This window comes from Magnolia sinica, chromosome 1 (genome assembly GCF_029962835.1).
Source record: "Magnolia sinica isolate HGM2019 chromosome 1, MsV1, whole genome shotgun sequence".
NCBI classification, from domain to species: domain Eukaryota; kingdom Viridiplantae; phylum Streptophyta; class Magnoliopsida; order Magnoliales; family Magnoliaceae; genus Magnolia; species Magnolia sinica.
Window position 1 is genome coordinate 23,322,329 of NC_080573.1, and position 72,089 is coordinate 23,394,417.

The 72,089-nt window shown below is 38.0% G+C and overlaps 1 protein-coding gene across 4 annotated transcripts; it reads right to left on the bottom strand.

Annotated features, from left to right (window-relative positions):
* Positions 1–12,708: 12,708 nt before the first annotated feature.
* Positions 12,709–45,248, bottom strand: LOC131243104 (transcription factor TCP2). Of its 4 annotated transcripts, XM_058242222.1 has the most exons (7): positions 44,903–45,248; positions 43,786–43,907; positions 43,421–43,490; positions 43,293–43,344; positions 41,340–43,058; positions 16,349–16,412; positions 12,709–13,001 (listed from the first exon to the last, which is right to left on the bottom strand). In XM_058242222.1, the coding sequence occupies exon 5, from the start codon at positions 42,771–42,773 to the stop codon at positions 41,397–41,399; it is 1,377 nt and encodes a 458-aa protein (XP_058098205.1). In that variant the 5' UTR covers positions 42,774–43,058; positions 43,293–43,344; positions 43,421–43,490; positions 43,786–43,907; positions 44,903–45,248; the 3' UTR covers positions 12,709–13,001; positions 16,349–16,412; positions 41,340–41,396. The 4 variants fall into 4 exon arrangements, with proteins under 4 accessions (XP_058098205.1, XP_058098187.1, XP_058098195.1 ...); XM_058242204.1 differs by lacking the exon at positions 43,421–43,490 and having other exon boundaries at positions 43,293–43,361; XM_058242212.1 differs by lacking the exon at positions 43,421–43,490 and having other exon boundaries at positions 43,293–43,361; positions 44,900–45,248.
* Positions 45,249–72,089: the final 26,841 nt, after the last annotated feature.

Here is a 72,089-nt window from a genome sequence, read left to right on the forward strand (position 1 = left end):
AAATTAAGCAGATATTTGTATTTTTTCTTCATCTGGGCCTATCCAGACGGCAGGCCAGTGGGCCTACTGCTGGACGGTCTAGCAAGGTGGGCCCAACATATGGATGGCATGGATATAATACAAACTTCATGATGGGCCTCACACATGTACACATCAGGTGTGTAAGACCCATATCCTAGCCCGTACCATTCTGTAGACTTCCACGGTCCTCCCGGTCGAATTCCGGTGACCTGCAATCTGTTTTCGGCATTTGCGCACAGCCCTGAGTCGTGTCCCGTATTCCAAAGTCAGCTCAACCTGAGACTTATACCCTAGTGATAGGGCCATCGTCGCAGTTTTGACGCTGCGTCTCGCGCGCCAAGGCGATACCTGGGCCAGGAGATGTGAACCCACATTCAGTTCAAGGAAAACACTGCCCTTTGCAAATACTGAGAGAATCTCTACGATACGTCACATCAACCAATCAATCAAATGTTAAGTACAACACTCATCCCTAAGTACAACCACCCCTCCCTAAAGTCAACTTTCTCTTACAACAAAGTACACATCCATCACCCATTACCAATCTCACACCCATCACTCACCCATCCCTCTCTCTTACACCTCTCTCTCTCTCTCATCTCTCTCTCTCTCCCTCTTATTACTCTCAAGCAACCCCATGAGAACTTCCAACAACCAAGCTAGCTCCATGAGAGAGCTTTGTGTGGCCCACTCCCTACCTCCCTATCTCCCATCTCCACCCTTGGATCGTCATCTCCACCATTGAAGGAGCACTTGTGGTGCATTGGAAGGCTAGGGAGGAAGAAGAAGGATAGGTGGGTGATTTTATTTATTTTTGTGTAGATCTTGACCTTTGGATCATAGTGGGACCCATTTTTATGTATGTGTTGTAGATCCTTGAGGGGCCCATAGTGGCGGGGTCCCCTCCACCATCCGATCTCTCTCTTCTTCTCTCTTTCTCTCTCTCTCTCTCTTCCTTTTTTCTCTTTTTTTCCTTTTATGTTGATGATGTATGGCCCACCTGATGTACTTGCTTCCACGCTGTCCATGGCCAGCGGCCCACCCAGGTGATGCATTAATCCACGTTGTCTATCCAGTGGGTAGGATCATCTGCCTGTCCGTTTTGGACAGGCCTAGACAGAGGGAGATCACAAATATCAGCTTTATCCAGAACCGTGGGCCACATGTGTGGCCCACCTTGAAGATGTGTTGATCCATACCGTCCGTAGAAGCCAGGACGATGGGTCCCATGCAGCAAGACAAGGCTGGGGACCCACCTAAAGTATGCATTGCATCCAGGCTGTCCAGGGCCTGGACGGCGCTGGCATGTATTATATGTTATGTATTATATATAATATATTATATACAATATATAGTAATATATTATATATTATATATAATATAATATATGTTATACATTATGTCTGGTGGGCCCCACGTGGGACCCACCGTGCTATATGTGTTTTATCACTCTGCCTAACAGCGTGGAATCCACACACATGTGTGGACTCCACCGTGATGTGCTGAGATGGGGACTCACCTTGATGTATATCTAGCCATCCACCTGGCAGCAGGAGGGGCCCATCATGATGCGTGTTATATCTATACCGTCCATCATCTGGACGGTGGAACAATGACCCTCACACCAGCAGGGGTATGATGATCCAGACCATCCATTCATGTGGAGCCCACCTTGTGTGTATGTATTCTACATTCGGACCGTCTGTCCACTTGCATTAGTGTCAGCAAGTTCATTGGGTCTCATATAAAGTATGTGTTATACCATCTGTCCGTCCAGGGCATGGCCCACCCCACACGAGTGGGTGGGACCCACTTGGATATATGCATTTAATATCCACACAGTCTGTCCCTGGATGGTGTGCCTCGGACCTCACTGTGATGTATGTGTTTTATGCACCGTCCATTTCTGGACGGTGCAGTGAGGGGCCATGATGTATTAGTATCATCCACACTATCCGTACGGGTGGGACCCACCTTAGATGTAAGTGTTCTATCGAAGCTGTTCACCTGCTTTGCCAACGTGGACACCACCATGATGTATTTATTTCATCCACACTATCCAAATTGAGCTGGACGGTGCTGATTTACCTAGATCATGTATGGATGGTGCTGATTTACATAGACATTGATTGGATGGTGATGATTTACCTAGACAATGTTTGGATAGTGATGATCATCATTAGTGGGCCATGTGCCCCATGAAATGACAGTGTACAATGATACACATATTACACCTACAATTAGTAAAATGATTTTGGTGTGGTCCAAGCCCATTTAAGGCCCATTGGTGCGGCCCATCCATGAGGTCCATCATGATGTATTTTGGTCCATGTGCGGGGCCCACCTGTTTATATTTTTGGCCCATGTGATGGGGCCCACCTATGATGTGTATTTGAGGCCCATGTGATGCAGCCCACTTGATGTGTATATGGCCCTTATGTGAGGCTATGAGCTCATTATATGTTTTGGCTCTATATATAGGCCACTCCTTAGGAGCAATGTTGGTTAGATGTCCACATTGATGTGCAATGATGGTTGGATGTCCACATTGTGACCTTTCCTTAGGCCTTGTTAGGCCCATTCTCATAATTCTCTTGTGGGTTAACCTAGATAAGTGGGCCCCATTCGCCATAGACGGATGGTTTCGCACTATCAGATTTAATATAACCATGGCCGAGGGTCGATCTTTATATTATGGTTGATCGGCTGTTTATCTATAGATCCCGCCATGTTTATATGCTAATTATCGGTGCCGATTATCGATGCTGATTGTCAGTACCGATTGTCGATGTTGATTATCGATTCCGATTGTCGAGGCCGATTTCAATTGTTGAGGCTGAGTCTGATTGTCAAGGCCGATTCCGATTGTTGAGGCTGAGTTAGATTGTCGAGGCCGAGTTGGATTGTCGAGACCGATTCCGATTTCGATTGTCAAGGCCAAGTCTGATTGTTGAGGTTGATTCCGATTGTCGAGGCCGAGTCAGATTGTCGAGGCCGATTCCGATTCCGATTATCGAAGCCGAGTCGGATTATCGAGACCAATTTCGATTCCGATTGTCGAGGCCGAGTTAGATTGTCGAGGCCGATTCTGATTATCGAGGCCGATTCCGAGTATCAAGGCCGATTCCGATTGTCGAGGCCATTTCCAAGTATTGAGGCCGATTCCGATTGTCGAGGCCGATTGTGATTGTTAAGATCGATTATCGAGGCTGATTTCGATTGTTGAGGCAAATTCTGATTATCGAGGCCGATTGTTGAGGTCGATTTTCGATTGCCAAGGCCAATTGTCGAGACCCATATGATGTATATGCGGCCCATAGTTGAGGCCCATTGTGATGTGTATTCGGCCTGTGTTTGAGGCCCAATGTGATGTATATGCAGCCCGTGTTTGAGGCCTAATATGATGTATATGCGGCCCTTATTTGAGGCTCACTGTGATGTATATTCAGCCCGTGTTTAAGGCCTAATGTGATGAATATGAGGTCTATGTAATGAGGCCTATTGTGATGCATTTGATGGCCAGGCAATGAAGCCCATTGTGATGTATATTAGGCCTATATGAAAGGCCCATCGTGATGTGTATTAAGCTCTTGAGTATGGCCCATGTTGTTGTATATTAGGCCCTTGTTCAAGGCCATGGGTCCACTATATGTTAGGCTCTATGTGGGCCATTCCTTGGGGGCAATGTTGGTTAAATGTCTGCATTGTCGAGGCCGATTGTTGATGTTGATTATTAATACCGATTATGAGTATTTGACAGCATAGCATCATGATATATGCCTATACGCATCATCTGCATGTTTGTTATGAGATGTGGTTGACTATTGCATATGTCATTGGGCAGGTTGTTATGAGACTCCCTGATAGGCGGAGGTTATCTCACATGAGCGCACGATATGCACAGGATTGATGCATGACTGGATTGTATGACTCATACATCTTCCATTGTGTGTTGTGACTACTGTATGCCCTAGCGATATCAGGGCCATAGCTTCCACAGGCATATCGTGGATGACAAGATGAGGCACCGAAATATTTAGTTCTAGCATACGGGCGCCATAGATATCCCTGGGTGAAAATTCTTAAACCTTCATGGCCAGGAGATGCCCCAATGTCGAGACCAAGTGGATATATGTGAGCACATGAGGGCCGAATACTAGTAGGCCACATCTCCCACTGTGTCGTGGTTGGTAGGGAGGGGGTGTGGCCTTACCTACCAGAGAGTAGGGGGCATTGCTACGCTGAGTTTGACCAGTTCATGAATGTGTCCGCTATCGACATGCCGGGTAGATATTAGCTGACTACTGGTCAAGCGGATGGTGAGGTCTCTTCCACTTGCATGGTCGCGCGTCAGTGGGCGACGATTTACATGTAGAGTGTACTGGACCTCGGTGATGATCCCAGAGAGAAACCGTACCGATATTTGGACTTATCGAGTAAAAGTTGCATATTCATTCATTTATTCATTCATTATCCACTCAGGTTGGTGGTGCGTAGCTAATTGTTATGTACCTTCATAATAACAAGGATTTCAGTTGGGCGTGCGACGAACCTGAGATCAGGAGTTTACCACATTGAGTTTGACTATCTAAATTTAGGTATGAGACTGGTTTGGATAGAATTCCCTTGTGATGGACCCCATAGCCTGTGATACTACGTATTGTCATCCCGACTTCACTCTAGCTTGGTCATTTCATTCGCACCACATATTGCATTACATCCTCGGCATATGACATTCTGGGTTACTATGTTTCTGCATTTATATGACCTAGATGAGGTTGATGGTATTCGTAGCTCTTCCAAATTGCATATTGTATTGCATCCTCGATATCTGACATCTGGTTCATTATGTTTCTGCATTACATAGTCGATTTACATTACTTTCTCAGTATATGACATTGGATTGCTATATCTTTTCATCGTATATCCTGGATGAGGTTGATGATATCTTTATAGACTTGTCAGTATTTCTGCTTACTCTGATATCGTATGATTTATGACCTTGTCGGTATTTCCGCTTACTCTAATTACTCTAATATTGCTTACTTGGCACTTACCTTGTGCACACACTTTCACCACCCACTAAGTTTTCTACAAGCTTATGCACGATAGATGTGTGTAGGTGATGTTAGGTTGCAGCAGCGTTGAGCTTGGAGCATGCAACGGACTTTTGAAGCTTTAATTTTGTCATATGTATTTCTCTTTCAACACTGTATTCAAATATTTATATTAGTGGATATGTGATGATGATGTTGCCTTTGTGATTTGGGTATACTTGTGGTTATGCTTATTATGAATTAAATGCAAATTGAAAAATCCTCCTTGTAGGATCTTAGGATCGGAATATGTCATATGGACGCTAGGAGCCGAGAATGGGGTACTATGGAGGCTGTCGGCACCAGATTCGGTGATCGGGATTCCCGTGACAAGGTGGGCCACACACCTCATCATCATCATCATCATATAAAAAGGAAAGGAGAGAGAGAGAGAGAGAGAGAGAGAGAGGAGAGAGAGAGAGAGGCGACGGAGATGGGAGGAGCTCCGCCATCTTGAACTCCTCCATGTACATACATCAAGATGGGTCCCATCATAAGTGGGCCCTTATATGAAAATCAATGGTTGGATATCCTAAAATCACCCACCGATTAGCCTTCTTCTTGGTCCCTTGGCTTCCTTAGCTCCTATACTCAACCTTTGATGGTGGATGATAAAGATTGAATGGTGGAGATGAGGATTTAGCGGTAGGGAGTAGGCCACACACTCAGCTTTCTCTCCTTAGAATTTTTCTCTCATGGAGGCTCGGGATTTGGTGGAGAATGGGATGGGATAGAGTGATGTATGGGAGAGAAGAATGGTATTGTAAGAAAGAGATGGGTGAGAGAGAGAGAGAGTTGACTTTGGGAATAGGAGGGAGATGGGTAGGGTATGGGTGTTGTAAGGAGAGTGATGAGATGTGTACTTAACTTGAGGTGATTGATTGATATGTTGGGTTGTAGAGATTCTCTTGAAATTCGCAATGTGCGACATTTTCCTTGAAATAAATGCGGGCACAACTCCTAGTCTGGGTATCGCATCGGCGCGTGAGACATGGCGTTGGAACTGCGACGATGGCGCGGTCGCTAGGATACAAGTTTCAAGTTGAGCCGACTTAGATCTACGGGATGCAACTTAGGATTGCATGCAAATACTGTCTACAGATCGCAGGTTGCTGGAATTCGACCGGGAGGACCGAAGAAGCTTGTGGAACGGTACGGTCTAGGATACAGGCCTTACAAGGGAATGTGTTGAGGGTCAAATATTACATATTAGACCCCAGTTATAACATGATTTTACGAACATGATATTGTTTAACATTCTATTTTAATCGTGTTTTTATTGCAAGGTGAATTTAAGAGCTTTGACTGAAAAAGGGCGCTAAAGGCATAGAATTGATGCTCAAGACTCACCAAGGTAAGGGACGGATCTTAGAGCACCGAGATCAAAGAATTTACACGCCAAAGATCCGAAAAAGTCAAGTGATTAACAATAAAGAGGCCTAAAGTCGTCATGAATGCAAGATCACAAGGTTCTCACTATCCGTTTGGCTTGAAACTTTATATCTGGCCCGATGACCCTAAATTAATTGTACACGTCAAAATTCAGCCATTGAATCCTTGTGAAAGTGGCCCAACGGACAGATCAACTACTAAATCTTTGATTTGGGGCCCACCTGATATCTGGATATGCTTCAATTTTGGTCTCAACCCTCAAAATTAGATAGGAAGTTGGATGGACGGAGTCGATTTTTCATATACATCACAGTGGACCCCACATGTACACATGGGAGTGCACAGGCGGTGCACTCACGCACCGCACCAGAATGGCCAGCCCGGTCAAAGTCGGGCTGACCTGACTCTTCTTGCACGAGAGAGCAGCGGACGGACGTGGGTTCCACTGGGACATGTAATAGGCCACCAACATCGTCCCATTGGACGATCAGGACCATCCATTGAGTCTAGGAGAGAATTTCGATCGTACCCATGGAGTTCAAATGCTCCCATGCACGTGTACACACGCAGATCGCCGTCAAACGTAGGATGAACAGTGGGGTTATTTAATACAGTGGGCCGCACCAAAACTCGACCAAAATCACCCTTTCTGAATCTCACCAGGAATCCAATGAACAGGGTGAATTTCTCCAAAAACATCACTGTGGGGCCCACCGAGCATCTCAGCGCAATAGATTTCGCATGCAACGCACGTCCAGGAAAACCAGACGTTGCGAGGCGTTGTACGAGCATACCTGTGATCGGATGCAAGATCCAAACCGTTCAGAATCTTCAGAGGGTGGTCACAACCCCAACCATGAAGACCAAAAAGGGTTTGGGATGGTCAGCGAACGTCCATCCAAACGCAACTTGTTTGCATTTTGCTATTTTACGAGCACGCTGTTGCTGCGTAACCTATATTCCCACCAACCTAGCCTCCTTTTGTCTATAAAAGGAAGAGAGAAAGAGAATAATTCATTTTTGGCATCTTGGGACTGTGGAGACGTGGAGGAAGAAAGAGAAGGGCGCTGGCCGACCTCTTCCTTCTTCATCCTTTTCTATCCTTCCTCTTTAGTTTTCTTTCTTCCTCCCTTATGTTTTTAAGAGTCTAGTTGGATCATGGTGATTATCGGCTAAACCTCTTAGCTAGGGCTAAGAGGTGAAGCTTGTAGCGTGATGAAGTGTTTTTCTATGCTTTGATTCATACTATGTTGAACTCTCTTTGATTATAGTTTGATTATATAGAGTATTCATAGTTTTTAATGGTTTGTTGTGACTTAAATTACAATGGATTTGTGATATCTTTAAGTATTTTCCATGTATGTATAGAGTTTATGGTCGTAGGAACCCTGTTTTTCACCATTGTCTCATGGACATGGTTGGATGATGGAATCATTCCCTACGTTCATAATTCTCTTAGATTGGATGTGGATTGGTTAAATTCTGTTATTTGCTTTGTCTCATGGGCATGGTTTTGTGATGGAATCAAGTCTAATTCTCATACCTCTCATCTCTTGAAAATCAGATCAAAAGAAGTTCGGATTTTATTTTTAATGTTATATCTTCAAACTGGATGAAGATGGGACTCTAAATCCAGTTGTGTTCATGGATCAAGCATAGATCTCCCTGATCTCTAGAAGTGGAACCTTGGCACCCTAGTTTTCCACTTTTGAATTCTACAAGTTTTAGTTTAATATTTCACCATTATTCTCTTAAATTTCTCTGGTTTAGATTACATCTTCTTCTAGTTCTAGTTCGAGTTGCTTTCAAATTACGTATAAGGTTCAGTCCCTGTTGATTCGACCTCGGTCTTACTGAGGTTATTACTACATCGCAACTCTATACTTTGGATGGTGAACAAAGCCTAAGCGGATCATCCTGAAGAACTAGTTAGAATTGAACTTGTACTGCTAAAAACTTTTTAGGAGCCACAAATTATTATTTTTTGGATAAAGTTGATATTTGATATTTTTCTTCATCTGTTCATGTGCTCTCATGAACAGTTTTCCTTCATCTATCTTTGTGCTCATCGATTAAACGGCGAAAACTAACATAAATCGCTTCATTAAGTTTTCGATCGACGATCGAACAATATACATTACCAACAATCGCTCGATCGATCTCCTAATCAACAATCGGATGACACAAAGTGCTTTTCACCATCCGATCAACCGCCAATCAACGATCGAACAATACAGACCACCATAAATCATGTAATCAATTCCCCTATCAATGATTGAATGGTGTACATCACTAACAATCACCTAATCGACCTCCAATCAAAATCAAATGGTGTCATTTTGTCACTAATTAGTATATTTTTATTGGGTTGTCACAAATAATTAACTCATTCATAACAAGTTCATATTTTCATCGCTAAATAGAATTTGTGAAGTTGTATTGATAATAAAATTAACAACAAGCAACATTTGTTAAAAAAAAAAAGGAAAAAAAGAAAAGAAAAGAAAAAGTTTCTGCAACGAATTTGGAGTTATTAGTGATGTGTTGACTCCCCGCAAAAAGTTTAAATTATTGTAGTATGCATTTCCTCACATGTGAAAGTAGTTCGGTCACTATGTCCCACGGGAGCAGTGTGGGCGCGGCCTGACCTCACTAGACGATGAGCCCCATTTATATGTGTAGTATATCCACGCCGTCCATCGATTTTGCAGCTCATCTTAGGGCATGAACCCAAAAATGAAACAATACAAATGTCAAGTAGACTACGCTACGGGAAGTACTGGTGATTGAACACCCGCTGTTAACAACTTCCACCATAATGTTTATCTGCCATCCACCGTATTGATAAGGTCACACGGATCTGAATGAAGGGGAAAAAAACAAATATCAGCCCGATTCAAAACTTTTGTGGCCTATAAGAAGTTTTTAACGGTGATTAACCACCGTTTCCTTTAGTGTTGTCCATCATAGATTTGGATATGCTTCAACTTTTTAGTCACAGGACCTAAAATGACCTGAAAAAACAGATGAACGGCACGGATATACTATGCATACATCAAGGTGGGCCCCATGGTCAGTGCAGGGCAGCACCTAATCAGCTCCATGTCAGTCCCCCGAGGCCCTCACCTAATCTCGCTCCTTGACTTGGCATTGCCAGGTGTGCCGATGCTTGTGGTGTGACCTGTTTATGAAGAGCAAAACTTTGGCAGGACTTGGTGCTACATCTGCACGCATTCAATTTGGATCAAATCCAACCATGGAAATTATGGGGCCCAATTTTCAAGACGTGCCATAAGCCGATGATTAAGCTGTCCTTACTGACACCTTAGTTAGCTCACCATAATTAACCGCCTGTAATCAATAAACCAATTCCATTTAATCACAAGTCATGATTATTTAATCTATGTTATTTTGGGTTTATTGGCTACCAATTATTTGGACCGTTCAAATTGGCTTGGGCATATGCCGAATGAATGTACTATTTCGGACTATGACAGTCTGCCAGAGTATCAAATACTCTCGACTTGTAGTCTTCGCACTCTTTGACCACACACACTGACACGCACACTCGTCTCTCTCTCTGTGAGAGCTTGAATTTTCTAGGATACCCAATCGACTCTGTACGGAAATGCGTATTCTCGGCTCAGATCTCTCAAGCTTAGCCTCCAATTCGAAATCTATGCTCTCTGTGTTTTGATTTGTTTGTGATATAAGCATTTTTTAATTAAGTGGTGTGATTCACAACTCATTTGATCAGGGAGACATTCGGGGACATGGTAAACAAGAAAGGCCCATTTATTCCTTCCTTGTTCTGTGGACCCCACATGTAGAAACTGAAAAACCGAGTATGTCCTCGAGTAGAAGAGATGATATGGAATCAGCGCCTTTCTCTGTGCTCATTCAAATGAATTTTGTGAATTAGGAAACTCTTGCTATTAATGCTTATATGAAAGTCTTATATCTTGAAATTCTTCTGCAAATGGAGGACTGGCCAAGGAATATGCATGGCGCCATTCACATTCAATTTCTGGTATCGTTCACCACAAAAAAGAAAAGAGAGAGAGAGAGAGAGAGAGAGAGAGAGAGAGAGAGAGAGAGAGAGAGAGAGGAAATCTCATTCAACTAATTAAGAAAAGACAGTTGGGCCACCCCACTATGAATCGAATGGATGGTTTACAAAGACTTGCCAACAGTCCATATGCAACCAACGTGTATCATGACGAGTAGACCTATTCATCTTTAAGATAGAGGCCACCTAGTCACTTATCACTGCTCGGCACGTGGAATGGCTATAAATGGTGCATGACTGCATGTAGGGCTGGCAGGTGCGATGACTGTAAATGGTGGAAGGTGGGCTGTAAATAGGCGGGCCTTCGTTTGGGCCCAAAGTCGATCAAATTCAGTTTTCTAGGCTTGGTTGCTCATGTTCAAGTGATCTTGATTGTTGATTTGATCGACACATCATGGATGAAGGGTACCTAAAATTTTCCCAATTGGAACATAGTTTAAATCAGTGGCCTAGGAATGGACGGTTAAGGATGACTGGGGCGGATCTAGATGATTTTTGGTCTACACCTATTCATGGTGGGGCTCATCAGCTCAACATTCTGGACCACAGAATCAAGGGCCAAAAACTCACAAACCACGAACCTGTAATTTGTTGCTGTAGTAGATTGGATGGTGACGCGGCACAGCCCGATCGATTTCTTAGCTAATAGGCTGCTTGGGCGTGGACTTAGGTACTGTGTTTTTAATTTTGACAAGTGGGCAATCTTTGATAATGGCCAACACTGGTCTACCGCATCTCACAGTCGATAGACCATGTGCCCCAAATCCGGTTCTATAGGACGATCGTATTGGATGGACGGTCCATATATATTTTCAAGTGAAAAAAAAAAAAGGAAAAGAAAATTCAGCTAAGATCTTACAATCTGAAGCATTTGGGTAGCACAGTGCCAGGAAGCAGCCATACGGTCTGAAATCACCTAGCAATGGGCCACTTATCCAAATTGAAGATAAACGTATCCTGTTCGAAGAATCCGATCCTATAATTTCTCATGTGATTTAAATCCATCCAGCATGTAACGCCTGCCTTACCACAGAAAGCATCCAAACATGGATGCTTTCATATCCTATTTTTCCGTTTCATTACATCCATTTTAACATCGGTTCATACTCCACCTGTGCGGCCCACCTGACAGCATGCCAGCCTGGTTGTTGAGCAAGGCATTTCACGTGATCTCTCCCTGTAAAGAGCGTTTAGGGCGAATTTGGATAGACAGCATCCATGCGGAAATTAAAGTTATTTTCAACTGACCCTTTAAATACATGGATTCCACAAAATAATAGTTACGCTAGGGGTAGAATTCTCTAAGGCAAGAAATTAAGTAATTGTCGTCTGATGAAAATAAGGACTCCACTTGCCATCCAAACAGGACACTTAAATTTGAAATTCCTTTTTAAATATGGCCGTTAACGAAAATACCCTTTACATCATCATCATCATCAATCATCATGTAGCTACATGGATTCTGTCCCTCCATTCCTATCTATCAAGGGTGCTAAAAATTCAGTAGACTGGTCATGACATCAGTAGACCATAGGTGCATTTAAAAAAAAAAAAAAAAACCACTCAATGAGATAATCAATCTTGTCCCTTTCTTTTTTGCCTTTTTGTTTTTTTTTTTTTTTGAATCTAATAGGGCTGCCTGGAAAGCTGAAAATGGTTGGAAATAAAATTGATTATCATGAAAGTAGTGTTTTCTATTGCTTGAGTTATAAATCAACTATGCTTTTGCAATTTTCCATACTAACGAGAGACACCTCTTGCAATAGAGAACGCCTTTTACTACGGAGAATTTTAAGTACTGCTCACGTAACTGACATAAGGAGAGCTTGACCACGTGAACTGAGGACATGCCACACTTGAGAGATCCACGCAATACACATGGGGGTGCCCAAAGTCAACATACCATGTTCCGCACATGTGCAGCCTACCACATCACTGAATTGGCCTGATATAGTGGACATCCAATAATATTCTCCATCAGCCCTCTACCTAACAATTTCTCCAGATCTCCCACACATGTGACAATCTATAGCGTGTGGGCCTCTCCTCTGTGTTTCTACTTACAACAATACAACCAGCAAATACATGGATCTTCCAATTTCTTTTCTTATTTTGTTTTCTTATCAATCATTGCAAGAGAAAACTAATAATCAAATTATAAAAGGAAAAACCATCAAATCAAGTCGAGTACGCGTTGCGTGGGCCCCAAAGCGGGCGGGCATATAAATCATCACTCCATTTACGTAAAAGCAAAGTCATCAAAATAAAAATGGAGCAGAAGAAAATAATGATATGATATTTATATATTTTTAATACCTAAATAAAAGTTGTAGTTTGTTGCCTCAGGTGGGTGGAGAAGGCGCCCCACATCTTTATGCTTTTTACCACTGCCGCTGCTGCTCGTCCTCTTTGCCTATTCCTTCCTGCATCCATCATAATACAATATTTAGGAAGTATTCATGACTAAAGGGAGAAGATTGTGTTAGCATTTTATGCACTGAGCCAGGGTGCACCCATGTCTCTCTCAATTCAATAATTTGGGTGGGAATCTTAGCATTCACTCCAAACGTTCAAAAAAAGAAAAGAAAAAGAAAAGGAGAAGCTTAGCATTCATTCAAAAATCGGCTTTTGAAAATACATGCATGTTGGAATTAGTTGCTAGCATTCCCTTTCTCTAACTTATAAATGGTAAAGGTGAGGTGTGTGCACACCGATCACTCAGTGCACACTGTGCGGACTGATTTTGTATCCAAAACTAAGGGTCATTATTGAGAAAAACTTAGAAGCTTTGATGGTTGAAATGCAGTAAATAACAAGTTCTAAATCTCACATACAAGTGTAACACAAATCAAACTGTTCAAATTAGAAGGTTGATGGATCACAAAACAAATATTTTAGATTTCATTAACTGCACAAACGGTAGGTGGACATTGTTAGATGGTTGAGATTAGAAATATCTTGTTTTCCACAAACAAATCTCCACTAATGACAGCAAATATTCAATTTATGTCTGCAGTCTAAGTGTCTGCATAGTCTACCAACATATATCAAATAACACTACTTTAGTTGTTTGCCTTAAAAAATTGGGGGGTTTTAAGTGTTTCTTAAATAAGAACTGTGGTGGGTTTAGCTGCTTTTATATGATTGGTGGATCAAACACGAAGACGACCAAATTGAGGACGGTTTGGATCCACCAACCACGTCCTGAGACCCGAACGCTGTCTGTTGGGCAATTGCTGAGACTTCACATCTAGTTTCAAAAGGCTGAGGTATTGTCTCTCCAGAGTTTTAATACCTGCATGGATGAATAGGAATGCTAGCATGCAGCTTCCTCTCTACCGGCAGGACACGAATGGCAAATACATGCAGCAATCCAGACGGTTGTTCTGGCGGACAAGTCTCACTATCCTTTTATTCTGAGTTTTGCTAATTGAATGTGGACAGCTACGTTTACGGGGCCACTTACAAGTTGGCTAGACCAGTGGAATACCCTTTCGTAGCTGTCCACATTCAATTAGAGAAAGTCAGGGCTAAATGATGCAAATCCAACCTGTAAGTGGCCTTGTAAACGTAGCTGTCCACATTCAAAGAGGCGACACAATAGAAAAGAATGGGGATTGAAACAACCACTATTGAAACCTTCCTATGATCCACCATATTATTAAATTCCATTTAAACTGTTTAATGGACTATTTCCACTGTGATGAACTCAAAATACAAATATTAGTAGTCTAATTCAAAATTTTTGTTTAAAAGTTTCAAGGTGGGCTTTCCATCCCATTGTTTCTTGTAGCCTGCTGCACTTTTGAGTTTTGGACCTACCTCACTGTTAAACTCATATGTCCTGACATGAGGCGGCGAAACTGATTGACAAGAGAAGAAATCAAACAGACATTACAGTGGGCCCTTCATGGCTTCCACCTACAGAAAACATCAGGGACAGCAATTTGCGTCCGACCCACTCTAGACGTAGGCTCTACTGATGCAAGAACTGGCCATGTGGACGTATATATAGCGGATAATAGCAGCCCTAATTTAACAAACAGATGTCTAGTAAGTAGAAGTTGAGATTGTAACTTTAGACATGTGACCCATTTCGGTGGGTCCTACTATTTAGACGGTTTCATTTGAGTTATGCGTTTGCTATATTCATGCACCGATTCGAACGCCATATGCTCTGCCAGCATATTACGTGGCTGTTCTTACCTAACACTCGTGAAGCTGTCCCCAGATGTCTATCCCATGCAGGAGTACTTTTTTTTTTTTTTTTGATCCAAGCATTTTCCGCGCACGTGCCAATGTGACACACCGGTACGCGATCCAAGCAATTCACCAGTTGGGAACCACATGGGTTATTCACTTGTCCCAGACCACTCATTAGCAGGAACTACACATGTACCGTGACAATGCACGGTTTGGAGAAAAAGCCGTATTAGTGGCCCACCATGAGGTACTGGAATCCTAAAGCAGCAACTCAACCATGTTGTATATGCGAATCCACTACGTCCATCAGGTGATAATCCTTTGTATTTACCGTAATTACAAAGGATTCCTGTATATATATATATATATAACTCGGATGGGAATACTAATGGGAAATTTAAAATCGCACCGAAACCCATTAAAGTTGGCTGATTTCTGTCTTCCCTTCATCTTGATGAGTCACACATGATCATGAATAAGTTTGATGTAAGGTACAAACCATGGTGAGCCTGAAACAAGTCTATGTTTGGCATCTCATCGCTATTGTTCCCATGTGTAGTGGGATCCCCACCAGAATAGTAGAGATCTGGCTAAGTTTTGCTCAAGACCTAGTAGGAGGAGCACAACTGATGGATGGTGTGTATTCAAATATACAAAATATAATATTAGTTTGGTACTAGGTACGCTGACCAGCTAGACTGCCCTCACGATCGATATTAGGGTGTGGGTCCCCTCGTCACCTCAAATGGGTAGTGGATTTCCTGTAAGGAGGGCCACCATGATGTCCTTGTGACAGCTGGTCCATTCATCGGTTTTTGTTAGTTCATGTTAGAACATGAGCCACAAAAATGAGGCAAATGCAAAACTCAAGCCAGCCTGATTACAGGATACAGTGGGATTGAATGCCCACACCATGATATTTGTTTCATCTGCTCGGAATAACCTTTTATTGAAGGGTTGGATGAGATACAAACATAGTGATAGGCTTAGGAAGGTTTCAATTGTGGGCATTTCCATTTCCACTGTATCCTTTTGTACTGCTACTCGAGTTTTGGGATCTCCCTCATACTCGGTATGATGCCCTAACATGAGCTGCCGAAACTGATATACAAAGAGGGTGCCACACGGACATCTCTGTAGACGCCATATATAGATCTTTCCCCTGCTTTCTCATCTTCTTCCGTACAGAAATGCATGTACTTGCACGAATGCAATTTGTAAGTTCACTCACGTCACCTCACACGCAGAGGCACACGTGTTTTATACCGGAGCTACTCATCAAGCAATCCCAACCTTCTAGGTCTAAAGCATCAGGCAGTTACAATCCTATTGTGGTCCAGACGTGTACGTAGCAAATAAACGGTAGAGAGAAATTGACCCATGCTTTATATTAAATGTATACTTGCAACTGGCCCATCTGATCATTTGATAAGCGTTGATTTTCGTAAGTTGGGATCACCCAATGAGCAGCTCAGATCTCATGCACGTTTCCCTTATTTCCACGTATGAGGCAAGTGCACTGATGATGTTTACTTTAGAAAACGGCAAAAATGCCACTGAAACTTACCAAGGTGGACCCGCTCACGTGGCACAGTCGAGCTCCGTATTCGGCAAAAAGAGGTCCTGCACACCTGTGGGGATTCAATTCGTCAAAGGAGGTACAGAAAAGAAAGCGAGAGAGAGACAGAGAGAGAGAGACCCGTCCTTATTGACAAGTCACCCTCTCTATCTACTTTTTAGTGCTATTATCATCACAAAAATGTACGATCGTAAAACGCAGACAAGGGAGACAATTATGAGTGGGAGTAGATCATCAATGGCAAGAAATAAGAGTAGGAGAGTTATTTATACTCTGGCACCTTATGACAGTTGACACGCAGGCACTCGGAAATTGTACGCTTGGCATACATAAAACCAAATCTAACCGGCTAAATAACGGACCCAAAATCAGATTGGCCAATCCTAACTTCTGATTCATGGACACTAGTTTAATGAAATAAAACCTGATTTTTAGTGATCTCCAGTCCAATAGTCAGATAATGATCTGATTAGAATAATTGGTTGGTGCTACATCCAAAGTGGAATTCATATTTGGATATTTTATTCACTGCATGCAATATCAAAGGAATTTCTAGTGCCTGCGTATCTTCAATCACCTTTCCCCAAAGTATTAAACTTTTCATGGGAGCGGAGCTACTACTGACACCCACTCACCTTGATTTTCATACAACGTGGGATATAGTACAATAGGTAAGCCGTTAGAAATTAGAATAGAGTGTGAATATCAATTCATGACAAATGGGGCTGCAAATCAAGCAGGGTGGGTGTAAATATTCAAGGGGATTATAGTTCTATTATTTTTCTTGCTAAGGACAGCCAGCTCACAGCATGCATCCGTACATGCGAAGCAGAATACCGCTACTTTCCACCCGTAAAGCTGCAGACATGATATGTTAACAGAAAACACATGCAAACCCGGATCCATGACCTAACATTTCCTACCAAAGTCTTCTGTTCTCGATCCAAAAAATGGTACGTGTTTTGATGATATCCAAACCGTTCGCGAGGCATTCCCTACCATGCATGCAGAATCACACTGATTGGTTAGGCCTATGAAGAAGACAACGCTACACTTTCAATGGGCAAAGGTCCTCCAGTCAGTCGGCGAGGATCATCAGAGCAGTTAGATTTTTATGGTGGGGCCCTTTACAGCATTGGTTCCCTGATGAATGGTCTGAATCATATAGACATGTTCGGTCTGTAAATTTTGGGACAGAGTGGAATCTAGCCTAGTCCTGTATATTATTTGAGCCCACAGTGAAAAATATCGGGAAGACTTCTGCTGGGGAAATTTTTGAGAGATTTTTAATTTTGAGGTTATTGTAGGAATATCACTGAGAATGTCTCACTAATTTAAAATAATAAAATATTATTTATTATAAATTAACAAATATTTTTAATTATTAATATATAATTCTGTAATAAATTAGTTAAAAGGGATCTTTAAGAAAATTTCTTCATAACTTTGAATTTTACCACAATGTCTCAACCTTTTTAATGTACGTTATAAAGTAGGGCAGTGTGCTTATTGGGCTAATGAAATTTCTAAGATGCAATCATTCACTATCTTTCTTTAAAATGTTTTAGGGTCCATGCATCGCGGGTCCACTTGGCATGTGTGCATGACATCCAACCCATTCAGCTGGTGCATCCTCCAATTCTGAACGTATAAAACAAAAATTAGGGCAATCAAATTATCAGGTGGGCCACACTTATAGATAGCACTAATCACCAACTAAAAATTTTCAAAATTTACTTGTGGCCTAGTTTATGATTAGATCCGCGTGATATGGTTGTATGCATACAAGATGGTGGTATGAAGCTATTGGACGGGTTGGCACGCAATGCTAGATTCTAGCACTTCGTTTTATACGATGAAGGAATCTTAGTCATTTTAGTCGCCAAGAGCACACCTCACTGGCCTATGAAGGCCGCCCGTTGGATAGTTTCGCTATCCACGGTTGAGATAACTTTCCAACTGGATGGATGGTTTCAGATGATAAAGCAGAATATCAAGTGTAACGTAGAGATATTTGTCTAATGATAATTGGTGGGTCTTGCCATGTGAACAATCCCGATAAGAATTAGTAGCAGCGGTCTTAAACACCATTTTTTTTCGGTACAATGTGTCATTCTTCTTCCTTTTTGGAATATAAATGACGTAGGAAATAGCGTAAAGGGATAAAGAAAAAAATCACGGTCTTTATCAAGTGATAAAAACCTTTAATTTACGAGAGTATTTTCTTGAATCCAAAAAAAAGAGAAAAAATTTAAATAATTCAAATAATGTGTAATTATCTTTGATTACTTCATTACATCACTAAAAAATAAGAAACAATAAATCCTAATTCATAATTGCCAAAAATAATAAATTCCTAACATTAATTAAGAGTTCTAATTCAAGTAAAATAAAATTTTCCCAAAATAGAAAATCTAGATAAACTTTACTAAAAGAGCCCTAGCATAACCAGAAGCAATTTCTAAAAATAAAAACTCTTAAAACTATAAGAATAAGGAAATATGACATAAATTAAAATGATTAAAAATAGTAAAACAATTTAAAATCTTATTTTTGAACAAGTAGAGTGCTTTTTCTTACAAAACAGAGTGACGTAGCCCACTTTGTGAACCAATTTACCCCATATGGCCCATTACAATAAAGATTGATAGGTTGTGTGCCCCGTAACGATACACGAGTCAAAAGTTATGTCTAATTTATAATTCACCTTCTTCTAGTCCAACCATGCTAGGAATATATCTGTGCCACGTCCTACATTTTACCCCTTTCGCTTATAATAAATTCATCCTCAAGTTTTTTTTTTTTTTACTTTTTGGGGTTAGCTTGTTAGTACACACCCATATCAGTACACACACTCGATGTTAGCCACCCCTTCTAGGATCGATGCCAAGACCTCAAGTGTTGAATAAATCTATCTCTACCTTTTGCATATACAACGGCTTCCTCATGATCAAAGTGGTGGACTGCGATTCATTACCAATGTCACACCACACGATGACCATGAGTTCCATCGTCGACCTCATATTGTTATTGTAAACATGGATCTATCTTACGACATTCATTAAACGGTCGATCACTGCTTTCATGGCTTGCCAATTCTCCTGATGGAAAGCTTCAAATGTCGTCGTTATTATATGATTATTTCCTAGAGCACCGTTTATGGGATTGCTACCCACACTTTCATTGGATGCCATCATCTCGAGGAAAAGCCTTACTCTAATACTAATTGACGTAGGAAAGAGCGTGAAGGAATAAATAGAAAAATCACCGTCTTCCTTAAGTGACAAAAACCTTGAATCCCAAAGGTATTTTCCTGAATCCACAAGAAAAAAATAGATAAAACTCAAATAAATTTTTATTTAAATAATGTGTAGTTATCTTTGATTACTCCATTATATCACTGATAAATAAGAAAAATAAACCCTAATTCGTAATTACCAAAAATATCAAATTCCTAGCCCTAATTAAGAGTCATAATTCAACTAAAATAAAATTGATTCAAAATAGTAAATTTGGCCAAAATAGAAAATCTAGATAAACCTTACTAAAGGAATCCTAATATGATTAGAAGTAGTTTCTAAAGATTTAAAAAATAATAATAATAATAATAAATTCTATAATTCTAAAAATAAGAAAACACGACAAAAATTAGAATTATTAAAAATAGTAATTTTTTTTTTTTTCTAAAATCTCATTTTTAAACTGGTAGCGCATGTTTTCCTACGAAACGAACTGATGCGGCCTACTTTGTATGTCGGTCACCCTTATTGATAGGTTATATGCCCCACAATGATAGCCAGATCAAACGTTATGGCCAATTTACAGTTTACCTTTAGTGCAACCATGCTAGGAATGTATTTGTGCCATGTCCTACATCAATAAAGCTATATTGATTTAATTTTTAATTTTAATTTTAAATCAAATTGAGACATATTCCATAATACATTTATATGATTTTTATGTCCATGAACCATGCAACAAGGAGATCCCATTTTTGGACAAGAAATTGTGTCCTATGCTTCTTCCAAAACAGCTATAAGGATTAAAGAAAAAGAAAAAGAAAAAATGAAAAAGAAAAATGAAAAATGAAAAAAAGAAAAAGAAAAAGAAAGAAAGACATGGTCTGTGTTCTTTCATAACTTTGCACTGCTTACACATTTTTAGATAGTTACAATGCAACTCAATTCATCTAAAAAACTTTATACTTGTTTTGGTGCATATCTGCTAAGACTTGTGTAAAAATACTGATTGATGATATCGTATCTACTGTATATAGTGAGAAGTGAAAGGAATAAAGAGTACTTGCAACCGGTTCTGGTATAGCAAAAGCATGAAATACAAATGACCTTAGAAGGGTTTTTTAAATGCCTAAAAGAACACTTGAATAATTCAGGGTGAAGCTGTGTGGTAAGCCAGCCAATCTCTAGTCCTTTACTCGCCGAAAAAGTCCAATGGACACGATGACATGTTAGGTTTTTGAGGAAGCCGCATGCTTCGTATTTGTCTTGGGTATGAAAAAAAATAAAAAATAAAAAATAAAAAATAAAATAAAATAAAATTTGTCCTGGGTACATGTCCTAGTTACAAAATACTAAGTTTATGAACAGATTCATAAGATTTCTGGAGTGCTCCAAAGACGTTCAAAATCTTTTGCCACAGAAATAATGCTGCATTCCAACTCTCCTCATCGAGTGCCTAATGGGTGGCTGAGGACTGTCCAACGGCCTGTGCCTACAACCTAGTACAAACCATAATTTCTTGGTCTACAGATGAATGTAGCTTTTGCACATAAGATCTTTCATTATAGATATTAGAAAATTTTATTAAGGGAACTCAAGTAAATGAGAAAATTGAGGTTATCTCAGCAGTGGGTCAAGTGAACCTAACTCGAGAATGAATCGTTTTTCAAAATTTTGGTGAAATAGGATTAGTGAAGCTGACCCCAAAAGAGCTAGGACGATTCTACTATGAAGCTTATGATGAAACTCGAATAGGATAGAATGAGCCAGGAGGGATCATGATTAATAAACAGATAATTATGAAAACGGCAAAAAGGCAAAAAGGAAGGGGAGAGAGAGAGAGAGAGAGAGAGAGAGAGAGAGAGAGAGAGAGAGAGAGAGAGAGAGAGAGCAGTGATGGATGGATCGACAATCCATAGAGAATGCGACAACGATCCAATACAAATTGAAGATTTCAAGGCACCTTCTTTCTCAGATGCAAATACAATTAGAAATAACTTCGTGGAAAGATATTCGGTATCCAATGCCATATAGGCTAATTTCGCTTTTCAAAATTCAAACTGACGTACAAATGATCACAAGGTAATGCGGTGGGTAGGTTTAAGCCACATAATTCCATCACCTAGCTCTAGCTAAAGACACTGATACAAAGAAAAAGAAAACTGAAGAGCCCTGATTATGAGGCCCGAGAAGTGAAGGATTCAACACCTCACGTGTGAGTCCCTTGATCTTCGTTCCAAGATTGGATGACCACTGATTATTCAAATACCAAATTTACCTTGAAATGTTTTAGAATTTTAGAATATTCCAGAATTGGATATCTATTGATGTTTTATGAACTTTTGGGTATCTATCATGATATTCTTACTGTTTGGTCTAAATACGATGAGAAAAACAAAAGATACGTAGGTCATGGTTGTAATCACAGTTCAAAAACTCGACTACACTCAATATCTAGCGAGGTAGGATCGACTCAAAGACTCAACACAGGTCTTTATTCAACTTGACTCACTATATATAAGCTATTAAAAATGTGCTAATAGTCATAATATTTTAAATAGTAAATAGCATGTAGCATAGCACTCGTTCCTTGAAGTGAGAGGCATAAGCTAGCTGCTTCTAAATTTTAAATTGAGGTAACATGTGCTTGGTTGCACTAAATATTATGAATCTCATGATATTTTCCATCAAATTAGATTGATATATATATATATATATATATATATATATATATATTGGAAAGCAAGTGAGTAAAACTCTCTTGAATAATATTTTTTCCATCAAATTAGATTAATCAATATTGAAATTTAATAATATTTTGTGTAACCAAACACCACATAAAACAATAGTAAAAAAAGGGTAAAGATTAAGTAAAGATATTGGAACTGAATTAATGCAAGTACTTGTATTATTTTACAAAAATGATTGAAAATATTAACTAATTTTTTAAATAGAAGAATGTAACAAACCATTAAAAATATTAATTGATTTTAATATTTCAATAAAAAATAATTTTTAATGTAAGCTATGCGCAGGATATATTATGCAGCACGTGGCACAAGCAAATTAGTGTGTAGTGTGGGTTTGCAGTACTTCAATTGAATAGTCAGATGCAGGGTGATTGTTTGTGTTGCTATATGGGTTTGCCATACTTCAATTGAAAACGTTTGAGATTTCTCATAGCCATGAGCAATTAGCAAGTTTCCTCATGCAAAAATTATTATCCTGAAATACTTTGGGTATTCTATTTAAATAGAAAATTACCCAAAAAAAAAAAAACTAATTCTAAGAATGAATAGGTAGAACATGTATTTACATGTAGCATTCAGTGCATCTATGTTGATACTGTTGATGTTCAATTATTTTTTCCCCCTTTTAATACTTATCTGTTTTAAAAATATTAAATGACTCTAATATCTCTTAATTTATTTGTCAAATATCAGGTCGAATTTAATAATTCGTCTAGTCTTCTACGAAAACCTAACCAGGCTGGATATCAAGACATCTTTTTTGAATTTTTGAGCTATAGCTGATACTCATCGACATGATGAGAGATAACCAATGAGTCGTGTCCTTGTCACATAGACTATAAGTAACAAGATGATTAACCAAGATTATTAGTGCTAGCTTATTCTTGAATTACTAAAAGGACCCCAACTTCCTCCGACTATATGCACAGATATAAAGCATGGCACGGTTTGGGAATGGACATTGAAAATCCAAAATTTCTTATGATACAAGATACAATAAGCGTTGGCTACATGTCAAAAGTATGATCACATCAGAATATCTCTCTAGCCACAGAGCTCCTGGATTTGCCATTGATGTCTCTCTCTCTCTCTCTCTCTCTCTCTCTCTCTCTCTCTCTCTCTCTCTCTCTCTCTCTCTCTCTCTCTCTCTCTCTATATATATATATATATATATATATATATATATATAAACCAAGCCCTACTAATATTTGTAAAGTTGAACTCTCACGTAGACGTTTTCAACTGACTATCTTTTTGCTCTTCTTTTAATTTTAGAAGCTTCTTATTGATTTCGGATGGTGCATTTTCCTTCTCGTGTAAGGTTTATAGGTGGACAAGGCTTACACAAGGCTGCTCCCCCATTTGCTTTGAACCAAATACTAAAACTATAATCCAGTGCATAACATGCAATGACTGATCCTAAGGAATGAGCTGAACGAAAACCAGTTAACCAGACATAGCCAGGGCGCAAATCAATGTTCAAAAAGCAAATTCATATCAGCTTGAATTTTCCAAACAACTGTTCACTAATAGATGTTTACCATCTCTTAGTCAATTTGATTTTTCATGACAACCTATCCATTCTAGATCCCACAATTCGGATGATTTAATTTTAGTGAATGCCTAGTACATGTACAAGTTTTAAGTGCCTGAATATCAGCCAATGTTGTCAAAATTATTTATGTCATCACAAATTGCAGTAAGGGTTGAATGATCTTGAATAACAAGTCATATCATAAATCATAAGATTTTTCTGAATTTATTAAAATATCAAATAATATGAAAAATAAATAAACCAGGAAAATTTTAAAACTTATCCTTTCTCGATTTCCCATTAACATGCACTAATAAGTGATTCATGCCGTGATGTTGGACAGTGACAACCTGTATATGGTATGCATCTTAGTGCTAAAAGGATTCATGTCTTTCCTTTATGTTTTTTCTTTCAGGAAATTTATATTGAAAAGCACATCTCCTTTAATAATTTCACCTTTCTTCAGTGTAGAATCAGGAAGAGTAACATTCCATTGTTTGGACAAGAAATTAGGAAAAGATATTTTGATTTCTTTGCTTTAGGTTACTGAATATCAAAATCTCCAAATTCCAATCTCTTGGACATCTGAGTCATGCATATGGTGTGCCCATCTTGTTGGTGTCCTAACCAAAAAAAAAAAAAACCAAATGTTTGGGATAATGCCCAAGATCAAGACCTTCAGTGGGAAACAGCCAAACATAATTTGTAAAGTCAACCACAAGTAATCCATACAAGACTATGACCATGACAATTATATTTAGCTATAGAATTTAATATTTTATGAAATTCCCTATTCGGCAAACACCTAAGAAAAAGTTCATTTCAATTAGTTAACAGTAATTATGTATGAGAGATCTTGATCTCTCATACATAATCACTGTTAATATGAATTCATTAGGTATTAGAGATCAAGAATTCTAATATATTATTACTCTTAACTAAAATGAAATCATCTCATTTTTGGGCATCTACCAAATAGGGCTATAGAATTTTAAAATGATTCAGGTTAGTTTACTCAGTTTTTAGGCTCAAACTAGTATTAACATGTTTGTCTAAGTCTCGCAAGGAAATTATATAAAAGAATTGTAAGATTAGATTTGAAGAAGAATAAACAGCATTCGTTTTTCAATTACAAGGCCAATTCGTATAAGAGTCGCGACTTAACAAGTTGGAGCTCATCATTGAGATCCAAGCCAACATGTCATGGACCAAAATCAGTGTTGTTGTATGAGAAGAATGGGCTGCTAGGTTTAAATAAAAAAAAAAAAAAAAAAAGAGTCAAAAGATCCAAAGTCAACATACATTTTTGGCTAACTTGATTAATGTACACCCTCGATTTTTGGGATACAACATGTTTTCGATGTGCCCTATACAATGAATGGACTGGATCTCTGACATGTGTATGCCATTTTGTGGATCTTTAACATGTGCCCTTGCCCATCATATACAAGGGGACCCTTAATAAATCACAACCCTTCCATCAAAGTGATAGTCCCTTTGCTTTTCATTCCCGATGCTGGCGATACGTGCAAGCACATTACCCCTATACTCTATGAACTGAAAAGCATCCAGCCACATCTCATCCAGAACGATCAATGACCTAAAAGCAAGATTGGGATAGATAAATCTCCTCCAGCTCTAGATCTTATTGCTTCATTAATATTTAAAACCCAAATTACTGAAGTAAAAAAATTTGTTTCACCTTCAATTCTCTAATTGCTCAAGCTTTATGATCACTTTATGGACCAAGACCATCTGAGCGTCACACACAACTATGACCATCGTAATTTCCAACAGACTATAATCTCTACCATTTTATCTTGAATCATGCATACACAAAAGTTGGAATGCAATAGCATCCTACTCAAGGTGAAACTGGTAATAATGTATCCGCCAAATTCCGGGACCACTTTTTCCTATTTCTAATAATAGAAGAAGAGAAATTTGGAAAAAAAAAAATGGAATAAGAGAAAGATGCTCTCTAACACTAACACTCCCCACTCAAGCCCGAGCACAGGTATCACATATGATCAGCTTGCCCACAATGCCAAGAAGAAGAGGAGTGAATGGCCTTGATGAAAATGTTAGCTAGCTGATCCTTGGAGTGAACATGAGGTATAGACAATAGTAAGTTAATGGGACCTTTTCATGAATAAAGTAACAATCCACCTTGATGTCATGAAATACATGGTTGGGTGCATTATGAATGGCAGCGTGATTGTCACAATTTAGTAGATTGGATGACTTCAACTCTAAGCTCTTGAAGAAGAGATTGGAGCCAGATCACTTCATATGTAACATGGCTCATGGAATGATCTCATGCAACAACATTGGAGCGGGTGACAATCGTCTGTTTCTTATCATTCCATGAATTAAGATTAGAGTCCATAAAAGTGCAGAACTATGTAGAAGAAAAAAGAAAGGAAAGAGAAGAGGAAAGGGAGGAGGAGAGGAGAGAGAGGTATAAAATAAGGTTGATGAAACTCTAGATCTGATACTATATAAAAAAATCGAGAAAAAATAAATTGAAAAAATCGATATTAGAGAGAGATGCTCTCTAAACCTCTTTTATTAAACCAACCTTAATTACAAATTAATACGGTGTCCCCAAGGAGAACTAAAATATGAACAAATGCAAATATATATACTGTAACACTAATGAATTTCTTTGACTCAATAAGTTTTGTAATGTCCATTTTCTTATTATTTAAAACATGAAGGGTAGCAGCAACAAATTTGAGTGCAAGAGCAAGGTTAGCGCATCTCCTGTTACATGTTAGCATGTCAACTTGTCTCTCATTATGATGGCTCACCTTCGCACACACATGCACGTACATGTGCATACAGCTATATAAGGCCTTTTAGTTTTTTTTTGGAAAAGTTGGACACTAAGTTTGAAAACTCAATCATAAAAAGAAACTTCACATTATCGCCATTTAACATGTGCAAGGAAGGAAAGTCCACGTAGGACTTGGTTTCTATGATGAGATAGGAGATTCAATATATAAATAAGAGAAACTCTTGGCCTTCTCTATCCAAGCTCCAAACATGTAAGGCTAACCATCTCTATGTGCACATTTGAAAGAATTGAGGAGAAGATAAGCCAAGGGTGCCTACATACAAGGAGGTGAGAGTGACAATCAGAGCCATTCATTGTTGTGCAACCACATAGAGGAATGCCATCCCTTGTTGATTTGGCTAGGCGTGCGTGGCCAATCCCACTTCTAAATTATAGTTTTCTAGTCAATATTATTGCATATATATGCATTTTCCGATCATAGGTATGGAATCATGGTTGTAAAAAATTAACATGTAGTATCAAAGCTTAGGTTTGGAAACCATATATAAGTAAATTCATGAACAATAACAAACCTCATGATTGTCTGTAGGCCATTCAATGGGATTAGATACGCATCTCACGAAATCCATGCATGAATTTGGGTGAATAACTTGAATAGCTTAACATTACCAGGTCAGTGATGTGAATTTAGAATCAGATCCATAGCTCAAGTGGTAGATTGAGTGAAAGATACCTCGTTTCAACACTGAGGTCTTGGCATCGATTCCCTAGAGGGGGTGGTTAACAATGAATTGTGAACTGACAGTGGGTGTACTAACAAGCTTACAAAAAAAAAAGAAAAAGAGATAGGCTTAAAACCTAAGTCATTCTATAATTATATGTATAATTAAAGACTCCATTTTAATGCATTTCAAGAGAATTAACAAGTCCGAAAGAATGGACTGTGTATTATAAATAATGTTGTCATATGCGACTGCATATGCGCATATCCATATGCAAATCGCATATGCGATCATGGCACACATGCGATCACATATTGGCCATGGCACATTGAATTTTTTATTTTTATTCATATTGGCCATGGCATATTGAATTTTTATTTTTATTTTTTTTGTAAAAAAATAACATTTTCCTAGAAAACTTCTAAAATCTCCTCCATTTGCAATGTTCTCACTCCAAAACTCTCTTACTCCCTTTTTCTCTTACATTTCCTAATTAAAAGTGGTCTTAATCTCTCTCTCTCTCTCTCTCTCTCTCTCTCTCTCTCTCTCTGTGTGTGTGTGTATGTGTCTGTGGGAAGTTTGTAGATCAAGATTCCGGCACTTTCAAGTTTCAAGGAAGATAGCTTGTTGATTTTCTACAATAATAAATACATAGCTTGTTGATTTTGTTGTTACTTCTTGTTAACTATATTGTTGAATGTCAATGACTTGATGTTTAATTCATTGTTTAATTGATTTTATCTCTCTAAAATGTATTTTAAATATGTAAAATTAGTTATCTATTAACTTAGAAAAATTCCCCTTAGTTTCTTACATTTTTTTTAAAAAATTCCCTATTATATAAATATATTTTTATTTTTAATTTTTGAATATATATATATATATATATATATATATATATATAGCATATGCGCATAAGCATATGTGATTCGATATCATTGATTATAAAGAACCTAAAGATAAGGTATTATCATCGAATAACTTTGATAACACCACCTTTATGGAAAGGACCTAAACGTCTTACCAATTGAAAATTGCTTATATTAGATCTAATTCATACGTTAAACCTTTATTGGAAAAATCAGATCACTTACTATCTAAGGTCATGGTTCTTAAAAGGAACAAATATGTGTCGGCATTTAATGGACAAAAAAAATTGATGGCTAGATTTATCTATTTGATCAATTACTTGTGTAGATTGGGTTTGAGTCGAGTTGTTCATTCATGAAAGACTGATGCGGTAGCACTTATGGAGGTTGATCATTAGAGGTATACTGTTCATCTAGCCAACATTTTTGTTAAGCCTGCTAGCAGTCACAGGGGAGCAATGCACCTTTGCATGGGGGTTTGGGGGTGTAACCCTAGTCCACATGGAAAATTTCTAATTTCACATGAAATTTTATATAAATCCTAGTTCGTTTGGGGGTAATATATATTATGTTGTGTATGTGTGAGTGAGTGAGTGAGAGAGAGAGAGAGAGAGAGGAAGGGGGGGGGGGTTGGAAACATAATTTCGAAAGGGAACTATGTAAATCTCTGTGTTGTGGTTTACCTCATTTTCTTCTACTTTTTTTTTATTTCGATATTGTTATGTGTGGTCAAGAAGGGATCTTTTTCTCAATGTGATGGACTGATAAGAGTTGTGCACCCTTCATGTAATAAGAATTGATTGAATAAGGTCTAAACCATTCATCCAATGCACACCTTTGATGGTCAGATCTAGATCATCCATTTTATGGATACTAATTGTCATATCTGACCATTAGATCTGTAATGTGGATTAATTGAGCATTATGCATGATAGATCTGAACTATTTATGTTTTGGGTGAAATAGATTTAGATCATTCATTGTAGATAGTGAATAATTAGATTCTTGTGCTTTGGGCTATGTAGGTTTATTGAGGATGGGTCCATGATGTCATAACAATGTTTGGAAATTCTAGTATTAGGTTCAATGAGGTTAGAAGATTTGGTCTAATATTGTCGACCCGATGATGATGGTCCTTGGAGGCAGTGGGATGATTGGGTGGCTGATGATGGTAGCTAATGGTAACAACATTTTTTGCAAAAATTTTGGCTGATGATGGTAGCTAATGGTAACAATATTGTGTGTGGTTTTTGTTTGTTTGTTTGTTTGTTTAGGTGGTTCATCCACAGGGACCCGTCTCTCTTGGATTTGGCATTTTAAGTTACTATTGTAGTTCTCTTGGCAAGGCTCTGTTTAAAGGATTAGTTTAGTCTCAATCGTGGTCCTAGTTTTGCTTCTTTCTTTTTAAATTTTGTTAATGTATGTTCCGTAGATTTATATGATAGGTGCAGCTCGAATCTTTTTGTGGGACCTACCTGAAATATTGTACATATATTTCAACATATCAATAAAGTTATAGGTGGTGCACTCCCACCTTTCTAGAAAAAAAAAGGAAAAAAAAAAGAAGAAGATTCGAACAGTCTATTTCATGAATGAACATGGGGCCATAAATAAGCTGCCCATTTAAGGGACAATGGATGGTTAGATCTGAACAATCCATTCTTAGGAGATCATGAGAAAATTTGGACCATCCATCTTTTGGGTGTTACTGTCAAATTTGGATTGTTCCTTTCTTAAATGATGATGACTACCTTTGGACCTCGATATTTGAACACCGGTGCCCATCTTTGGACTTGATTGTTGTAAATTGTGCATATGACTTGTCTATGCCATATGCCACGAGATCTTGATTAGCGGGTGTCAACCATGTAAGATCATAATGATGTGTTGGTAGGTGCTCAGTGTACCATGATTAACCTTGCAAAAACAATTGTATACACAATGAGAATTAATGAAGAATTTATGGGATGGTGGATGTGAATCTTAAGTATTAAGGGCCCCATGTTCACCTACATGTTTACACAATTGGACTCATTGGACACCAATTAATTCACTTGTATGATAATCTCCTAGCCATACAATTATCATAAAGAGATAAAATCCTTAGTGGCACATCATTGGATTAGATACATTCTAAATACATGAATGATGATTCAGAATCTAAGGTTTGAGTATTAGTGCAACAATCACTAAAGGGGCTTGATCAATATCAAATCAAGGGTTTTGTGGTCCCCATTAGTATTCCTAGCAACATAATCCACCTCATGTAAAACAAGCATCAACCCAAAGGTACAATCGTTCGAAAGGGTGATTGGCATAGTGTGATTTGTTATGCACCTCAATATAGACCAGCCCATGAGCCCATGCATTTAAAGTCTACTAGTTATAGGGTGTACTATTAAGATAGTCGTTGAGTGGACAATTGGTGTATTACAATTTCAACCCAAAGAAGTTGTGATGACACACCATGTCACTCTTTAGAGGTATTAATAAAACCACTCTAGTTTATCGCTCCAATTCTCAAAGCACTAAATTATGTGATGCAGGACAATTAACCACTTACTCTAAAAGCTCGAACTGTTAGAGTATGGTAAATTAATCCCTTTATCTCATAGCCCAGGCCTCACATCGCATGGGTTAGGACCTCGGCCAAACCCCCTTCGTGGGCCCCAAATCACATGGGGCACCTACCTCGAGTGTGTCCCTGCATCCCACGAGCTACCCCACTCAAGCCTGGTGTGAAATGCTCATTAATCACCCCTGGTGAGGAGTCTCGAACATGAGACCTCCTTCATGAGCTGCACCCACCACGAGTGTGCCCTTGCATCCAACAAGCAACCCCACTCGAGCCCGGTGTGAAAATACCTCGGCATTAATCACCCCCAGTGAGGAGTCTCGAATACGAGACCTCTTGCTCTGATACCAATTTGATGCAGGACAATTAACCACTTGCTCTAAAAGCTCGAACTATTAGAGTATGGCGAATTAATCCCTTTATCTCATAGCCCAGGCCCTACATCGCATGGGTTAGGACCTCGGCCAAACCCCCTTCGTGGGCCCCAAATGGCTGCCCACCCTGAGTGTGTCCCCGCATCCCACAGGCTACCCCACTCGAGCCTGGTGTGAAACGCGCATTAATCAACCCCAATGAGGAGTCTCAAACACGAGACCTCCTCCGTGGGCCGCATCCACCCCGAGTGTGTTGTTGCATCCAATAAGCGACCCCACTCGAGCCCGGTGTGAAAATACCCCTGCATTATTATGTGAGTTTATTTATTTTTATTTTATTTTAGTTTATGTACCTACTTTATTTCATATGTATGTGTCAAATGTTCCGGTCTTTATAGATTGAATTTTTCCAATTGGTTCGAGCAAACCTAATTTGCATTAAGAGTCCTGAAATAGATTTTACTCTTAGGATTGACCCTCTCTTGCACCGTCAAACATGACATCGGTATAAGATAAGAACTATATAATAAGTGGGAGCAGTCAAATTACTTGCGTTTGATATTTTTAAACATTACAAAAAACATTAGGACCTTAGTAGATGATTCCTCACATACACATACATACTTGGAAAATGTAGAAGAATGATGTTATTCTACCGAGAAATCATTGGAAGACACCTTTTTTTTTTTCAAAAGCAAGCCCCTGTTCCATTGATGAAATAAACAGGAAATATATAAACTGGAACTTTGAATGGGCCCCACACAAAAAGAAGTGGGCCACACCTATCATATGGACTACAACTATTGAGAGAAAGGGAACAGGAAAAAACAGTTGAGCAAAGAGTAGAGAACAGGGCCTCTGCTGCAAATGCCCAAAGGGAAGCGTTAGCTAGGAATCGGCCCAAAAAGGCTGCCTTACAATCTAGCACCAGGAAATTTCGACAGGGAGGCAGCTTCAAACAGCAAAAGAGCTAGCCTTTATTTGGAAGACACCTTAATGACTTGACTTATCATCATGAAGTATGTTGGGACTCGTGGTACTCACAATCACAATTTAGAGATGACATATCTCACTGCTAAATTAAAAGTGTTGAGCATGAGTATAAGTGATAAATTCACCATACTAATTATCCTAATTTCTTTGCTTCCACAATCTGGTACATTCAAATCCATTATAACAAACATAAAAATATGTTGACCCTTAATGAGCTTATCAATATTTATGTGTACGAAAAGATTACGTTAAAGTAGGAAGGGTAGTTGTTTATATATATGGTGACCAGAGAGTCCATAAAGCACAACAAAGGAAATGAACAACCACCCAATAAAGATTCTTTGTCTGCTAACGTATCCAGGTGAGAAAGAATGAAAGAATGGACAAGATGTCCCAAGGTATTACTTTTATAAAAGAATGGACACATAAAGAGGGTCTAACAAAAGAGTAAACCAAAAACACAAAAAAAGGTGGTCGAAGAAGTTTCACACTTGCCCAAAGTAGTTCTAGACTTCTTTAAATAATACACACAAATATATATATATATATATATATATATATATATATATATATATATATATATATATATATATATATATATATATATATATATATATAATGCTTTTTCTACCTTATATTATGTCAGAGGCAAAAAGTACTTTATAACTTTTATAGACAATCATACTAGATATGGGTGCATTTATCTATCACATGAAAATTTTGATGCTCGATCTTGAAGCCTTTAAAACATATAAAATTGAAGTTGAAAATTTTCTTAATCATTATTTTAAAATTATGAGACTAGATAAAGGTAGAAAATTCTATGGTAGATATGATGAGACTGGTAGGCGTTGAGGGCCATTTGCTAGATCTTAAAAAAATACTAACATGATGCTTGAAATGCCACAATAAACAGGGTGATAGAAAGGCATAATTATACATTAATAGATATGGTTATAAGCATGATTAGCAATTCCACCTTGTACAAATTGAGATGGAGTGAAGTGCTCTTGACAGCTGTATATATCCTAAACTGAGTTCCTAATAAAGTCACACCTATGACTTCTTTTGAGTTGGGAACAGGTAGAAAATCCAGGCTAATGCATTTGCATATTTGGAGATGTTCAATTGAAGTAAGAGCTTCCAATCCACATGAAAAGAAATTGGATTCTAGAACCATAAGTGAATATTTTATTGGCTATTTAAAAATATCCAAAGGATATAGTTTTTACTACCCTAGCCTTAGAATGAGAATTGTGGAAATGGCGATGCCAAATTTCTTAAAGAATGGTAGATCAACGACTGTAAATGATCCAAGTAATGTTTTAGGAAATGCAAATATCAATGTCCCTTCTTGTAAATCCAAATAATCACGATGAACCATAACCCATTAATCACAATGATTAAGTGAAACATCATAACTGACCCTTACACACCCAAAGAGGAGGCTTGAAATCCAAGGTGAAAACTTGAATTACTTCTAAAATCCTTCCAAGAGTCGCATGTGTAACATGTGTGTCACTAGGCTACTGACCTATTGGGCACATGGCCCACTGATGATATCTTAAAATAATTAGGTTATCAACTACATCACCATAATTACTTTATTAGGATGATCTGCACCATGCAAAGATTGTCTATGTAAATCAATGATTTTCATCATTTTTTGACAAAGTATATATTTAAATGGGCTTATTACAACCATTGTATCAAACATTACATATATACACTAACTAGAGATATTAAAGTTGATTTAGTAATTAAATTCTAACTACTTTTAGATTACACGGGATTCTGAATCTAGGGTGCCAAACACAATAAGAGGATTTCAAATCTAGGGTGTTTCAAATCTATGGGGTTCCGAATCCAGGGAGTTCCAAATCCATGCTCCCAGAGAGGCCCTAAGAACATTTACTATGTAGACTTAAAAAATCTATATACGGACTTAAGTTTCATGACAATGGCATCTTAAATTTAATGGCTTTACTACCTCCTTTAGATTTGAGAAAAACATTGTTGTATATACTTGAAGGTCAATAAGAATAAGTTTATATTATTAGTCTTATATGTAGATGGAATTCTTCTTGTGAGTAGTGAGGTGGCATAATTATTAAATAAGACTCTAAGTTATTTCTCACTAAGAACTTTGAAATAAGAGATATGGGTGATGTAACTTTTGTTATTAGAATCAAGATATCATACGATAGATCTTGACGGATGATTTTGTTATCTTATAATACCTATATTGAAAGAGTTTTGTAGAGATATGGCATGCAAAATTCTCATCTATCAATGTAGCGATTGTCAAAAAGTTATATGTTTAGCCTTATGTAAGTTCTTAAAAAAGACTTAGAACATAAAGATATGAAAAAGATTTTTTTTTTTTTTTTTTTTTAAAAAAAAAATCATATTTTTCATAGTTGGTAGTTTGGGGCATGTTTAGACATTTACATGCTTTGATATTGATGTCATAGTTGGTATAATTAGGAAGATACCGAAGTGGTCTTGGTATAGATCATAGGAAAGCTGGAAAAAAAGTAATGTGATACCTATAAAGGATGGAAAAAAATATATATAAACTCACATATAAAAGGACTATTCAATAAGAGGTAATCGAATATTCATATTTAGATTTTGCAATATGTCAAAATAATAAGAAATGAACTTCTAGTTATGTATTCCTACTAGTTGATGGAGTAATTTCATAGAGGAGTGGAAACTGACTTCATGGCATGCTTTGAGGCCATAATTCATTCATTGTAGCTATGGAATTTTATTTATTGTGGCAACACCATAATGATCTTCTTCTTTAAAAAGGACAAGTACTCAAGTAATGCAAAACACATATAAAAAGTAATATGCCATCAAAGAGATGGTTAAGAATCATCAAGTGTTTATTGAACATATTAGTATAAAGCTTATTATTGCAGATCATCTGACAAAATGATTAACATCAAAGTGTTATATAAGTATGTAGAGAAAATGAGATTTATGAGATGTTTTTTGAGTTCATTATTAACAATATGATATATCATTAATGGATGACTCTAATAAAGCTTTTCATCCTTCAAAGAAAAAAATTAATGGATGACATTGTTTTCTCTTGTTTTTCATATGTGCAAATATAGATTTGTATGGATACAAGATAACAAAAATAGTCTCTCAATAAGGCATTATATTGGGTGTTATGTGTGTTAGGTATAATTAGCTTATGATCCTTCCTATTAATTGTCCTGTGGGGTTAATAGTTGTTAAACGGTTACATTGTGCCGTTCTTATGGGCCAGTGAAGAACATCAATGGAGAAAATATAATGAAGAGTAAAGGAGATTTGAAGTAATGGAAGAGAGAAATGGAGAGTTTATTAAAATAGAGAATGAGAGATAAGGAGTTAGGATACAAACCCTAACCCTCTCTTATTTATAATGTGCAATACGTGTCAGAATTGTGTCTACAAAATTGTGGGCTTCCAAAGCCCAAGCTCATAACTATACTTTTCTATACTCTCCTTCAAGTTGGAGCATCGTAATGATGTCGAATTTGTAATAAGGGATAACATAATAAACCTAAGAAAAATAAAGAAATTCTTCTCTGGCATTCCCTAAGGTGCTCTGAAAATAGGAACTTGAATTTGAAGAGGCACATAAAATATTTATATAAATAAAGGAAATAAAAGATACTGTGATCACAAAAATGAATGACACTGACTATGATGAGAAGCAAGCAAGCAGGCGAGTGGTAGAAGCAATGGTATGACGAACAACTTTAGGAAAGTAGGTACTTCTGTAACTTGAGTGATGTGAGTAGTGGACCAATTATTTGACACAAATGAATCTGGATAAACTATCTGTTGTTTTTTTATGTCTTAAATCGAGTCAGAAACAGGGCATGTCAATGACATTGACAGACTGTTTAATGCCATTGAATAGTGCTCGATCCCATCGAGATTTTTTGGATTTTCTCCAGTTGGTCGCTCGACTAACCAGGCATTTTTCGATACCATTGATGATTGTTCGATGACATTGAAGATCAGTTTGATGACATCGAAGATCAGTTCGATGCCATCAAAGATGGCTTGATGTGATTGGAGAAAATCAGATTTTCATATTTTGTCTCTGGATTGTTTAGGTGTTAGTTTGATGCCATCGACATGGCTTCGATGCTATCGAATGATAAGTTTTGATGACATCAAAGAGTGTTTGATGACATCGAACGGATCGTGCAGATTTTCACAGAGTTACGATTTTGCGGGATTTGTTTTCGATTTCGTTTGGGATTCTTCCATAGCTTATATATATGGGTGTAAACGCGATTGGAAGGTAATTCTAGGGTTTATAATTCATTCAAAGGGTTTCAAGGGTGTAACAAGGGTTTAATTCGAGGTTATTTGAATCGAGTAAGCTCTCTTCCTTTGTAATTTCTACTTTCATAGTGATCATCTGTCGCCTTGTGCCGTGTTTTTTTTTCAAAATTTTTTTCCACATTAAATCATTGTGTTCTCTCTGTGCTTGTATTTTGCGATTGGATTACTTCTTTAGATTCATCTCTATGTGCCTCTGTAGTCCCCACACAACAAATTTGATCAAGGAAGATGAGGAGTTTCACGCTCTGATACCATGTTGTTCTTATGGGCCAATGAAGAATGTTAATGGAGAAAGTATAATAGAGAGTAGAAGAGAAGATAGTAAGTAATGGGGGGGTAGGGGGGAGGGAGAGGGAGGGAGGGAGGGAGAGAGAGAGAGAGAGAGAGAGAGAGAGAGAGAGTTTATTGCAATAGAGAATGTGAGATGAGGAATTATGGTGCAAGCCCTAACCCTCTCCTATTTATAATCTGTAATAAGTGTGGGAACTACAAAATTGTGGCTTCCAAAGCCCAAGCATATGACCTATTCCCATTACATTCTTGTTAAACCTATGGGCTTCGAAAGCACAATCCCATAACCATACTTTTCTACAGTAGTGTTGTAATACATGAAAGGAAGTGTGTGAATGCTGATATATAACTATCATGATTCATACTTGTGATTTCATTTAATAAAGATTTATGAGTCATGAGCAAAATGAAGTGATTGAGATATTTTCAAAATTGTGCACGTATAAAGGTCTTTTTGAGTATTTAGCCCATGAAAGCCATTTTCAAAATTAAAAGATTTTTGAACTAAAACAATTTTTTTCTTAAAAGGTGCTTAGTATGTGGACAATGTGAAAAAAATATTAGTGTATTTATCATTACTATGTCCCACATGCACATACACATGTATGCCATATGGGGTCCTTTGGTTTTTTAAAAAAATTGACCTCTAAGTTACAATGCCTATTTATGAAAGAAATCTTCACATTAGGGTAAATTAACATGTGCAACGAAGTAAAGTCCATGTAGAACTTAATTTCTATGATGAGACAGGAGATTTAAGTATTTAAATAAGAAAGATGTTTGGCCCTCTCCATCAAAGTCCAAAAGATGTAGGGTTAACCATCTCTAAGCACACACTTGAGTGAGAATTAGGGAGAATGTAAGCCAAGGGAATCTACTATGTAGGGACGCAAGAGCAACGATCAAAGCCATTCATCGTCAAGTCCTACCGCATAGAAGAGTGTCATGCATCATTGATTTGGTAAGGCATATGTGACTAACAATACTTCTAATTTGCAATTTCTAGTTAATATCATTTCGTATGTATGCGTTTCATGATCCTAGGTATGGAATCATGATGTTGATTGGATTCCAAAAAAAATTTAGCATAAGGTGAATTCGGTTATGCGAAATATCGTGAAATTTCATGGTATTCCATGAATAACCTATCTAATCTTGTTCAAAATTTCACAATACTTCATGAAAATTTGTGCAACAAATAACCCCTTATAATAACATTATTTCGGCTTTCTATCAGAAATCGGTTGTTTAAGTGGTTAAGCCACTTTGCTTTCAACCCGCATGATCAGAATCAGGTAATAAAATCATCATCATTCCTTTGCATTATTGATATATCTTGTTCTCAACAATTTCTTTTTCACTAAAAACTTTTTATGAACTAAAAAAAAATCTCTTAGGATATGAAAATCTCACTAGAGTAAATAATTAAAACATGTACATATGTTATAGATTAATAAATACTGTTTAAGATTAGTATATAATGGAATTCAAAAAAATAAAAAAAAAACACTCAACTAAACAGTAACGACAATTTCCCAATATCCTCGCGGTAAAGTCGCGGGAAGCAAATAAATCCCTATCCCAACATCTATGCAATATTATTGCTTGGTTGATGTTTCATAAAAGCATGGTGAGATTTAACACAATGTTTACTGAGAAGTCGGTTGGGAGTAGAAAAGAAGCGAATGAGTAATTGAAAGTAGGATCTCAAGATTGCAAATTCACATTTAGTTTTTTGAAACATCTGCTCCAAAGCATTCGGGGTTGACTTTAACGATGTGGAGTTAATGTGTCACACCTACACTTTTATTTATCTACCCATTCATAATCTATAGATGCTATAGAGAATGCATTTGTTGTTTTAAGGGGCGCATTTGACCAATGACTCAAAGCTCATTTTCCCCCGTTTCCCAGATACCTCTTACGACATATAATTATGAAATTAAGAGTCGTATCTATATACAAGTCCAGAAGAGTGCAAGTTTTGCTAGTGAATGTGGCACGTACAATGCATTTGGAAAGCGACAAAGTAGGTTGCAAGATGTGGGATAGAGGGAAGAATAATTGGTCGTAAAAGGCTTGCCACTCCTATGATGGTTCACCACCATTTTAAAATGGTCGTGAATCATCTTCCTTGTAAGATTCATGTATGTCCATCCAAATTGTTCAAATTGTGAGAGATATTATGGATGGATCATCTCTAAAATCATGCTTGTAAAGAAATCACAACCGTCAAATTGATGGCAATCAAATGGATGGTTAAAAGTAAGAATAGTGAGTGGTATAAATTCTAAAGGAATAATAGATTGGTACCATCCTCTTCTTAGTGTAAGATTTTGGTTATGTTATACCTGTAGTTTGTTTAGAGATTCAGACGGTCTGGAAAGTATGTCACGCATATGATTGAAGAGTCGTGTCATTTTAAAAATGGTGGTGAACCATCATATTCCACCTCATAATAAGTAAGTCTCCCCACAAGATGGCATCATCTACAAATTACCTAAAAGCCTATATTTTAGTTCAAACCCTTTCAGTGACCTCTTACAAACTAAAATTTTAGCCACATGGAAAACTAATTGTCGAACATTTTGCCCCTAACTGCGCTTATCATATAAGATAAAGATAACCAGTTATTACAGTGTACCGACCATTAGGAATCATATTAGGACATTAGTTATATATATAGAGAGAGAGAGATTCTCCAATGCTTTCAAAGAACAGTAAGTTATAGTGCTCCTAGTTGCATTGGAATACTTGGACCGTCCAGTCCATTGAACCAGACTATTCATTAGGTTCATCCCATATATGATGGGCTAACAAGCAAATAAGACAACAATCTAATAAATATGAACCATTTGATCAGTGGCTTTAATATGGATGGTCAAGATCATTTACACAAAAATAAGTTCAATCATTTATTTGTTAGAGTCAGCCATCGATAATTATGAAGGATCACTTTTGCTAGGTAATTGTCAACATCCCATCCATGTCTTTGAAAATAAATGGCTCTAAAAAGAGAAGGCCTAGTAAGAAAAAAAAACAAAAAAAAAACCGACTGCATCTTCTGATTAGTACGATTTTTGTGTGGGAGCCTATTAAATGTGTGCTGGACTTAATGAACAATTTAGATTGATTGAATGACTATCCAAGTATGTTGATGCAATTACTAGACTTAACTTGTTGTGCTTTGAAAGCAGTGGAGCATTTCTCGATGCCATGTTGACTAAAAGTATTAACATTAGTGTTCCATGGTACAATGAAAGAGTAATTTTAAATACTTAGTCAATAGCGCATTGAAGAAGGCTGAGAAGGTTCTTGGAAGGTTCGTGGGCATTATTATCATTGTCATTGGTGTCATAGCTTTGAATAATTAAAATTACCTAGTTGTTTGGTAAATCAATTAATGCGAAGACCTTGCGCATTTATCTGTGAAAATGAAAGACGTGTAACATGTATATTACAAGTTTAACTCCATAAAAGAGATATTTTATAATGCCTTCCTTTAAGGGGGGGGGGGGGGGGGGGGGAAAACCATAAACAGCATCAAAGAGAAGGGGAAGAGAACAGTCTCATTGACATTGCACACCAGACCATATTTGTATGGGCCTACAAATCCGATCCATTCAATGTGCAGTTTGGTATGGTCAAATCTCATCAGAATACCACGTCGCTATCAAGAGAGCCGATTCTCTATATCTTTAACCATGTGAAGGGTCCTGCCAATCCCTATTGGCAGGTGATGAGCCAGCAAACCAATCACAGACCATGAATACGCATGCAGATTGGATTAGTTCTAAAGATCATAGACACTTGTAAAGAGACCATCAGTCATAATCCGGAATGAAAAACTATATATATATATATATATATATATATATATTCTATCATACTTTCATGGATGTAGCATCCGCTGGCTGCATCTCTCAGTCGGTCGCGAGCCCTGTTTTGGTCAGTGGTTTTGTTTGCTTTTGCCTTGTTCGCAATACGGGGAACTTTTCCTAGTACTACAAGCTTTCATTTCACGAGGTGGACGATGGCGTTGTCTGCGGGTAAGGGATGGCATTTTTCCAAAGGACAAAGGTGGCGTCTTGTCTTTCAATAACAGTTCGACAGCTGGACTAGCACAGAGGCAAAGGATCAAACAGGACGTGCGCGAGCGCTACTAAGTTTACTATATCTCATCCTTCACGGCAATCAATGCAGGAATCAGTTAGGAAAGCAAGACAATACACGACATAATATAATTCAATAGGCAGGTTCGATTGATGGCATCCGAGAAAAGAGCAAAACAGAAGCAACATACGTAAAGCCAAAAAGCAGAAAACAGTATCTCTAGCATCGAAGTAAAGCCCATCAGATGAGAGAAAAGCCAAACAAAGCACGATAGTAGAGAGAGAGAGAGAGAGAGTTAGAGAGAGGAATTTAGCAAAATCTGGTGGATTAAGATAGCAGATAGAATGGATTTCTTACCAGGAAGGAAGAAGGCGAGCGAGGGTTTCCGCAGCAGCAGCAGCTATTCCTATGGTTTCAGCTCTTCCCTTTTCCCTTCAGGTCTGAATGCCTGCACCCATCCCCGTAGCAGAGCTGCAGGCGGCCATCAAACCCAGCTGGGAACTGACTATCGGCCCCACCGCTTGCAGCAGATGCGGCGGCGGCGGCCCCTATGAAGAATGGCACGTTCGGTGGTGGGCCGTCGATGACAACCGAAGAAGGAAACCTCTGTAAGTGAGGCAACAACGGAGACGGTGAATTGGACTGAAGGGTCCCCCTATTGAAACCAGCGAGGCTGGAAGAGATCGCGAAATTCAGATTGTAGTCGTTCGGGGCAGTGGCGGCCACAGGGACAAGATGATCTTGCAAGAAAGCAAACTGCTGCAGCTCCGGGTGGTGATCGCCCCCGGTGGCGGTGACACCTAACGGCACTGTGCCCAGCTGAGGGTTCGAGAACTGGTTTTGGCTTGTGAAGCCAGAATTTTGGTGGGATTTCGCTTGGCTAGCAAAGCCAGAAGATTGGTGGGATTTTGCTGCTGCCGGGGCGAAGATTGAACTAGCTTGGCCGAAGTAATCCGTGGAAGGAGGGAATTGACGGAATTGCTTGTGCATGAAATTGTGATTTGGGGTTTGTTGGGCTGCTGCTGCAGCAGCCATGGATGCATCATTGTCATCGTCGTGGCTGTGGTTGTTGTTGTTGTTGCAGCCAGTCAGGAGTTCAGTGAAGGAGCTTTGAGAATTATGGTTTTGATTGTGCTGTTGGGGGATATTTGAGTTTGATTCCTTCTCTTTCTCCTTCTCTTTTGCAGCTCTTTCTCTGGCCCGCTCTCGGGCCTTGACGCGGATCTCCGATCGGGAGAGAGACAAGACAGATCCCTTGCTTGTCTCCGAAGTGCTGCTGCAGGTTGATTTCGTTAGTGAAAGCAGCTGCTGCTGCTGTTGTTGCTGCATCTGGTGCTGTTTTCCGATTTCGGGCTCAACCCGCTTCTCGTCGCTGGCTTGCTTTGGTGTGGGGGGGAACGCACCATCAAGCGACGGAAGCTCAGCAATAGCATCGGCAGCAGCATTTATCAGCCATTCCACGGCCTTGCTCGGCTGATCGTAGCCTAGACGGTCTTGAAGATCATAGAACTGGATCGCCGTCGAAACCGAGAGGCGGACACGGCGGTCCCTCAGCCCTTTCGCAGTCAGCACCTTGCTGTGTCGATCCTTTCCCCCGGAATTCCTTGAAACCCTGAAAATCCTGGACGATTGCCACGCCAGGAGCCGGCCCTTGTCTCCTCCTTTCTCTCCATCACCTTCGCCAATCCCGCATTCTCCGTCATCGTCGTCTTCTTCTATCTTCCCTTCGTCTCTCCCGTTCCCGATTCTCCACCGCTTGCGCGACTGCGTCTGGATCTCCTCCACCTCCATGCCGCTTTCATACCTCTCCCTATCTCCCTCTTTCTCCAAGATCTGGATCTTTCTTCTTCAAGAGAAAGGAGGCGTAGAGTTTTCTGTCCTTTGCATTGATGAGGGGGGAGGGGGGGTTCTGTAGTACTTTTTATTCAGAAGGAGAGAGAGGGATGATGATAAAAGGCTCTTTTAGCGGTCGAGATATCGCGTTCGAGGGTGCGGAGACTGTAAGCTTTTTGCAGTACTTTCAAAAGCACGCCTGGAGAGATGAGTTGTGCTTTTCTTGCATTTCCTTTCGCTCGTCTGTCGAAAAAATAAAGAAAAAGCCGGTCAGACTCTCTATCGTCTGCAGCTGCTGCTGCTACCTGAGAAGAAGGGATCAGATGCGTTAGAGAGACGTAGTACTGCGACAGAAGCGCTTTAAGCGATCGAGATCGGACGGTTTGTGATGTCCTTAAAAAAGGATAGCTCTCTAACCCTAGCTTTAAAGATGACGATAGCACAAGAGAAAGAAAAACAAAACCCGAAAAAGCTTACCTTAGCCTTGAATTCCCCTCTGCGGTTTTTGCAGCTCGATCTGATCCTTTTGCTGTAAAAACAGGTTTCCTGACAGTGAAAAAGAAAACGGTGGAAAATGAGAAAAGGAAATGCAAGAAAGAGCCTACCTTGCCTTGAATTTCTGAGATATAAGCTAATGGTCAAAGCCTTTTACTGAGAATACAAGCCTCCTAAATCCTGATGGTAACATTAGCAGAAATGAGGGAGTTTTGAGATTCTAAATCATTATTTCGTTAATTATTCTCTTCTTCTTTTCTTTTTTGCTTTTTTTTTTTTTCCTCTCTCTGGAATCAGAAAAACACAAAATGAAATTTTAAGTCGCATGAATTTATTCGATTTCGGCTCAGATCTGATACCTTCTGTAGATTTTAACCTTCCTGCCAGTAAAAATGGCTGAAAAGACGTATACGTAGTTGCTTCTATTTTCTCAAAGAATAAGGGGAAAAAAAAAGGACATAAAATCTCATATCACCTCAAATTTCAGAGATTTCAGCTCAGATGCTATCTCTTGCAGTAGATCGAAAGCTTCCTAGCTCCTGCCCCAATTTCACCTCCAGTCGGAGACTTTTTGTCCCGGAGATTTAAGCTTGATAGCTGTAAGCAAAAAAGAAGAAGAAGAGAAGAAGAAGCAGAAATTACATAAATTTTCCGAAAATGGAAACAAAGAAAAAAGAGCTCATGCCACTAAAATTTCTGAGATTCCATCTCCAATCGTAGTCGTTTTTTACGTAAATTACTACGTTATTCGCACGAAAAGTTCAAATAAAAAGAAAGAAAAGATCATTCCTCCAAGAGTTACAGCAATTTCAGCTCAGAAGATGACTTTTTTAGCAGATTAAAGCTTCCAAGCTCCTGGAGTCTCAGCTCCAATTGGAGATTTTTTTTTATTTATTTTTTTTTCTTTCGGTAGATTTAAGCTTGCTAGATATAAAAACCAGAAGAAATTACATAAATTCCTTTGCTTTTTTTTTTTTTTGCTGCGGAAACAAAAAGAAAAAAAAATAAAGAAAAACAAAGCTCCTTTCGCTTCATCTTTTGAGATTCCAACTCCAATCGTAGCTTTTTACATAAATTTCTTCGTTTCTTGTACCGAAATTTTGAAAGAAAAAGGAAATATCATTTCACCAAGAATTCCTGCAATTTCAGCTCCAGTTGCAGCCTTTTTACAGTAAATCATCATAGCAGAAAAAATGAAAGAAATAACGTAAACTCTTCTATTTAGCTCAAATGTTCTTTTAAAGCTCATATCAATTCCCCTCACCTTTAATTTCTACTATTTAAGTTCCGATTGTAGTATTTTTACAGTAATTTAAGGTTCGTTTTCTGTCGATCTGATCTTTAGAAAATCCGTTTCCAGTCCTTCAATTTCCTAAAATCGACTTGTGAAAATTCGCAGATCTATCTTTTCAGCTCTAAACTCGCAAAAGAGTGTCAACGTTAGATTAAAAAACTCGTAGCTTTCTTCTTCTTCTTTTTTCGTTTAAAAAAAAAAAAAAGCCTCAAAGATTTCGAAAATCGTAAATTCGAAGATAGAGCCTGGAAATCGAGGAGGAAGAGGGGGAAATTAGTCGATGAATGCAACTTACTACCTCGAAGCGATCTGCATTTTCCTCTTCCGATCTCTACTCAAGAAAAAGATAGAAAGCGATTCAGCTCCGGACATGAAACCGCCATTAACAGCCGTTGATTTCGACCGAAATCGAAGGATTTCAGCTGGAGATTCGTTGAATTCCTTCCAACATGCGCTTCTCTTTCTCTCCAGAGATTCCTACAAGAGGGAGGGAGGGAGAGGCGAAATAGCGAGAATTTCTGAAGAAGGAGAGAGAGGCGAAAGAGCGAGAATATCTAGAGAGCGAGAAAGATGGGCTCGTGGTTCGATGCCCTAAACGATGCGTTCCTGAAATCCCATTAGAGCAATTACCGGGCTTATCGGGAAAGGACAGACACAGCGCCGTTCCCCTCCTTAAATAATGCGATCTATGTCGACTTGCCACTGTGTTTTCAGAAAATCACACAAATGCCACTACTTGCGGTAGGAATTATTTAATGCTCGGCCTGCATCGTTGGACATTGTACACGCATTCCATTTCTCGCAAGTGAGGCCTATATTACGGAAATCTAGACCATTAATATATTTATTCTCATATATTTTTGTAAATTAATTTAAATTTTGGAAAATTGAGACTATATTCTGCCGATACAGACTCTTCAATTTTTATTTCTTTTTCAATCGTCTGTACTAAGAAAGTTAGAAAGCTTAAGATCTTTATTCTCATTGATTTTTCGTTTGTATTCCATCAACAGTGTTATATAGAATACGGACAGTCTAGATTACAAAAAATAGGGCTCGTTTGTCAAAAATGAAAACGCATTTGCACCGTACAAAGATGTGGGCAACTATCATTGTTATGGGTGAGCTATTTGATTCTCTGGCGGAGAGCGATGGTTCATACGCATCCATTAAATAACTGTACATGTGGCATCTATGTAAGTGATGTGTCCATCGGGACCGTCCATATGGGGAGATGATACGGTGGGAGCCAGGGTATGTTAGAAGCATCTCTCTACAGTAGACTGAGTAGGGTGATGTGTCCATCAGGACCGTCCATATACGGGCCTCTTCGTGGATGGCTCACGAATCGAAAATAAACCTACTAGGTAATCCTAGCCATCAATTCTCTTCATTTTCAAGAATAGGTTATTGGCCGTTCATCATCGTTTGCTAGTACAGTCTCTATGAATATCCCTGATCAGATGGCTACGATCATCTGATCTATGCGTGTCATGAACCGTTTTCCATCCGAAGCGTGGCCCAGTAGATGCACAGTTCCGAGTGACACGTCAGACTGCCGCCTGTACTGTAGAGAGATAGAAATACGTTATTCCGGTACTGCCTCCTCTATCATATCATGATTATCATCTCCGTATTCGATGATATTGTACTCCGATTAGTGGACATTCGTTCGTTGGATTCGGACAGTTGACTTTTAATATTGACCGCCCGTTATAGGTCCATAAATCGGCTCGTTGGGACATCCGTTTGTCTGGATTGACCTTGTAGGACCCATCCTAAGTAGGTCCCACGATATCCATAGTTTAATGGAGTGAAATCGATGCCACTTTGGTGGGTGCTAGGTGCATGTGTATGAGCCATCCCGCACTCCCAGAGTACGGATTTTTTAATATATATTGAAAAGAAATCGGATTGCGTACTGAGTTACTCAGTACGCTCTTATCGTACCGAGTGAACTCCGTTGGGCAATCTTGACTGGATGTGGTTTATCCAAAGCGCCCATCCGTTTTTACATATCAACTGAAGGGTTTGTCTAAGATTGAAGTATATACAAATCTCGATCCTTACTCTTTCTCGGTTGGTAGACTCTCAGGAGTTTCAAAGGGTTAGGGTATCCATAGGTGGTGAAATTCTATATGCGTAAGTGTGCGTACATGTGCAAAAAAAAAGTATATACAAATATCTAATGTACCATACTACACAAAAAACAGTGAGAATAATGATTTTTACCTTTGAAACCTTGCAAGATCCTATGTTAGTGTTTATTTATCATCCAACTTGTTCATACTATCACAAGAACAAGGATTAAGGGAAAATATAAATATAATCTTGATCCAAAACTTTTGTGGCCCTCAAGAATTTTTTGTGTAGATGTTCAATTAACATTGTTTCTGTTTTCGGCGGTGTGGTCCATTTGAGCTTTGAAAATACTTCTTTTGGACGCTGATTGAGTCCTCGCAATCCATCCGAGCAAGTCTCTGTGGGGCCCACCATGATGTAAGTAGCTTATCCACCCCGTTAATTACTTTTCTCATATCATTTTAAGTCATGAGACAAACAATGAAGCAGGTGTAAAGCTCCACTGGACCACATCAAAGGAAGTTGCAGTGATAATGACACCGACCATTGAAACCTTTCTAAGGGCCACCGTGATGTTGTTTTACCATTCAACCTATTAATAAGGTCATGCAGACGTGGATGAAGTGAAAACACAAATATCAGTTGATCCAAAAATTCTCCAGCTCCCAAAAAATTATTAATTGTGTACATTCAATTCCCACTTTGTGGTCCACTTAAGCCCAAGACGTGCCTCAGTTTTTGGATCATTCCTTAAAATGATCTGAGAAAAACGATGAACGGCGTGGATAATACACTTACATCACGGTGGGCCACGTCCACTTCTTTTTTGGACCCCACGGAGTTTACTAGTACGCAATCTGCTTCGTTTCAAAAAGAGAAGCGGATTGGTTGTGCCCTGGAAGCTTTGTGGGCGCTACAGATATTCCCGTTGAAAATTTACTCTGTCCATCAGTTTTTCAAGACAAAAATAACATAGGATTCTAAAATTCAACCATATACAGAGCTCATGTGGGCCACACCACAAAAGAGTGGGAACTGAAGCATAGACCATTGAAACATTCCAGGAGGCGACCATGATGCCTACTATCAAAACCGTTATATGATTATTACCACTCAGATAAACTCTATGAACAAATATCATCCTGATACAAAACGTCTGCGGCCGCCACATCGTTTACGATGGTGGGCGTTCGGTTCCAGCTGTTTCGTGTGGTGTGGCCCAAATGAGTTTTGGATAGGCCTGAAATATAGAATCCTAACTATTGTGGTCTTTAAAAACTGATGGACGGAGTAGATTTCTCACGGGAATCTCTGTGCGGGGGCACCGCAAATCCGCGTCTGAAAAATAAATCGCTCCACACGTGCCAGCGAGTAATACATGTGCAACATTCGCGAAAGTACAGGTTGTCTGAAAAATTGATTGTAGACCGTTGATTATTTACTTTCTAACCATCCGTTCTCTTCGCACAAGCCTGGCCCACTTATTTAGTCGATTAGTCAGGTTATAGTTCAGAAGATTTTCACGGTTGTGCATGGATCTGATGATTGGTCCAGATAACGCACAAGTGGGCCGCATTGGCACATGTACCAGGATTCACATTAAATGCCACCACGCGCAGACGTAGCATTTGTCCGGATAACGCGGGTTAGGAACTCGCGTGAGTGACATGATTATAGGGACTCGCCCACACGTGCCAGTTCATAAACTGTGTAGGGTCAATTGGCAATTTCTTTTTAGGCCGTTCGTTCTTTTAGTAGACTAGCCTGCCAATGGAAATGCAGGGTAGACCCATGTCTCCTAATTATGCCTGGCATGGTGTTGTATCAATCAGGTTCGTCCATCTCACGCATGGCTTATGCTACAAACCTCACACCTATTGGAGAATCCTATCCATCATTTTTTATTATTTTCATCCTGGAAATTGTTTTTGTTTTTGGCTGTCATTTTGGTGGCCACTAATTCGATGGCTACGATCATCTAATGTATTGTATATTGAATTACTTGCCACGTGTACTATGGGGAGATGGCTCTTTCACTTATTGCTCTAACTTATCATCTCCCTCTAGCCCTTTAGCACTGGGTCATCTTCATGGTAGGGTCTACCTTATGCACGGCTTAGATATTGCACACACTTGCATGTTGGTTGTGTGGAGAAATGTATTTGAGGCCAGAAAATCTCTGCTTTCATATTCCTAGATTTTTAGGAACTGGCCCACTAGCAGGGGGTTGGTGGGGCCCAATCTACCAACTTTCTTGATCATCTAACCATGGGTCCCACCTGTGTGGACTCAAACATCAGGAACTATGCAATACAACTGAGGGTGATATAATCTCCGTTTGCCAAAATCATACCCTTTTTTTAGAAAATTTCAAAACCTACTTCCTTGGGGCCGACAACTATGCAACGTTTGCAAACTAAAGTTATTAGATAGAGTTTGTGGGACCCACCTTGATGTGAGGCCTATATCCACTCCGTTCATCAGGTGTGCCCCTTAGTTGATGCCCTATCCCAAGAATGAGGCTGACCCGAGACAAAAGAAGATCACACTGTAGAATAGTTGAGATGGGGACTGACAGTATTAAAACTTCTCTAGATTGTGTGGGGCCCTCCATATGTTGAATATGCCATTTGTTTCATTCATCAGATTTGCTCGACCAGGATGAATGGACACCCAAAATATCAAGCCATTGAAGAACTCAGATGGGTCACACGAAGCGATTTTGGGCGGGCCCACCTAAGTTTTGGATTGGCCTGATTTTGGAGCATGGTGTGAACTTTAAAGTGGCGAACGTGGTCAACGGAGTAGATTTCATACACACAGGTCGGCCAGAGGTGTATGACAAAAGTGAACGGTTGCAAAAATGGATCAACGGTTCAAAAACACACACAGCCTACCTAAAGACTATAGCATACTGACTTAGCCTAGAAAATGTACATGTGGGCCCACCCGATGAGCGGTTCAGATCTTGCATTGCTAATAAAAGCATGGGTTTAAGTCATGGATGAGTTCAACACAACTCGTCCGAGTTGACCCAGACGTCCGCTAACTCAGACGAATCGTTGTAAATCGACTTGGGCGATGCGACTCGAGTCAGGCCGAAGCGGAAGAATCATCTGATCGAGAAATGTACAACGTTATAATCCAAACTGTCGGTATGTTATGGATGGCTGTGAATGGACCCCGCTTTAATTAATTTCTAGATTAAAAGATCCTAGCCATTGATATTAGAGATTTTTTCTCCAGTTGAGTGGAAACCATTAATTATATTTCAGTATTTCTCTTCATAAGGAATTATATGATATGTGGCCGTAATCTAGAAATCCTTTGTGGCCCACTCCATCCAAGATGTGAACTAACATACCAATGGTTTGGATGATCAAACCATGTTTTCCATCTGCCAAAAATGGAAATAAAGATGAATATCATTTGGTACGACATGACTCACCAGATGGTCCCATTCACTGAGTCTTAACGAGTAATCTTAACCGACATGTGGGCCCCTCATTGGATTTAGTTTAGATTATACAAATTAATAAGCGGTGAGAAATGGATCCTTATCCAACGATTCGGATTGGATTACAAATTTGTTCGGGTTGAGTACCCGACTCATGTCCCATTCGAGTATTTGAAGATATGATTTTCTTTTATTTAAGAATCTTGAAAGGAATCTGAATCTGTAACAGGAATCCAATCGATTACGGATCTAATTCTAGTTCCAAGTGGATTCCAAAGGTGAATCAGTTCGGCAGATAATCAGAACCATTCAATGGTTGAAGTGTGGGCCATCCAAATGGTAGGTCCCACTACGAATAAGCCATGGGCAAGTCACGCTAGCCATTTCCATCCATGGGTGAGTCAAATCATACCATGCTCGTGAACTAAATAACAAGTCTCATTCTCGTTGAGAAAAGTCACCTCCTGAATGCAGCTCATCCTTTGTGGGGCCTACGTCCATGCTTAGGCTATAGTTTTCTAAGGAAGAGTCCTCACGATTAGCAGGACTTTCACCAACCCACGTGACTAGGCTATAATGTTTTAGGATTCTTTGCACTGTGTAGAATAATGAAAAGAAAGTCTTTCTTACCGATAGAATTTTGAAAGGAATCTAGATCCTTTGCTTACCACAAACTGAATTTTCTTTTTATTGTAATGTGATTGGGTCACAACATATTGTATTTAATGTACTAATTAATGCTAACAATGTTAGTGATGATATGGACTAATTATAATGCAGGAAAATAGAAAATCTCAGTTTATGACAAGCACAAGCAGAGAATCGAAATTCATTTTGAAAAGCTGTTATCTATATAAGCTTGTCAAGGTGGCCTATTCAATTTTTTTAATTTTTATTTTTTTATTTTATTTTTTTATGTTATTAGGCCCAAGCTTGGGAAATTGCTAGCAATATATATATATATAATCATGTTTGGGTGATGGTATAGTTTTTACATAGTAAATGAATCAAATGTAATACTCTTCATCATGTTTTGGTGATGGCGTAGTTTCTACATAGTAAATGAATCAGATGTGCGACTTAATTAATTAATATCTTACCTCATGCCATATAACACAAATGTTGGTGAAATCTTGTACAAATCTCATCTGAATTTTGAAGATAAGAAACCCATACATGTATAGTAATAAAAAATCTAGTTATAAGAGAGAAATTAGACTCTTTATTAAAAGAATATCTCCTTCACTAATACATTTTCTATATTTAGCAAAACTCCATTCATATATGGGAATTACAACCCATGTTCTAGTTCATAGAATAAAAATAAATAAATAAAAAAGACCCCAAACATGCTGCCCACAAGATTACCAGTAACATTTCATACTTCACCTTATTGTTAAGTGTGTACTAATCTTGTACGTCTTGTAAATTCTACATACAAGCACAATATTCATCTCTATGTGATTGTTATATTTCTTTCTAAGAAGATTTTATTACCATAGTAGTCAACGTATAACCACCACCCAATAAATACTCAACCCTCTAACATAATGTTTGAGTTTAATCCAATCCTTAACTCGTTCATTCAAAGTTGATTTATTATTAATTACATCAAGTTGACCTTGAAATTTTGAAAAATTTAGGAAAGATATTCGCTAGTAAAATAAATCTACAGTTTGTTCTTTAAGTGGTCCAGGATAGAATTTTAATGTCTTCATGTAACACATTTTTGTAAATAAAATACGGAGGCACTTCACCATCTTTTATTCTCACATGAAATACTAGATTCTCTATCTAGTGTATTGCAATCTCATTATCATAGTACAACCCTATTATTTAGTCTTTGTCCTGCTTAACATCCTTCATTAACTACACCAGCTACACACATTTTTACCACGACACTGATGCAATTATATATTCAACTTTAGCAATAACAAGAAAATAGTAGGCTGCCTCTTATTACACCAAGAGATTGCACCTAATCCCAAGTTGAACATATAACTAGTAGTCGATTTGCAGGTCAACGATCACTTGCATAATCTGCATCATGGAATTGTGGAGGCTAGACAGCGGTCGGGTCGCGTTCACATGCATTTTTTGAAGGCATGTGTGATCTGTTAAAAGTATAGGGGATATTATGCTTGATTTACGTTTCCATTAGCTAGTTACTCTTCTTCCACAGTCGGTTAGACCCTGTAGAAACATTATGAAAGAGAATTCAAAGATTCTTTGCCCTAAAATAGCTCTTTTATCTATAGCCGAAGATTTAAAGTAATGGACCATGATTACAGAGAAGGAAAGTGTTAGGCACCCACTCTGCCCACACATTTGTATGGTCTTTACTTCACATGATTATACGATCTATTAAGGATTTGGATTAGTTCTTACACACCAGTAATGAAAGTATGTGAAATGATATGTCAATGCACCATTGTCGCCAAGTGGTAGCCTAGGTCAAATAAATCTACCCTGACTCACCTACTTGTCGAAGCAGTAAAATAATCAGTCAACTTGAGCTTTTGATAGGTAGGATCTGATAACTCGGCAAACCAAAGAGCATATACTTGAGTTAATTGGGTGAATATACTATGTATGAGCTTCTAATGATGTAATGTGTATACTGTGTTAATGTATCATCGCCGCCAACTGTTAGCCCGGGTCAGATAAATCTACCCTAACTCACCTATTTGTCAAAGCGGAAAAATAGTTGGTTAACCTAAGTTTTTGATGGTCAAGATCCGATAACTTGATGAGCCAAAGAGCATGCACTCAAGTTGACTAAGTGCAGATGTTATGAGATGCGATGCTGATGAAATAAGATAAGCAAGGAGGTTGAGAAGTGAGTAAATGTCATTTAATGCTAATGTGGTTTAAATGAGGTTGATCAAGACTTGGGTGGAAAGGTGAATAATCATATTGTAAGGTAGGATTTAAATGGCATAGATTAGTATTTTGATGACTCGAGTGGCTGAGGGTTAGGCTTAACTGGGCTGATCTGAATTAAAACTCTTTTCCCTCTACTTTCATTCTCCTTCATGGAGGGATGAGAGGAGATGAATTTGTAAGGGATAAAGAATCTAAGGAAATCTCTAAGTGTTTTGGAAATGAAGAGGGAAGAGCTATTTATAACCCTTAAGATTAGTTTTCAGTAATTATATTACGAACTTTAGGATTGGAAAGGGGGTGAAAGGTTGAGATTTGAGATTACTACATGACATGATCTCGAAAGTTGGATTGGTTGGTAAGTTGTAATTTTAGCCCAAGGGGAGGACAACAGAATCATTTCTCTTTTTCCACACGATTGTGGCTAGATTTAGAGCAATCCCACATACTTTATATCATTTTCTACCAAGGCAGGAGAGATATCATGTGGCAGGCTGTGCCTGTGGTCTACCCTATGCCTTCTCAGGGGAGCTATTGTAATAGCGTGTACCCCCATAGTCCTCCTGAGTTTCCTTTATGGAAATCCTAAGGGTTGATGGGTCAAAGTCTGAGCTCATTATGGTTTGGTTTTAGACTAAAATGGGGGCCGGTTTGACTAGTTTAACTAAAATGCGAATTTCCTTCGAAAGACTTTGCAGGAAGTTCTTGTGCTAGGATGCAAGGTGGGGTCCACCATAATGTTTATTAGAAATCCAACCCTTCCATCCATTTTTCGAGCTTATTTTAGGACATGCGACCAAAAATGAGGAGGATCCAAAACTCAAGTGGGCCATACAAGATGAAACAGTAGGGAAAGGAATACCTACCGTTGAAACCTTCCTAGGCTCCAGCTTGATATTTATATTCCATTCAAACCGTTTATAAGGTCATTTCCCTTGGGATGAAGTGAAAATACCAAAAATTAGAACGATATAAAACTTTTGTGGAAATATAAATGTTTCAACAGTGGTCACTAAATCTACATTGTTTCCTCTCATGTGGCCCATTTGAGTTTTGGATACACCTTATTTTTGGCCACATGTCCTAAAATGAGCTCTAAAAGTGGATGGATGGAGTGAATTTCTCACAAACATCGCAGCGGGCCCCACCTAGATTCCTTGCACAGGAACTTCCTGAGAAAGGCTTTTGCAGGAAATACGTGTCTGTTTAACTAGCTCAGTTTGAGTTGACTAGGTTACTAGGTTGGTTGGATGATTTATCTAGGTTTGATTGATTTGGCTGGGTTGAGTCAATTGGGTTTAACTGGCCAAGTTAACTAGGTTCAACTAGTTTGATTGTTTTGAGTGGTTTAACTGGTTGAGATGATTAGGTTTGACTGGTTTAACTGATTGAGTTAACCAGGTTCGATCAGCTTTTCAGCCTTAGGTGTGGTGTCTATAAGAATCCAACTACTTCATATGTGACACCTCATTTATAGAGAAATATTTCATAATCAACTATACATTTGGTATACCTTACGATGCATTAATTACTTTCAAGTGAAGCTTCTAAAAGTTTGTAAAAGTTGACTCAAGTACCAACTTTTAAAACAATACTTGACTATGATAAAGTCAAATAAAACAAGCTCACTATTAGCTACTTGTACATATGCATATCGTCCATTTCTTCTCCCAAGTCGCTTTTCAAAATTTTCATTTACTTTTAATGTGGTTAAAATGGATTTGTACGTATTCATCCTGAACTTGAATAGCTAGTTTGTCACTTACCTTTTTTAACACGAGAACAACTGTTTATGCCACTAATTTATTTTTAAATTAAGAAAATCTTTAAGCTCACCTACAAGATATCCATAAATAGGGTCAATTCCATCCACATCATCTTTAGGGACGATCAAGAAATCCAAATAATTTTATTTTCCTAATTATTATTTTAAAAAATATTTTTTGAGTTATATATGCTACAGTGTACCCACTAAACATCAAGAATTTTATATTTTTCTATACCATACTTGTGGTGCTTGCCTTAGGGTATACAATTCATTTTATAGCTTAAACACTATCATATCCTCTCCTAACTATCAAAACTACATTATCATATATAGATCTCTTTGTTAAGATCACCATGCAAAAAAAAAAAATGCTCTTGACATTAATCTACATGAGCTTCGTCTTTTTCTTTCTTTATTTATAATAAATACATGTATAATAGTGATTTTTTGCATCAAGACTGAATGTCTTGTCTAAATGAACTACATGTTATTCTGATAACCCACGTGTTATTACGCATGCTTTGTACTAGTCAATAATTCTATTTGACCATTGTTTTGATATGTATACTTATTTACATTTCATAAATTTAACACCTAGTAGATGTGATAAAAGTTATTAAATTTTATTTTAGTTCAAAGTAGTGATCTCCTTGCACATCACAATTTATCACTCTTCAAAACCTTTGCAACTTCAAAGGTCTCTCATTCATTTACCTCCAACTCTTTAAAAGATTTTATTATACTACTTATTATTTAATGCATATACTGATCTTAATGCTTTTGACTTAGTTTTCAAACACACAAAGATTTGTGAAAATGAAATGTAAGTTCTTTAACACTATGCTCTATTGTGATAGTCTCGCTTCTTTGCATGGTCGTAGTTGTAATGAATTCACACTCTTTCTCTAATGTTACATGAATATCCTAATTTGTTATATGAACTAATGGAATCGAAAGAATGATCAATTACCATTATTTAGTTTTATTATACTTTACTCTATTACACGATTAGTTGTATAATATCTTGAGCCTTCTTAGGTTTACCAATAGACAATTTTATCAATTATAACTCTTCAATTCTACTGCATGATTGTTTTTTCATTGCACTCTATTAAGGATCATATCTCCACTTAAATTGTAGGTCATCATATCATTTCCTACTATCCGAACCCACATTCTTTTAGGCCTTACCCTTGCACTTTGATAGCCTTCAACTTCAACTAATTTACTTCTTCTAAATTGTGTAGTTTTTGGTCTTCAACACACATGGCTAAACAATCCAAGTCCATCGTTCGTCATCTTATTACTTATTGATGCTACTCATAAGATCCATCGAATGCATTTATTACTAGTTATTCACTTCATTATTTTACCATTTATCTAGCTTAATATTTGCATTTCCGCCCTGCTCATCCTACGCACATCTTATTTCGTAACTACTTAACACTAAATCCCATAAAGCACAGTTGATTTTATATTATCCAATTAAATTTTGCTTTTAGTTTCATTGGCATACCTCATCCACCCAACTTTAATTCTACGAGCAATCTCATTATCAATCTGTTTGCTCTACAGAATTATTTATTCACGATATTAAAAATGGTCATTTTAGAATACATCTTGGTTAATAAGCTTAACTAATTCCTTAATTTTGCTTCTATTTATTAAAACATATTAGGAAGATTAAAGTATTGAATTAGGGTCTTAGGATCTCTCTAAATCTCTTAAAAATCTCTCATCTCCTCTTTATATTCAGTTGTTATCAAATAAATAATACCGGTTATAGTCTTTCACGATATAGTGCATGTAGTTTAATATAGTATCACAATACTCGATCTTAATCCTTTGATTCGCTCACACGTCACGTCAACATTATCTCCTCAAACAGAGCTATGCCGACCTAACACTATTTTATTGTTATCCACCATGTTATAGACATGATCCTCATCTACTTTCCTTCCATCTTCTAAGTCACTTTTATTGATTAAGTCATCAGTCGCTTCACCGTCACCAGTGAAGGATCTAATCACCATCAGCATCTTTAGAAGCTCACCATAAGCTTTATTGGGGCTCTACACTTCCCTACTTAGATCCGCTGCAATAGAGCTTCAACCAATCCTTGTCATCCAAAACATTGTTGAAACCACCATCTCTATCCCTTTTCCTTTCTTCCAATGTAGCTGCCGGACACCTCCACATTATCATCTATGTGAACTCATCTGCTCCAAAAACCTATATGTTGTGAATCTATTTGCAACTGCTCATCCTATTATTTTCTCACACCATCAACACCCATTAGCAGAACCTATCACACCACCATCACCGTTTGTAAGTTCATGCATGCATGCCAATCTACCCAGGTTCCCCTGTCTATTGTTGCCATCGATGATGATGGTTCCATTTCTCATCTATTCTTCTTTGCTCACCCATCTCCATTGATTTCGACAGATATGTTACTGATCATCGTGATCATGCATTTTTATATCGTGGCCACACATTCTTGGATCATGTCCCTTGTTTCCAAATTCACCTCCCATATTCGATGTTCATTTTATATTCATTGCGAATCTAGTGTTCCTGCACCTGTCATCTTCCTTGTCATTCCTATAATAGATTTGATGATTTCCATTGCTTCCAGTGATCTTAGATATGTTCAAGTGGCACTATTGTTTACTTTGAGCGACATTAATTTATTAATTCACTATTATTGAAACTCTTCTCTCTTTCAGATTTGGCGCTACCATTGTTTTTGTCCCTATTTCTAGAAAATCACCAAATCCATTTTTAATAAACATTATTGCTATTAACAACCACACATTGTTAATTCAAATGGACCTGTGTAGTTATTCTCCTCATCAACACTTGCAATAGATCTGTCATTGCAACTCAGATTTATTACTTTTACTGTTAAGATCTACATCATGGGCATGTTATGTTGTGTGGGGCCTCCTCTTCATCATTGGAAGGTGTTTTGTTGCACCCACCCTTGCTATTCGTTGTGGTCTGTGGACCAACTGTTTAAGATGCCTCACAACCACTACTACAGCACGCCATTGTGTGGCCCAACAACATTCATTGCTGCAATAACCCTCTTATTATTGAAAATCCACATGTGATTCTGATAGACCCACCTATTTAGTGTTATTAGTTTGCCTCGTTGTGGCGTACTTTGGACATGAGTTTTTATTGCAGATTTGTTGGGCCATCTATGTGGCCCTGATATATTTGGGTCATTCTCGTTGTTGGGTCCACCTATTTGGGCTTAGTGTGGCTATTTTAATGTAGTCTCGAACAATCATATCCTTTATACACTTTAGACAATATAATTTCTGTAAATCAGACATTTAAAAAAATATATATTTTTCTTTTTTATTTTGTGTTAGCCTGTTGGATTACACTTGTCTTTGTTTTAAGCATATGACTAGACCTCGTTACTTGTCTTCGTTATGATGGGACCTGTTTTCATTTGTTGTCAGAAGATGTAAAGTGACTAGAAGTGCAACAATTGACTTCCTAACCACCAAAAGTGTGTATCCATTGGAAGAGCAAATTGGTGAAATCCCATCCAATGGAATTACTGGTAGATCATTCATAAACTATTGGAAGTGTAATTTATTCACATCCCAAAAGTCATCAGAAGTGCTTTCTTGTCTAAAGTTATTTGTCGTTTCACCACCATTCATCATTTCGTCGCCCCATGCTCGATGTTATTGTTGTAAAATTCTGTTGTGCTTAAATAAATGTGCATTGTTCATTGATATATTAGGAAGATTAAAGTAATATTCTTTAATTATGTTATTTCTATTTCTGTTATAGTATACATCTTTTAGGATATCTCGAGATCCCTTAAAAATCCTCCATTTTCTCTATAAATTAGGATTTTATTAGAGAAATAATACAAGTTATAGTTTTCCACAATATAATACATGTGATATAACACTATTGTTATTAAAATTACCGTATAGTATGCTTTTGTTTTTACTACCAAAACTTTTAAAGCATCCCTCCATTAACATAGCTTTGCATTTACCACCTCTCTTCTCTTGTTAATCAAAACAATGTCATCTACAAACTATATACACATCGGAATCTCTTCCTACAAATTCCTCATTAGCTCATCTATAACCAACATAAAGAGTTAAGAGCTAATGCCAAACCATGGTGCCTACACTAATTGAAACTCACTTGTCTCTCAACCAACAATGAGAGAGAGAGAGAGAGAGAGAGAGAGAGAGTGTATGTGTGTATGTGTGCGCGCGCGCGCGTGTGATATGCTTGCCCAGACACAACTAGTTGTATGTCCAACTAGTGTGTGAGACCAATCATAGTGTTTATATATCATCCTCCCTTTTAGCAAGATAATCCCACTATGAAAATAAGATGCCCCAAAAATCAGGTCAATTCAACTATTAAGAGGGTCACACCATGTTAAAAAATGAACAACCACTCAAAAACCTCCACGTTCATATGGGTCCCTTCTAATAGTTGGATTGACCTAATTTTTAGGACATTCCATTTTCATTACAGTAGTGGAAGGATGGAATGACATATAAACACCATAATTAGCTCTCACACACCAACTAATTGGATCCATACGCACACCCACATCATTGGTTCTATCAATACATCCTCATCAAATCCCATTCTTTTCATATACCCACCAAATTAACTCTCAAAGGACTCTTATGTGTAATTTCTCCAAGTCAATAAGAATAGTAAGAGATCCTTCATCACAACTTATATTACTCCATCAATTGTCTAATAGAAAAATGACCTCACTTGTCAACCTTAGCAGCATAAAACCAACTTAATACATTAGTCTTATGCCTTAATCTTTGCTAATTACTCTCCCAAAATTTCACAGTCTAGCTCATGGCATTAATCTTTATCTATATCTTTAATTTTATTTTTTGGACAATGTTGATGGTACACTATATATTGTTAGTGTTATTTTATTTAATACTTGCAAATATTATTTTATGATTACTTGTATGATTTTAAGTTGGTTTACCAGCTACAGGTGTTAAAACCCCACCCAACCTGAACTGTGTCAGGGTTAAGCATTCATTAGGTTGGATTCGGTAGCTTGGGTCCAGTCAAGGATAGGGTTGAGCACTGTTGACTTCCTACTGCATCATGACCCTACAGTGTCTCTAAAAAATATCCGGAGGGCAATTTCGTAGATATCATTGTAAGTAGGGCTTATTTGGGGCACCCTTTAAAGTGGCAGAAGCATTTCCTAACTTTCCCTAAAAATAAATGAAAAGGCCTCTTCCTCCCCATCACATATGTCAAGTTGCGAACTCACTCTCCTTAACAATCACACGCTTTAAAAATGTATTTTATATTAAGTAACATGAGCTTTGCTAATCCCACACGCGTGTACAATTCAGCTAATCCACACGTCACCAAATATGCTAGCTTGAGAAACAGTTGAAACATCCAAGCCATCCATTAGGTGGACCTCACCATACAGATATTACAACACAAAGATAAAGGTGGTCTATTCATTAGATGAGCCATGATATTAGAAATAAATTAGTGGTTAGAAAACTCTGCCTTGTTTTTGGACGACCGTACATTTGTTCAATTAATTGTGGTCCACTTTACTAGTAAATCAAAATCTTTTTATATATTGGAAATCATCTTATAGTGGTACCCTTCTAATGGATGGCTTGGATATTGTACTTATTTGCCACGCTGGCATATGTCGTAGCGTGTGAATTATCAGACTTGCACACGCGTGGGGCTTAGCAGAGCTCTTAATTAAGAGAGATAATATCCTGGACAAAACCAAAGTAACACTTTAAATGAATTACATTGCAATCAAAGCAGTTTTATTATAAATATTTATTTTTTGAAAGGATAGATAGAGCTATGCTATGCCCACACATCCACCAGGTGGGTCCCATTCTCTCGATGCTTTGGTATAAAAATCAGGTCGATCCACTCATCATGTGGGACCAGGATTTATAAATGCAATGTACGGATGAAAATAATTTGTGCGGGTTTTTCTAAGCCGTCCAAATATCTATTATTGTCGTCCATGATCAACGACCAGGCTGATATCTAGGACAGAGTATCTTACGTGGTGGGAGACAGAGGATAGACAGCTTGGATCTTGTGCAAATGTGTTACGCTCGCTTACGTGGTAGCGCGCACATGAAATGCTTAATACACACGCGTGTACGATTAGCAAACCTCGGCGTTATGCGCGTCCTTGGTAGAAGAACTAAGCAACTGCAGGCAAGGTACCGCAACTTGTGGTACTGCACCATCTTTTCTAGTAACATGGCACTTGTAATAATATCTCTGCCATGAAAACCGTAGGTCCTACAATGAAGATTATTCAGAAAAATAATAATTCTTCTTATCTCATCATATTGGCCACCATTAAAATCAATGTACAACCAACGATCTTGATCAATATAATTTGTGGTCCACCTAGAGATAATATAATTTTAATTTTAGATAATAGGGATATTTATTGTGGGTCCTATCATTTTCATGGTACGGATTTCCTACACAAGTGGTATGTCAGCGGAAAAGATGGTACAGTACAACAGGTGTGGTACCGATGGGTGCATGTAATCAGTTCTCACTTCTCTCCTTTAAATAGTGTGATTACTCGAATCGGCGATTTCCTCGGCATATGGTTAAAACTAGCGTACTCCAAGTGGCCCAGCCACCATTAAAAAGGGACCATTTATCCAGAAGGACAGATGATGGATGGCCTGCGGTCCCAAAACAACGTAGCTAGAAAATCCCAGCTGTCCAATCAACTGATCATTGCATTTTTAATGTGAGAAGAATGTTTTTGGCTACCCAAAAAAACAAAGGACGAATGTTTTATTTCAATTGTCAGTTTGCATGCTGAAGTGGAGACCTTTGAATCGTCCATCAGTGGGTGGGCCCCATGTAGAGTGAGGCGGCTAATTTATCCGTTGAAATAATCATAGGTTGGTCCCATGTAGAGTGGACATCTCGTGGACTACAGTTTGGGTGCTCCTGCTAACTACCTGCCTTTTCCAAGCAACCATCATGTACGACCCCGCACGTACCAGTGCGTGATCCAAGACGGTCGTAGGATGGTTCCGTAAACGGATTGGCTACTCCCCCTGCCACTAGCCCGGTGGCTGGTGGTCGGTGCTCTGTGGACTCTACCATGATGTTTGTGTTTCATCCATGCCGTTGATTCATTTTTACATATCATTTTAGGGCTTGATCCTAAAAATGAGAGGGATATAAATCTCAGGTGGACCACACCACAAGAAAACAATAGTGATTGGATATCCACCATTAAAATCCTCTTAAGGCCCACTGTTCTGTTTATTTGACATCCAATCTGTTGAATAGGTCATACAGACTTAGATAAAGGGTAAAAACAAAGATCAGCTTGATCCAAAACTTTTATAGGCCCCAAAAAGTTTTTAATGGTTCACGTTCATTCAACACTGTTTCCTGTAATGTGGTCCATTTGAGATTGGAATATACTTCATTTTTGGTATCATACTCTAAAATGATCTAGAAAAATAGATGGACGGCATGGATGAAATAAATTCATCATAGTGGGGCCCACAGAGCACCGACCATCAGCCATTGGCTGGTGGCAGGGGGAGTAGCCAATCCGTTTCCGTCCCGAAGGTGGATGTTAATCCGGCTGGTGTCAGATGGGTCACACGTATAAAGAAATGGACGGTTAGAAAGATAGTAACCAACGTATGGCTCACGTGATGAGTGGAGTGGCTTGCTTTGTAGGAAAGGACATGCAACGATTGGGCAATCCAACGGACATCCAGATGCTCAGAATACTGCTGGGTTGACACGTGTGGGAAGCCATATTTTAGTGCTTGGATATGAGCCGTCCATTTGTTAGGTGCCACACGTAGATAGAAATGGACGGTTAAAAAAAAAAAATGACCGCCAAAAGTTTACAGTCGTGGTGCTTGTGTCACTTACTGATGAGTGGATAGGATAGGACACGCGCAATAATGTGACTCTCTGAATATCCGGACCCCTCACATATGCGCCACGTTGGCATGTGTCGGCCATTTGTATTTGTACCAAGTACATGTAGTGGTTACTTTCGCAAATGGAGAGCCACGTGGGTGGAACTTTCATGAGATCCACTCCGTTCATCAGGTAGGCTGCCTCATTTGAATCGTTGATCCCAAAATTCATGATAATTCAAAACTCAAGTAGGTTATAGACATAGGAAACAGTTGGGATGGAACACCACCATTAGTTTGGTGTAGTGTCCACTGGGTTGTTTATATGCCATCCAAATCATTTATCTGATGTGCGTAATCAGGATGAAAGAAGTACACCAAAATCACACTATTCAAAAACTTAGGTGGGCCATACTACGTAAATATGATTTTTTGGGGTGGCCCACTTGAGTGTTGAATCAGCCTGGTTTTTAGGTTCATGGCCCAAAAGGGGTTTTGTGCCTGATGGACGGTGTAGATTTCATGCACGTCAAGTCGTTTCACCAAATTAGAGATATCATCAACTCTGGTAGGTCTGTTTCTTTCATATCTGGTACTTGAAGATGGATGTAGGCCCACCCATCTGCGCCATCATAGCTATCAATTGGATGGACCCAAACGTAGGGACGTTCATTGCTTAGAATTCTCACGCGATCATGATCATGTATTCCTGGACGTTGATTTTCCAATTAATATTGTCCTGAAAGTGGAACATTTAAAAAAGAAAATGGAGCAATGATTCAAAATTTCTATGGGCAAAAGTCCTCTAATTGGATAGTTAGGGTAGATGATGCAGGCTTTTGGTCACTATGGTGAGGCCCACCTAATGAACAGTCTAGATGATGCTGATGTCGCGTAAGTGGATACCCACTCATGTGACATCAAGAGGGTTTCTCCTGTACTGGGTCCAAAGCATGGGTCAGGTCACTGGTGCTGTCAATCCGAATTAACGGGTCCGGGTCCAATTTCTGGGACCCGGTTAAAAATATTATATATTTTAAATATATTAAGCAGTCCTCCAATAGAATGATGTTTGCTGAGCCACAGTACCTTGCATGTGTCAAATTGGCACACTTGTGTCTGCTCATGTGAATTCCCTTATCCTATGTTGCCTGACCCAAACTTAAGACTCTAGACAAAGGTCCAAAGACCCGATGGGTACCAAGGAGTACCCAAAACCCGATTGGATGATCCGGTCCATAAAAAGAGATCCGGACACAACTAGAGCACATCCCCTGGGGCCTTGTTTGGAAGCGTGGATTTAGAATCCCCTATATTCGGAGCCCCATGGATTTGAAATCCTTCTATCGTGTTTGGCACCTTGGATTCAGAATCTCTACGAGAGTTTGAGTTTAATTAATATAATCAGCTTTAATATATCTAATTAGTGTATGTATGTAATGTTTGACACAGTAGTTATAATAAACTTATTGAAATATATACTTTACTTGAAATTGATGATATTCTAAGTCTTAAATGGGCCACAAGCACAAGATCACATCCAGGTGACTAATCAATGGTTTTTTACCATTGATTTACATGGATAATGTTTGGACGGCACAAATCACCATATTAAAGTAATTATAGTGATGCAATTAATAATCTAATTATTTTATGATATCATTGGTGGGCCATGTGCCTCATAGATTAATAGCATAGTGACAAACATGTGACACATGTAACCCTTGGAAGGATTTTAGATGTAATCCTTGGATTCCAAACCTCCTTTTGAGGGGATTTGAAACCTCCTCGATTAACTCCCGGCTACTTTACGGTGCCAAACATGCTAGGGATTTGAAATCCCCTCAAATTCTCTCAACCACCCGAATCCATGGTGCTAAATGATCCCTAAATGTCTAGGTGCTAGAACTCTAGGATCCAACCCATTGATAGCTCTGGACGGGTGCAATCCAAGCTTACAAAGTGGCATGGGCAGCTCTCAGACCAAGTCAGGATCACTCGAGCTTGGACTATTAACTTGTAAGGCTTGAAATTGGGTAGGGCTGTCAACTGTTTTCAAGATCCACTCTTACCTTATCGACCCCGACCCAATTGTGAATTTGTAATGAGTCTGAAAGTTTAGAAATGGGAGGTTCAGGTCTAACATTTTGTAACATTCAGACTCACCATGATGTATGGGTTTCATCTCTACCATTCATCCATTTTTTTTTTTTCAAATAATTTTAAGGTATGAGCAAAAAAACGATGCACATCTAAGGCTAAAATGAAACCACACCAAAGGAAGCAACCTTTGAAACCTTCCTAAGACCTTCTATGATGTTTATTTGCCATCCAACCTACTCACAAGGTCACAAAAAACACAAATTTTAACTTGATCCAAAACTTTGTGCCCCCAAGAAGTTTTTAATTGTGAGTGTTATATCCCCATTGTGTGGTCCACTTGAACATGGGATCTACCTCATTTATAGACTAATATCTTAAAATAATATGAAAAAAAAAAATGGATGAACAAAGTGGATAAAACCAGTTCATCATGGTGGCCCCCATGGGGTCCCTCCATTGATCAAGGAAAGGGCCCTAGGTTTACCGTGTTGAATTAGTAACATCTACTTCATACATCTACCAAGACAAATCATGTTATGATGTAGAGTGGGTCGCGGATGCTTTCATGGCCAAGATGGACCATAAAAGGTCCGATCGGAGGCCAAAGTGATCTAGACCATTAAAACATTAAAATGAACGTATCTTGCAAACCGGAATGAGTTATCCAACGTGCCATATATGATTTAAGGGTAGGACGAGCTACTGTAGCCACCCGACCCCGCTATGATGGGTTATCCATGCCGAAGTTGCGAGATTCCATCAAATCAACGGTCGAATTTTCATTTTTACTATTTATAGTTAGTTTTAGTTTGATTATAACTCTTCATCCGTTGGGTTTTAGGAGTTGCATCCGACATGAAAAGTGCTTAGAATAATTAGGAGAATCATAGGGTTTGGCCAAATAGGACACTTACTATTTTTGCCCAAAAACCTCGATGACTAGTAGGAATATCGATCGTCTATAAATAGTAAGTTTACTATTCATAGTAAATCACGATTTCTAGGAGTTTTAGTTATAGTTTATTTTCGAAACTTCTTCCTAAGTTTCATGTCATCATTTAAGAAGGTCATAATTAAGCTCATTTTAATTATCAATCAATTTATTACGAATTTTTAGAAATTATTCTTTTCTTTTTTTTTTCCTCGTGGGATTCGAGGTATCTCTGTGAGGAGTCCAAAGAAGTTCAACAGATTTGGAATAGTTATCCCCTGAGGAAGACGGTGCTCACTCTCGACATGTCCTCCCTGCGTCATGTTAAAACATCATCACAAAAACAAGACTGAATTTAGAGTGATTACAATATTATTATTATTATTATTATTTTTAAGTAAGGATGGATTGTTCATTGGGGAAACCATTATGTTAAGAAAAAAAAAAAAAATTCCCCTAAGAGTGTTATCTGCTCCATTTTTGAACCACTAAAAAATTTCATGTGCCATACAAGTAAGTCAAATGATCAAACCGTCCAAATTATGGGTCCCAATATATGTAGCATAAAAAAATATTATACCTCTTTGAATTCTGGACTATTTAAATATTCTAACCTATTGGACCAAGACCTAAGACAATATGTTTTATAATTTAGTCAATTTAATTTAAGTTAATATATGCCACGTGTTTCATTATAAGTGCTTGTGCATCGAGCATCATGTGCTGCATGAGTATATATCAAATACCGTTTCCTTTTCTTTTTTTTCCTAGGGCTGTCAATAGGCCCAGCCTGATGTCGGTCTCAACCCGAATTTTGAACTGTTTCAAGCCGGGCTGTCGGGCTAGCCCTATTCAAAATTGTGATTTTTCAGGCCTAAGCCAAGTAAATTGACATCCTACTTTTTTCCCTCTCCCTATCACTCTTCACGTGCTTCACACATAACATATAGCTTTACTAAGCCCACATGCCAGTATAAGCTGGCTAATGTACACACTGCATATACCCACATGACTGACAGGAATTTCAAGCCATCCATCAAGTGGACCTCACCATGTAGATATTAAAGGTGGGTCCATTTAAATGCGTCATGATTTTGGAAGTAAGTTGAAAGGATTAGAAAGCTTTGTCTGAGTTGATTAACATTCATACATTCGTATAGTTAGTTGTATCCTACTGGATTTATTTTTGAGCCAGAGAATCTAAGTAATAGTAGCATATGTTGGATTGGATATTGCACTTATCCACCCACGCTGGCATCAATGGTGGTGTGCCTAAGCTGACTTGAAGAAGCGTGTAAGCTTAGGAAAGCTATATATTGAAGAAATGCTCACACACAACTAGAGATATCTACATTTTACTAGTTCGCATGTGGAGCCCACCGTGGTGTTTGTTTGATATCTCGTCCATACAATAAGGTTGTCCCGTCATGAAAATAGAATTCCCGAAAAGTCAGGTCAATCCAACCATGAAATGAGATGCTTTACAAAAATGAGTTTTTTGAATGGTTGTTCATGATTTCCTATGATGTGCCTCGCTTGATAATTGGACTAATATGAGTTTTCGAGCATCCCATTTTCATAATATTTCAACCTTATTGGATAGGAGAGATGTATACAAACACCATAGTGGGCCCCATACACCAATTAGTTGGATGTGTTAACGGTTGCGTGTGAGCATTTCTATGTATTAATATACTAAGTAGTGTGGCACGTGCATGGGAGTATTGTTTAATAAATAATAATGATTCTTCAACCGTATAGGGTCGTGCTGCAATCCAGACTGTCAAAATAGGTTGCCCAAATACGAGTGGAGCAAAACAAACAACTAGGAAACTAGTATTAACTATCTAAATTTCCTTTGAATTTGGACCACTCAATGTATTACTTTTAACCATTGAATTAATAGCCACTACAAATGGACGGTTATGACCAGTTCATAAGTATTGTTCCAGCGTTATTCTCCATCCAACTATGGACCCAAGATTTAAATTTTTTTTTTTTATTTTATTTAATGACTGTACATTAGCACATTAGCATCACATGTGAGGAGGATGAACCACCACCAGTTTGAAAATGGTGCAAAACTAACATTCTATCCTTCTGCAGACAGTGTAACTAGCTGTAAAGGCAACTATCTACATGAGTTAAGTCACAAGATGACAGAAAGTCGATGATCCAACTCATTTTGTACTACATAAATGCGCATGCTACGAAATCAGCCGATCAGCTTGTTAGATTGTGCTTCAATTGCCAAAAATAGCAACGGATGCAGGCAAGTTTAGCATAATTCTACTCACATTCCATGCCAATCCCATCCTTTTCTTCACCGTGGCATGCTTAAAGTGTGACCCACCAAATGTATGCTTCAGATCTGGCGCAAATATTGCTAGGCAGATGGAAAATGTTGTACAAGAGTACACTCACAACACATGAATAGAATATAACTAAAGGGTAAAGGGTAAATAGTATCAAATATGTTAAAGGAAACTTTTTTAATTACAATAAAATTATGTAATTTTATTTCGTGTGGATTTCATTTATCACTAATTCACATGTTCAAGATATCTTGTTTTCTTGTTTCTAAATATAAAATGCCAAACATAATTTGACAATTCCAATTGCATGCTACCAAATGTGACCGGTAATTCAGGCCCTACTCATGGCCCAAAGGTGGAATCACTAGGGTTTAAATGAAGAGGATTGCCTATGACCTAGGCTTAGAGATATCTCTATGCTCGAGGCTATGTGGGGTCTAGAGAGGTATATGTGGTAAATCTATTCTATTCTTCTTCTTTTTTTTTTCCGAAAGACCACAATAGAACTTGATTCTAAAATTAAGGTAGATCCAAAACTCATGTGGGCAATACCACATGAAACAATGGGGATTGAATGCCTAGCGGGGGGACAGAAGTTTTGTATGAGAATGATATTTGTTTATAGTTTATCTGAGTAATAATAATTCTATGAATGGTTTAGATGGAATATAAACATCATGGTCAGCTCCACAAAGGTTTCAATGGTGGACATTGATGTTCCTATATAGTTTTGTTGTAATATGGTCGAGAAAAAAAAATGACTTTAGTTAAACTAGTTAACTCGATGCTAATACAAACAAAGTCTCCATTAAACCTATGGGGAGAAGCATTATTAGCTGCATGTCACGTCCTGAATAGAATCACATATAGGAAAACTAAGATCCTTCTATATGAAATATGAAAAGGAATAAAATAAAACTTATAATATCTTAAAATATGGGGGTGTCTCGCATATTGTAGAACTTCTGACCCTAGAAGAACTAAGATGAAACTAATAGTTGTAAGGTGTGTCTCTATAGGGTATGTACAAAACAGTAAAGCCTATAAACTCTTGAACTTAGAATTTAATATGATCATAAAATCTATAGATGTAGAATTCTTTGAGAATTTACTATCCATGGAGAAAAATAATAATAAGATTCTATCTCGTAATAAGACTATAAAGAGAATTTAACAAGAACTTGAAACTCCTAGTAAACCTCATAGGAGCCAAAGAACAAGAGTAGATAAAAGTCTTGATCGTGATCAAATATATTTTCAATGTCTCTCTTTTCATTTAGTAGACGGTAATAGAGAGAAGGTCATTGGGAAAATATATATAGTTTTGATTGTAGAAGACAAAACTAAAACTTTTAGTGAAGCTATGATTTCAAGCAACTTCACTTTTTGAAAAGAAACCATTAATGATGAAATGAACTCAATTGTATCAAATCAAACATAAGAATTAGTAAACTTACCTCCAGGTTCTAAATCTATAGGGTACAAGTGGTATTTAAGAAAAAAATATCACAATAATGGTACAATACAAACTTTTAAGCCTAGGTTAGTAGGCAAGAGATTCCGTCAGAAATAAGGAATCGATTATTTTTACACATATTCACAGGTGGCCAGAATAACATCGATTAAAATTTTATTTGCCTTAGCATCGTACATCGTCTTCATATCCATCAAATGGACGTAAAGACAACATTCCTGAATGGTGACCTCGATGAGGATGTATACTCAAAACAATTGGAAGAGTTTGTTCTACTAGGAAGTGTAAAGAAAGTATGTAGACTCATTAAATCTTTGTATAGATTAAAACAAGCACCAAACAAGGGTATGAAAAGTTTAATTCAAAGGTGTCATCTCATGATTTTGCACTTAACATAACTTATGAGTGCAAATACTCTAAAGTTTATAATGATTATATTGTGATTATATGTCTATATATAAGTGACATGTTAATTATCAACAACAAAATAGAAGGCATAACTGAAACTGAAACAAAGACATTTCTCTCCTCTATTTTTAAAATGAAGAATCTTGGGCAAGTGAATACTATACCAGGTATCAAAATTAAAAAAACATAGTGGGAGTTATGTGTTGTGTCAGTCTCATTACATTAAGAATATACTAAACAAGTTTAACCACTTGAAAATTAAAGAGGCAAAAATCACATTTGATATAAGTATCAAATTAAAAGAAAACAATGGAAGAACAATTGCACAATTAGAGTTTGCACTGTTATAGGCAGTCTTATGTATGATATATAATGCACAATATCGGATATCTCATACATTGTGAGTAAACTTAATAGGCTTACTAGTAATCATTGTGTAGAACACTGGAAAGTTATAATTAGAGTTCTATGATATCTAAAAGAAACCAAAGAACTAGGATTATTTTACTAAGAGTTTCCGACCGTATTGGAAGGATATACCGATGCGAGTTGGATATCAAGTGTAAGGTATAACAAGTCGACAATAGGGTGAATATTCACTTTAGGAAGTACAACTATATCTTGGATATCCAATAAACAAACTTGTATAACGCACTCGATAATGGAGTCGAGTTCATAGCCTTGGCTGCAATTGGCAAAGAGGCTGAGTGGCTAAGGAATCTTATAGTAGAAATCTCATTCCTACTGTTTCACATCATTGTGACAGTGAAGTCACTCTAGCAAAAGCCTACGTGGTATAATAGGAAGCCTAGACACATATTTGAGACATATTATGTAAGACAGTTGATTTAAGAATGAATTATTATGATCTCATTTGTGAAATCAAGTAATAACTTGGCTGATCCTTTTACTAAACCTCTAACAAAAGAAATAGTAAGGACAATGTCTAGAAGGATGTGATTGAAACTTTTCAACCAAAGTTCCACCAGTAATGAAAACCCAACCCAAAATTAGAAAATCGCTAAAGTTCGAGTTCAATATATAAAAGCAAATCATTAATAAGTGGAATGTTTAAGCATTAAAATTGTAAATAACATCATCCATGGTGAAAGTATTAGCCATTACAACTAGAGGGCTGAGTCTTAGAACTCTTAATTAAATCAAGTATATAACACAAGTGTTCTAAATAGTAACGAAAACACTAGAATAGTTTCACCTATATGAACATAGAAGTGTTGTTTCTCATAAGAGTTATAGTTTTTTTTTTTTTTAATCGTTTATGAAATATGATAAGCACATGGCCATTAAAAGTGTTAGGTAAGTAATATAAGAGAACTCATATAATGCAGATGTTATTATGTATAGAGCATCTTCGGTTGTGTCATTAAGAAATAACTAGTTCAAAGCCGCGGCTACCAGAGATTATGACAAAACTTTTAAATACTTAAGCTAATGAAAGATTGAAATTGTAAAGATATCTTTCTCCATGCATAAAATATGTTTTTTATTCTTCGATGGATTTTTTTACTAATTATTTTAAATCCAAGTGGGGGATTGTTGAAAATTTTGTTTTAAAAAAAATTTGTTTCCCATCAAAACGAATTTGAAAAAACAAAAGAAATGTTGCTTTTTTATTTATTCCCACATCGGATAGAGTGGGAGAAAAGTTTTGGTTTATAGGTCTTTGAGTGTGGAGTATTCTTATACTTGGAGAAATGAAGAGAGATGCTCGGTTTGCATGTTCTAGTGCATAATACTGGAAATGCTTAGGATCGGGCACAGGTAGTATGACTGCTAGTAGCACTAGTTGTTGCACTTTGTACTTGCCTTAATAGTCAAAATGGTTGAAAAATGGATAACCATTTATAATTCGATGGTCAAATCATTGATCTAATGATCTGAAACGTTTGGAATTTAATGTCAATGGTCAAAAACATTTCACAAATGTTCTGAACCATTGATGCCCACCTAGCAACAGTCCACACCCCATATGTTATATAAATTGGACCCTCCAGGTCCAGAATGATCCAAATCCAACAGATTTAATTAGAATCCGATTTAATCTCTCTAAACATTTTTCTTTTTAAGTTTATTCGAGAACTTGCTAAATGACTT

What these genes read in the sequence shown, in the direction of transcription:
- LOC131243104 (XM_058242227.1), bottom strand. Translation starts at nt 42,773, where the DNA reads ATGGAGGTGGAGGAGATCCAGACGCAGTCGCGCAAGCGGTGGAGAATC.